The following is a 72,089-nucleotide window of genomic DNA, read 5'->3' on the forward strand; positions in this document are numbered from 1 at the left end:
CAATGAACTGCACAATCAGTTACAATGAATACCATTCTTAATGGTTTGATACTTTCAGGTGGAAGTTGGAAAAGATAGTTTAAAAAAACCTAAAACAAATGTAGCATTTTAAAGATGGAAAGCCAGACAAAGATCAAATACACAGATCAAAAACAGTCTAAAGAACACATTTTCCAGGCACTACAGTCCTCAGCCTCCATCCAAAATCAATTAATTAAAAAAAAAAACCCACAAAAAGCCAAACACAGTTTTTGTTTGTGCACATTTTTTTTTGTTTGTTTTTTTGAGTGTCAGTTGCTGGGTGATGTCATTTGACAAATGATAAAGCGCCCTTAGGCTGACACACAGTTAATAGATAGATGCTGCCGAATTATTCACTGTCATAGAGACATAAGAGTGAGGCATGCAGGAATGTAAAGAAAGACAACAGAGTGGGTTCAAAAAGTGAGCAGGGAGAAGGGAATGAGCGAGGAAGACAAATCAGGGAATGACAAATAAAAAAGAAGAAAAACAGACTCGGACTGTTTTGTTATCTGAGGGAATGCAAGGAATCGACCCCAAGACGTGAAATAGTGCAGGCCTGCACCATGTCAGCCAGTTCACTTGCCCCTGGAGGAGATATCAAAATAAGAAGAGGAGGAAAAGAAGTAGTGAATGAAACAGAGAGGCAAAGGTAAAGCATTAGAAAATAATCTGCTGGATTTCTAAAAAGAGACAGAGAATCAAGAGTGAGATAAATCAAACATGGCACAAGAGGATATAGGAAAGAGAAGAAATAAACAAGAAGCATTAGAATATAGTGCAGTTAGGGGACAGGGATGAAGGGGTAGGAGGGACAGAGACGAAGGGAGAGCAGTAAATGGAGCAGTAGAAGGAGGAGGAAGAGAAGACGAAGGAGGGGGTCATTAAAGAGCTCTAATGACCTGCTGATTGACAAGAGGCCCAAACTCTGACCCCAAATTACTGCAGAGCCTGAGAACCAGTCCTGTGCTCTGCAAGCATCTGTGCTGGTGGGCATCTGTGTAGAGGAGATTGCACAGTTTATACCCATGCTCAAACCTCTGAGAGACCTCAAAATATTCAGTGACATAATTTTAGAATACTTCTCTATAAGAATCTAAAAAGGAAAATGAATATAAGCAGGCACCATTTAAATATTTACCTGGGTTATTCAGTGCTGTTACATTCTTCGGTATCACATAACAAGCTGCTTTAGTGTCTTGAAGCAACTTTTTCAAAACAGAAAGCCCCACAAAACAAACCACTGGTGTCCTTCCAACTTCCTTATGCAGATGTTTGACACTATAAAACAGCACCACTGGTTATTGATGTCCAATATTGCCGTAGCTTATGCATAAAGGCACTGATGTGAAACCCGCCCCCCCCCCCCCCCCCACCTCATTTATAACTTTGTGACAGTATTTGATGCTCTAGGGTGGAAAAACTCCTGTAATTTTAAAATCTGAATGTTGAGCCAGTATACTGATGCACTGATGCTGGTATAACTAATCCACTGGTTCGTCAGCTTCTCAGCTGGCAGAAGTAAATAAAGAATCGTGTCTTTGCTCGCATCCTGCAACAAAACATTTGGCATGCTTTGCTCATTGATGGGGGATTTTAGAGTTCCAGTTGGGGGAAGCAACTGTACAGAGTAAATAAAAAGCTTCTCATTCTAACTAGCTTTATTTACGATCACATAACGAAAGAAAAAGCCAGACAGCAATGTGGGAAGTAGACAAATCTTCACACCTGGTGACACATCTGACACATCAGAATCCAATACAGACATTTCTTATGGTTTCTCTGTGACAAACACTCTCACACAAACACACATGTGCAAGCAGTACAGAAGCAGCCAAACATTTATTACCAAATGAAGACCAGATGAAGCAGCTATTAGATACTGCTGAAACACATGTTCACACATATAAACACACACACGTTCACAATTCTTTCGTTTCATATCCATGCTTCATCCACCGCTGCAATCACAGCTCCGGGTCTTTTATTTATTTATTTTTTATATTCTCTCAAACCCTCATCTTCTCCTGAAAACAGTCACTTGAGGAGACACAGCAGGAGCAGCAGCACCGCTCCTTCATTAAAGAGTCGTAAACTACGCAGATCTGTTTGTTAACATGCAATAAAACTGAAGTTTTTCCATTCCCTCCTCCACCTTTTCCTCCTCCTTCTTTCTTTTTGTGAGTAAACAAACAAAGTTGCAAGACAAAATCACCCACACACCACAATAAAAAGCCACACACCGTCTCTAAAAAGAGGCATAAAATAAGCAAATTAGGACTTGTTATTTGTGTAATATTTTTTGTATTTTTTAAAAAGTCATCTGAGAAGAAAGAAAAGGAGGGAGTAAAAAGAGACGACTGTAAACTGGCCACAGCAGTGGGATTGGGTTTACTGTAAACTACTGATAATGGTGCATTTATGCAAAGAGTAAGGATTAGATTTAAAACTAAAATGTCTGAAGATCAAAGGTAAAGCAAAAAGGTAGAGAAACAAAGAGAGAGCTCAGGTAAAGGAGTCTGCGTGTGTGTGTGTGTGTGTGTGTGTGTGTGTGTGTGTGTGTGTAGGTGTGTGTGTAGGTGTGTGTGTGTGAGTGTGGGTTTGTTACTGATAGGAGAAATTGGCCAAAAGCACAATATGACCTCAGCGCTTGCCTGATTTCTCAGCATTCACAGTTTTACACGAGCTCAGATCAGGCTTACACATAGAGCCAACAGAGAGGCGCACACCACACACACGTACACACACAGTGACACACACAAACACACATCTTTCAGCTGCCTGAAAAAAAAAGCTGTTTTCTGAAGCTTTGACAAACCACAGACTAATTTGAGAATACAGTTCTGTGGCTGTTGACACATAAACACACACACACTTCCACAGCAGAAAAAACATACATGCATGAACATTCTCGCTGCAGAAATACACAAGCCTAAGTGCCCCCAGATTACATCTTAAAACAACTATTACTTGTGGTGTGTGGTGTGGTGCTGAGAAGCGATGGCTTTTTACCTAAAACAAATTCCAGGCACTGAAACAACACGCAGCCGAGGAGAACAGGCAAGAGCAGAAGTGGAGCGGACTGTAGCACAAAAGTGGGAAGATGATTATAAAGAATGGAGTATATTAGGTGTAATGATGCTAATTGTTAAAAGGGTGGGGAAAAGGCACCAAATGCATGTAACAGCCAACAGGAAACTTACTTAAATACATTTTGAACAGTAAATATTTTATTTTCCAAGGGGAGAAATGTAGAAAGACAACAACAGTGACAATAGACATAAAACAGATTGAGATTAACTTTACAAATCCCCCTAAAATGGGAATTTGTTCACAGCTTACCCACACATCCTAATCTCACAGTCAAACTCACACAACCACTAATCAAAAACTGTTACATGTCAACAACAATGAGGTAATAAATAAATAAATACATTAAAAGTGAAATAAGAAATAGAATAACAAGGTGAAATGTCTAAAAATGTACAACCACATAAGGATTTGTCTAAGTGGTGTTAAGTGATCCAATAGCTGAGGGAATGAAGGTAACAGTGACCTGGGAGCAACAAAGAAAAAAATCATACTAAGCTTACAGTTTTTTACAGACGCTAGGACACATTTCCCAATACTTAGGTCACGTTTGCAAAACTCCTCACACAGTGAGCACAACAGAAGTCTATGTGGGCTAAACTGAGGACCAGTTATCATTGTCTTGGCTCAAAATGCATTCAATGACTACATCTCTCAAATTTCATGAATCATCTTCTCACTCAGACACAACAACTGCCAAAAAGCTTTGTACGTACAGGACATTTTGCATGTGCTTACATACTGTTTTCAAAACTGTTGGTCAACTCATGGTCAAAACAATAACACAATGCAAAACTTGAAAAGACAGCAAAATCCAACAGCAATATTTTATTGAAACATATTTCAAATCTAAAAATGCAGTTTAACCAGCCACAGCTGATTCTCATTGTAGATGAACATCTACACAGGTGTTACTCCTTCAATTTTTCAACTCCTTCAATTCTGGCAGCCAGAAGATTCTTTCCTAGGTGTATTACCCTAGATGACATAAGATGTGATGTGGATGACAACCTGTGGCCAAATGGAGGAGACCGAGTAGATTAGCATTACTATTGTATGTGTATCAGTGGATGGTGTGTATACAAATTCTTGTATTTTGGGATTACTTAGTGCAAAAAAATAAAAATACATAAACATAAATACATGATGTCTGATTCATTCCAGTAACATATATTGAAATTATAAACAGAGATGTGTCCTTGTTTTACACAGGAAAACACTGTGTAATGCTACATGTTGTTAGTGTTTTTTAGGTCATTGTTTTGTGGGTGACAAAGTGTGTTTGTCGGCTGTCAACCTTTGCTAGTGTTCTGGAGGAATGTGTTCATTTGAGACCTGAATGAAGTGTTTTGGTAGTTGTAGTGCATTTTGAATGTGAAATGAACTGCTTTGCCAGGCTGAGGGTCAGTTAGGAGAAATATATATATATATATATATAGGCAAACCCTGTTTGGAGGTGAGATAAGGTCCAACTATATTCATTCATTTATCATTTGCTATTTCTGCCATCCAAATGTCACAGCAAAAGTTAAGACTCATCAGACCAGGCAGCATATTTCAATCTTCCATTGTCTAGTTTTGATAAACCTGAGTGAACTACAGCCTCAGTTTCCCAACCTTAGCTAACAGAAGTGTCACCTTGTGTGATCTTCTGCCGCTGTTGTCCATCTGCTTCATGTAAAGATTCTCTTCTGCATAACTCCGCCATGGCTGGTCCCAAGACAGGATGAGAGAGGAGGAGGGTCGGGCGTTGGGCTAGCAACCCGACCCCATAAAATTTTTTTACCGCTACAGAAACGACAAGAGAGAAATATCCTCCCGCGCCGATCGGCACATCGGGCGACAAGAGAACGCTATCAAACTCGGTCTGCCGCGATAGACCGAGTTCGATGGCGTTCTCTTGTCGCCTGATGCGCCGATCGGCGCGGGAGGATCTAAGTCTAAGTAAGTCTGCATAGGTCAGTTGTACCAAATGGTTATTTGTGTTACTGTTGACTTTCTATCAGCTCAAAAGAGTCTGGCCATACTCCTCTGACCTCTGGCCTAGAAAACTGCTGTTCACTGGAAATTTTCTCTTTTTGGGCCATTCTCTGTAAACCCTAGAGACTGTTGAGCAAGAAAATCCCAGTAGGTCAGCATTTCTGAAATACTCAGACCAGCTCGTCTGGTATTAACGACCATGTCCCATTCAAAGTTACTCAAATCACCTTTCTTCCTCATTCTGATGCTCAGTTTGAACTTTAACTGTTGGTCTTGACCACGTCCACATGCCTAAAAGCAATGAGTTACTGCTGTATCATTTGTGGCAACAAGCCATTATACAGAAGCACCTGTGTGCATAAATGTAAATGTACCTACACAGCAGAACAGCAGTCATGTTTACTTTATTATCATCGTGTTTTTCTTTTTTTCCCCTTAGGACGGGATGCTGTGGTTAGTCTATGTGGGTGTACAGTGCACGGCAAAGTTCACACATGTGTGTGTTGTCCCTTGTGTGTTCGGATTTGAATGCAAAAATCTGCAGAAAGGCACAGCCAGGATCTTCTGTCATCACCAAACAGCTGGCCAATCACAGCAAACGGGCAGATGAGCATTCGAGTTGAAGTTTTGAAAGGGGTGTAGCGGGTTCTCAATATTGTCTGACATGCAGCTTTGAGAGGCTCCTACCAAATCCCCCAGAAGTGTGTGACACTTACACCAAAAATAAAAAGAGACAGAGAAGAAAGCCTGACACTAACCTCCATCAAAACAAGAAAAAGGAGAGCAAGCTGGACAGGTTCCCAGCCTGTTGATTTACAGCAGTGTACTGATGTGGATTGAGAGCAGAAAGTCCTTATAACTTCAACAAATAAATCATCCATCCTGGATGTCTCCCTTCCATCACAGAAGCTTATAGGTAAGCTTCAGATTGTCGATCGCACAGAGAAAATACCAAAATATTCTGGAGACAGCTGAAGATTGCTGGGGAAAATAAGAAGAATCCAGATGTAGATACCCCTTTTCACTTCAGCGTATCAGATGACACTGTAAACGCATATGTTATTCTTCCACTTCCTCTTCCTCTGCCAACCAGACTGTACGACATCAAATAAGTTGAACTTGGCAGTAGACTAATGATTTTAAAGAATCGTTAATATGCAAAAGGCTAACTTTCTACCTTACCTTAAAACTAACTCTTTCTATGTATATAACTGGTCCTAATGCAGTGGTTTGGGCATATAATGTGTCCATATTTCTGCAAGTATAAATTACTCATGTGATTGGAGCTCTTAGCGCTCAGAGCCTGGGGATTAACCTTGTAAGCCTTGGTTAGTAGCCTTTATGACCCTTTAATCAAATCTGTGTGTTATACACACATACCACTTTATAGAAATTTAAGTAGACTGTAGATGGAAAAAAGGTTGAAGTGTGCATACGAAAATATCAAGTGTACCAGCTTTAGCTGACATATTTCAAATAAGTGGAGAGAAAATGAAAAACAAAGTGAGGTAAGAAAGAGGAAAACATTAGACATAAAACAGGAGAGCGAGAGGGAGAAAGAGAAAGAGAGAGAGTTGTTTTCATTTTTTTGGCACAAGCACAGCTGGTAGTACAGTGTAGTACATTTTCTCTCTGTGGGTAAAGAGCAAGTAGGAGGCCTCCTTCCCTCTCCACTAATCATACTTAATGATTCAAATGGGCCTAAGACATACCTTTGAAATCAAATCCACTTACAGCTACACAAAAACACACACACACATCAACAGCTATACACACAGTTTTACCTGAACTGAGGCATACACACGCACACAAACTTGTCTGAGAGCACAGCAAGTGATTGTTGTGTGGACTGTGTGAGAGAGGAGAGCGGAGAAGAGAGGATGTAACTGAAGAAGTGTGAGTTTGCTTTGTGGATGTTTCCAATCCATCAGCAACCTCCTAACTAGCCCTGCAGTGCCACAGCTAATTGCTTCTAATGACCTCATAGCCACACATGTGCACACACCCACGCACACACACTCACAACTTGTGCACGGACCTGTGTTAGAGGGAAACGTTGCACACACACACGTTCACAAGTGGCACATGTAAAGGAAAGTTAAGTTGAGCCAACTGGTGACCATAAAACACCGGCCTGTCAAACTGTGTGTGTGTGTGTGTGTCCGTAGGTGTGTGTGTGAGAACACCAAGTTATACAGTCCAGCTACATCGGGCTCCTATAGCGGCATTTCCTGAAACCTCTATTCAGCAAAAGATATCCTCTTTCACTCCCATTCCCAAACACACACACACACACACACACACACACACACACACACACACACACACACACACACACACACACACACACACATTCAGAAATACAAAATGAGTGGGTCCGTAGACTGCAGGCTTAGCACGGGCTTTGAGGTAATTTGCTGTAGGATAAAATTAAGCTTGATTCTTCATATTTCAAAGAATTATACACACAGTACAAAAGTGTGTCATTGTGCTTTGTGGGGGTTTCCACAAGTAGAAAAAGGACCTTTTCCCTAAAGACTTTCACATAAAGAAAGTGGGGAGGAAAATAAAAATTGTTCTAAAATCTTGATGATCTTCTTTCTTCTACTTTGACATGAACCAGGTGAGGTGTTTTGGACATGTCCTACAGGAACAATTTGGTGTGGCAGAAAAAGGATGGACAGACAAATGTATATATGTATATATGGATGTATGGATGGATGGATGAATCATGATGAAACTGTAAAACTGGCATTGAGGGAAAACAAAGACACCCTGATCAGGGTCAAGCATGAATCTGTTTACATACCTGAACTGAATGAGATAAAAAAAAAAGTGCATTTAAAGCTGGACACCATTAACATACAAACATGGTACATATAGCAAATGAAGCCCCAATCTGCACACTTTCAAACAGGAATCTGCCTTCATTAACACGCACAGACACATTCAGGCACTGCATTTCTTTGGTCCAGCATTATACACTCAGTAATACACGAGCCTGAAAACCACAGCATTATAAAGTCCCTTGTAACTTAGCTGTTAGCTAATCAGGAAAACCAAGGACAAAATACTGCAAATGTAACTGCATGTGCTTGTTTATATAGTTAGAAACAAGGAATTCAATTTATACTGAACCAAACTCCTACCCACCCAAACACACGCTCACACACGCATATTGAGAACAGCACTCATGCTTCTGGGTGGCAGCATAAGTGGGCACATGCAGAGAAGCAGTACAGCTTTCTTTCTCTTGCTCACTAATCACTTCAGCATGCAATTTTATTGTTACCAATACTACAAGGTACACAGAGCTGTGTTTCTTCCAAACAGGCCTCCAGGTAAATATAAACACCCTCAGAAAGTCATATAATGGTTGGGTGGTATTATTTTCATATCTGATCCAATAACTAATATACTGAAACCCATTTCTCAATTTTTTAAGCAAATTCTTTTTACTACAGAACAATAAACTATGAGATTCTTACAGAATACTTAAATGTTCACAACAATAAACATTTTTAAAGCACTTCATCATTTTATAGCAGTCAACAAGAGCTGCTTTGGCAATGCCCTTTAATTAGGTAACGGCAAAACTATAAAACATGGTAAAGGATGTCTGCTCGATTCCATAGACGATATAAAACATGGACACAGAAACAGTGACGTCATCCATTCGTTTTGGACTCGCGTTGTGAGTTATCAGTTATCTATAAGCTATGTGATCTCAGGACATGTCAGCATTACACTGTACAGGCTCATTGCACAGAGCACCACACAGAAGGCTGTAATATTTCTCAGGCAGTTCCATTCAAATGCATTCAAATCCAATTCAGTGGATCCAATTAGCAGAGATGAAGCCTTGCAGATAGAACGCCTGTCAATCAGTGCTCCCTAAGTCCAGTATGAAAGTTGATGAGTTATAAAAAATAAGTCTTGAAGATCTCCCCCTGCATGCCTAGGAGAGTTTTTATAGGGGTGGGGATTCAAACAGGACCAAACAAATTTTTGTTCCATGATGTAGACATGTTTTTTCAATGTTGTAAAGTTGGGCACTTCAAAGTTATAGTCTGCAGGGACTGACGCACTTTTGGAGCCAGGTTCAGTACAGGAAATTTAAACTTTGGCACTTACAAGTCAGCTTTTTTTTTCTGGTGCTGGAGGTTGTCGCTTGGTTGAGGCAAGTGAAACTCTCTGGCTCTTTGACCAACTGTAACTCACAAAAAACATAAAAGTAATGTTTTTTTTGCATGAAAGTGAATGAAATGAGTATTTGTTCCTCAAGCAAAGCATTACTATTAGACTTGGTATCTGGCCACCAGGTTTGCACACATCTCAGGAGGGATTTTGGCCCACTCATCTCCCATATCCAACAGTAAATCACAGTTTCAGCTCCCTCCACAGATTTTCTATAGTGCTGAGATCAGGTTAGGCCACTCCATGACCTCAATGTCCTTCTTCTTTAGGCACCCCTCTGTTACCTCAGCAGTATACAGTATTTTGGGTCATTCTCCTGGAAAACCCATTCATGATCCATCTTCAGTGTTCTGGCTGAGGGAACGAGGCTCACGTCCAAGATTATATGGTATATGGCCCCGTCCATCGGGCCCTCAATGTGGTGAAGTCATCTTGTACAGATAGTGGTTCCACTTCCACGCTTTGCTTCGAGGATGGTGTTCTTTTAGTCATATTTAGTATTTCTCTTCCTCCAAAGATGGTGGGAGTTTGTTTATGATTGCACTTTGTCCCAAACCTTCTCTGAAACATTTAGATGTTCACTGGCAAACTTGAGACAGGCCTGTAGATGTTCATTATTGAGCAAGGGGACCCTCGCAAGATTTCTGTTCAGTATAGTGTAGTGTGTTATCAATGGTGTGCATGGGGACTGTGGTCCTAATGGCCTTCAGTTCTTTAACAATCCACATGATTAGTTTGGGAATCATCTGCAACCTTTCACATGACCAGTCTCACACCAGGTGCAGGTCTACAACCTTGTCCTTGCCATCCCTTAACAGCTCTTTGGTCTTTCCCATGGAGAGGTTGGATAAAAGACACTGATTCTGTGGGCAGGTGTGCTTTACACACATAACCATCTGAGATCTGGAGATTTCACTATTATAATGAAACTGCCTTAAAAAATTAGAGACTGTTTGTTTCTTCAGCAGTGGCTCAAGTAATTATTTCCCCTATTTTATGGACAAATGTACCAGGATGTACTCCTGTCCATTATACTTACAGGAGCTGCTCATTCATGAAAGTTCAAACCAAGAAGTTCCCGGTGAACAGTTTTTGTGCAGATGTTAATGCCAGAGGAGGTTTTTAACCCTGCAATTACTGAGTCAGCACAGCGATGGTGACTATTCACACACTTTGTGCCTCGGCACTTGGCGACGCTGCTATGTAACTTAATGTGGTTTGACACTTCATGGCTGAGCTGCTGTGGTTTCTAAACACTTCCACTTTGCAATAACACCCCTTACACTTGATGGTGGAATATCTGGAAGGGAAGAAATTTCTCAAACTGATTCGTTGGAATGATGGCGTCTTATTACAGTACCATGCTTGAATTCAGTGAGCTCTTCTTAACGACTCCTTTGACAAATGTTTGTAAAGGCACACAGCATGGATGGTTGCTTGATGTTATTCACCTATAGCAATGGGACTGGAAAGACCTGAATTTAAAGATTAAGAGCTGTGGCCAAATACTTTTATCCACATCTACAAGCTGAAAAACACAAGTCAACATAACAACCAATAACAAAAATGACAGAATTTACTGTTTCAGCACAAAGACAACAGATGTTTTGTTTGAGTCCTCCTGAGGCCAGAAAAGTCATGACTCTTGGCCAGTGGGCTGAGGCTGTGTAATGTTATAGTTTAACATCTTAACTAAGGAGATCGAACATGAATCATGATGACAAAATCTTCAAGCATCTAAATCAAATTTTCCCCCCAAAACCCACCCAGTGCAGGATTGTGCAGCTGATCTGCATTGCGGGGAGATACTGTGCAGTTATTTAGTGACGGCAGGAACTTTTTACCCATCGTGCTACCTTTGGTTAATCCAAACACTGAAAGTTTCTTAATTAAGTTGTCATTTTAGCACATTTCCCCCATTGTTTCACACAAACATGTAATGAGGTAATGCAGGCTATGTTTACAGAATATTATAAGTCAATCAGAACAATGTGGGCTTTCAGGGAGGCGTGCCATGGAGGAAATGGAGCTCAAACTGTTTCAGACATTGGTTGAACTTACGAGCTGCCCCAAGGCCAAGTGTAAGATAAGTGTGACATTTTTTAAACTGTGAGCCATGGAGAGCCAGTCCAGTGGAAAAATATAGAGCTGGAAACGTGCATAGTAGTTCCCCTTTAACTTCCATATATATCAAGATATTGCATATATGATGTATTGTCGCAACTAATAATGGCTTTCTTTAGTTCTTTAGCTGGTTCAGTGGGTGTGGGTTTCCTTTGGAAGCTTAACTTATGGCTGGGCTAAGTTATGGGAACCAGACTAAGGGAATACACACATAAACACACATATTCACACACATCTGTGTGCATTGAGCTGACAATTGCAGGCTGTCTGCCAAATTGCAGTGAGACAAAATGGCTTGCCCTCACAAAATACACTGTGGTCTGTGGTAGCGGTAGCACTCAGTAAGACAAACAAACACATCATCCCCAAACCACACCAAAGAGTCTGTGCATGTGTGTGTGTGGTTATCTTAATGTATAATCAAATCTTTGTATTTCTTCGTGTTCCCAGACACCTTTTGATTGTACAGTATTAGTTCACAAGCATGTCTCAGTGTTTCATTGTGTGCGCAGAAGCAAGAGCGAGCGAGCGAGAGCGAAAACTACGCTCCGCTGCCAGGATGGAAAGAAAAGGGAAAGAGGAGAAGGAAAATAATAGCTGTTCACAGTTTAAAAAAACAAACTGTTCCAATAAATTTGCCCCCAATCCCCGTTTGCCGCCCCTTTTTTCTTGTTCCGAGCTGCTTTTATGGGTGAAATTAGTCCTCCCCAGCCCCCTGACAGTGCAATAAAACACTCTGCCAGATATATACACTTATACTAGGCCTTGGAGAGGGAGAGTAGAGTAGAGGAGGGGGAAAAAGAAGAAAAAACAGAGATGAGGGGGGGTTAGTCGGCCATTAAAAGAACGAAGGGAAAAAGGGAAAGTAAGCCAATAATAATTAAATGAGGATTTATGAAAAGAGAGAAAGTAAGTTAGGTGGAGATGCTAATGGAAATATGAGTGACAAACAGGGACAAATTGACACAGAACAAAATGAGAGCAAACTTGGTAGGAAGGGAATAAAGTCTGAAAGCGATGGAGGAAAGACAAAGAATCCAGAGAGAAATAGCCCAGAAATGACTTTTACATCTGCGGCCAAAAATCCCCCTGGACTTTTGCACACGCAGCAACACACACTGCATGCACACACGCGTACAGATTCACCCTTTCATCCTCAACTGTCGACTGACAGTTTCAAAAGTAAAGACTTCACATCCTGAAATGTATATAGTTGTTTTTTTTAAAACCTTGAAGGGGGGGAAGTGGAAAAAATAAATTCATGGGAGATGCTGACAGCAGCCAGGAAAACAATCTGATGATTTGCCATGAGTGACCTCACGAGGGTCAGGGGTCGGAAACCCCGAGGAAAAAAAACAGGAAAACGGAGAGAAGAGAAGGAAAGGAGTTTTTGGGGAAAGAAAGCTTTATGACTGATATTTAAAACACATGACATTAACATATGAAACTAAGGAAGTGTCTGGCAGGGAGCTGACATGCCTTGCTATGCTGTTATGAAACTTCATTATAATTTATCCCCAAAAAACGGTGGTTGATATTTCAGAGCTTTAACGGTCATGTAAAGCCAGTGGATTCGAGCTCTTTCTAAATCCTGCATGAATTATTGCGCACCATTTGCTCACATAGTTTGTTTTACTCCACTTGTAATTCCGTCAATTTATTCTGACAAATTTTTACCAGTTCAGCCAAAATTCCTCTGCACCTGCGTTATGCTCCTCTAAAAACGTTGCCAATTAATTCCAGGAAACGCTGCTCTATAAAGCATATACAACACATTCCACAGAGCCTCCTCACTGTGACACATAGATTTATGCTGAGAGAGTGAAAAAAAGGGAGAAGACCAAGTTTTTGTGTTTACTCTGGTCAAAAAAAATGCATATATTGTTGAGAATTAGTTTTGTAGTACTGTAACTGATCTTTTTTACCATTACAATTAGTTTTAAAGAAGACCATGACATCTACGCTGTCTGTCATCATCTTCTGCCACAGAGTGAATACACAGCACGCTATCTCTGCCGCAGTCAAACAGACAGGGACAAGTGTAATTGCGGCTTGCGGTTTGGCTGAGCATTCAAACGGAAAAGCAGCTTGTCTACATCTCTGTCTGTGTGTCAGCAAGGATCATTTGTCTTCCAGTCCGTGCACGCGTGTGTGTCTCTCTGTGTGTGTGTCTTCAGAGAAAGGTTCAGTGTGCATGCAAGATTATGTCTGTCAGCCACTGTCTGCAGTAAAGCTAGCAGCCGTGAGACAAAGAGGGGACACATAAACACACAACTGGACTGAGCAGACGTGGTATGGTGAGAATGCTATGGCGGGCACCCACTATTGCAACAAAGATGAATAAGCCGTTTGTATAAAGCATTTTGCAAGCACACACTCACTCTCACACTCACCATATGCTGGATGACGTATGACCACAAACCCACATCAGGTATCAAAACTGACGTTCGCTTACACTGTACACAGAGGCATTACACACTCAGGTACTGACTAAAAACGAGAAAGAGCCGCAGATGCATTTTTTATACGGTTGTGATCTTTTGAATGCTTTATACGGTTTCTGTGGTGGAGAATTTGAAACGCAGGTATGAGTGTAAAAGCATCAAAAGACAATATCATCAGTACCGAGACGGGGCGTGTCAGAATGTGAATTCTTTTCAGGTTATTCTTGTCCAGAGACTGAATGAGCGGCACGAAAACAGGAATCTGACTGTTGAATGAAAACTGTTTGTGTTTATGTGAGAGCAACACTGTGAGGGAGGGGACTGTGTCTAGCAGGCACTCCACATATCAAACAGTCTGGCTGTGTGCTGCTTCTTTAACTCTTGTCAGACATGTAAAAGAGAAACACTCTAACCACAACCCGTGTGTGTACATAATAAGGTGGAACCGTTATGGAACCAGTGTATGCACACAGATATAGACGCACACATTTGGTTTTAAAAAGATGCGCCAATATTGTCTAGTGAACATCAACAGTCAGCATTCACAGTGTTTCCAGTGATTACACCACAGTTCTTCAGGCTAGGACCAGTTCAGCTCTCTGTAGCACTGAACAGTTCGTACTTAAGTCTGGGGCGGCACGACCTGGTGGGCAGGACAAACAGCCCACCGGGTTAATATGTAACGTTTTACAAATCATTATTTTCGAAACACTCCTTGCTATTTTTTTTCCTAAACCAATTTTATCCTTGTAGTTTGGAACAACAATGACTTATCACCATTCCTAACATTAAACATTTTTGGTGTTGCTGTAAAATGACCTAGAAAAGTTCAGGAAAGTGTGGAACTTAAACATGCCTGAAGCTGCAGATTGTTTATGAATGTTTTCATATTATCACAAAGGCACACATGCAGGGGAGTGCCTCAGCCTACACAAGCGTAATGGCCTTTTCCTCCTACATACCCAGAGGCAGTGCATCTTTGCTTTGGGTCCAAAACACTGAGGCCAGATCAAACTAAACGCTGACATATAAATATCCAACAGAGGTATTTTGCATCATAAAATACACATTTTATCTTACATTGTTGTTTTTCTTGCACTTTCCACTTCTAAACAATTGATCTTGTGATTTACTCACCCCATGTGTGCTCAGATATAAACAATGAGTACATTGCTATATGCTTGTGTGTGTATTTGTGCTTGTCTGTATTCCCACGACAGGGCTAGTGTTTACTCTTCCTCTGGAGACACGAGTTCTATTTAAGGGAGCGGAGCAACAAGATGGGGAAGAGACAGGTGCCAAGGAAGTCAGCGCAGAGGTCTATGAATAACAAACTAAGGGAGAAGCAGATGATGGTGTGTTTGCTGTAGAAACCAGAACACTGAGCACTCAACAACTAAAACAACGATTCCTTTTATGACTGTGTTACAGTTATTCTTTCAGTTGGTTATAGAAATAAACACAGATTCGTCTTCTCTTTGCTTTCTCTTTTTGTCTCTCTGTGAGTGCACACCGCAGTTGTATCCGCTTCCAGCTCTCTGAAGTCGCTCCTGCTTTCCTCTCTGCATATCTCCCACTGTATTGGAAAAACAGGGTGTCCACCTTCCTCCTCTAAGCATAATAAATCAGTCTCTCCTTTGCTCTCTCCCGCTCCCCACCTCTGTTCCGGTGCACAGCTGCACGTTGGATGTCAGCCCTTCGACACAACAATTGACAGAACATTTCCACTTCATAGTCAGAACGAGCACACGCCTGCTCTTATCACATATTTTTCTTCCAAACTCGTGTGCTTATGTGTGTTTGTGAGTTACTGTGTGTGCTCTGAGTCTTTAAACCACTCATCACTCTGTCTGCTCTTCCTTGACTCACAAATGTCAATAGTCGGAGGGAACATGCACAAACTACCCAAAAGGTATTATTGGACGTGCTCATGGTGTATGCAGTCATCTTATGGTGTCATGGTGGTTCTACAGTTCATGAATGAATAGTGTGCCAAGAACACACGCACACACGCACACACAGACACACAGACACACACACACACACACACACACACACACACACACACAGACATACAGTCGTGCTTGGTTTTTGTCATGTTCGATTGAACACTCGCACTTGCCAAAAATCGCCATACCACAAAAATGATTGCTTTACTTAGAAGCAGTGGACAAATTGCAGCAATACTCAAATATATTTTAGAATACAGTTAGTTAACAAATGCTGAAGTTACTCAGCTCATCAAAAAGGCATGTCGCTCTTCATACATGAAATACTGTAAAGTCAGACCCACCCACTCCCAGCAAGCAGGGAGATAAATCAGTCACTGAGCAGGGCCACAGAGATCCATATTATGTAGTTACTTAGTTACAGGACATTAATAAAACTCATCCCAGTCACCAGCCAGAGGAGAGGAGAAACAGCTGTGTCTGCAAAAGGTCAGGAGGAGGAGGTGAACTACTCCCTAATTCTCTGTGAGCACGAATGTGTTCACAGTTCATCAGAATTAAGCGTTTGCACAATATATCTCCCTTCTAATTAATAATGACCATAAAGACACAGTCATAACACAAAGAAACACATTCAGCAGCAACAGCAACCTAATTGGTTTGCCCGGCCTACTTAGCTGACCTCTCCTGACATGCTCTGCACAGACACATGTTTTTTCATCCATTATTACGGCACTGCTGTAATCACAGGGAGCTGCATTCATTTGCTTGCACAGATGTTCCGAAGATAGGAGCTGATTTTTTTTTACTCTTTTTTTTCTCCCTCTCTTTCTCTTCTGAGCCAAATACTCACCCACGCAGTCATATACAGAAATGGGGACATTTTTAAGAAGAGAGCACATCCGTCCGCATCCCAACTGGACCGCTACCACCTGCTCATCGGACTTCTGGGAAAAGCTCATCAGCTGCCCTGGGCTGTGAGAGAGGAGTCTGCTGTTACAGACAAGCAGGGTTACAGGGGTTAACTTTCCAACAAGAGGCCGATTTACAGCCACGGACAGGAACCATCTATCAGCACTCTGTTGCTTGTCACCAAACAAGCCAAACAGGGCCGCCTTGGGCTAAAGTCACCACTCAGAAAAGTGGCTTAAGAATTTAAGATGAATAGACAAGACACTTCCCGGTGTGCAGTGGTATCCTGCCAGTGAGGGTCAAGTCTTTATGCAGAAGTTAATGACAATATTTTATGTAGGGTATTATTATATACACGTCCCATGCTCAGATAAGAAGAAAAACAGAATTTTTAAGGAAAAACTGCCATAAATCTTGTTGCCTATAAGAGGCCTTACAGCTGAGCTGTTTTTATAATATGTATAAAATTAAAAAAATGTAAATAAATCTCGTATTTTATCATTTTGATTGTATTTCTTTTCCCTATTTAGGTCACATGTGCCACTGTTTACAGTGCAAATAAGTCAGGCACACAGCATATATGCCAATATCCTGCCAAGAAGACATGAGAAAAACCTCAGTGTCAAATGACAAATCACATTAAATTCATGGCCATGTCATTTTAAACTGAGATAATGAGAGTATTTTACATGAATAGTGGAATTGTAAAGTGCTTTGAGGGTCTCGAAAAGCACTATATAAATGCAATCCATTATGTGAAGGAGCCATATAGTTGCCCTGGCTGACATATTACTTTGTTGCAATGAACTTGAATATTGGCAACACTGTAACTGACTGTAAACTTGTTTCGTTTGCCCGTGAAGCTCAGGATTTTAACATTAGAAGGGTCCCTTTCTGATCTTGTTGATTTACTGAACATTTTCTCTTCCACACAACCCAAAAGACCGAGAACATGATTCTCCAAACGTTTTACCGAACATTTCAACATATAAACTGTTCATATCAGACCTAAAATTATGAGTATTATTTTTTTTCATCTAAATTTTGATGTCATTTGCAAGCTTTGTGACTTCAGTCCTAAAAAGAGGAGGAGGAGAAGACTGACAGCTTGAAAGGAGGCTGGTAGTGGCAGTAAAGAGCTGGAGTCAGGGGCTAGATTACGATGGAGGAGCGCTGATGAAAGAGAATGTGTGGTATATAGCATTATACAATGGAGTAATGTGAACCTACTATCCTACGGGGGACAGATCACTTGTAAGGAAAAAGAAAAAAATTGGTAAAAAAAACATTCTTCTGTCAAACGCCCCGAACCCCATACTGACATAACCACTCACTTCAGCATCATCAACATGTAGCACCAACCCTACACAAACTTTCGCATGCAAAGGAGTTTAAAATGCTAAATTCATGGAAGCAAAGCCGCACATCATTAGCAGCACACTAGTCTATGTCGAACATTTTCAGTTATGCACACTCACACCATTCCAAGGAGTTGGCAGGCCTATTAATACCACACTTCAAGGACTAAGGGATCGGGCATGGAGCCATAAGATGCTATCTGGTGACAGATACACACTTGTGTCTCTCTTTCTGTCCTCAGGGTAGTGCTTTTCACTCCGCCTGCCAAGCTGAAAGGTTAGAATGGTTACATTCCCACAGTAAGACCCAGTTGGCCTTCACAGGGTTGTGACAAATCTCAGATGTCTTTAGTATATGAATATATATTTTTTAGGGAAAAGCATTTTGTATTTAGTGCTGTTTTAAAGGTTTCATGTGGTATAATGGTGCGTCTTTTGGACAAAAATGAAAGGAGAGTGTAGCTGCTATAATGTGCTTTCCCCCCCAGAAAATAAACAGAGCAACCATGGAGGAAGTAAGTAACAAAATCTAATTCACTCTGAACATCTGCTATTAAATCATTAGGACAGATGCAGGTGCCCTGCCCACTCACAGACTGTATCTGATTTTAGCAGCTGTCATCTCAAGTGAAGCTTCATTACCAGTAATCATAAATCAGCTCAGCATTGGCACAACCATTTTAAAACCAGCAGTCACCGCAACAAAAGATGCAGAGACTCGACTCTGTCAAGACATCTCTTTAATTTGTCTCTTCTCCCTCACTTCTCCCTTTATTAACCAAAGACTAAAGCTGAATTAAACTGGTAGGAGTGGGAGTGGGTGAGGCATTTCAGTTATTATATTTGCCCAACCAGCTTACCTCCTGTGGTGTCTATAATTCTGCACATGTACTTTTTTGTTATTGTGGAAGTAACAAAGGTGGCAGTGGTGCAGAGTAGGGATTAGGGGAAGTTAAGACCTCAGGGAAGTTTGAACTCGGGCCAACCGGGGCACATGTCCTTCCAAAGGCAGGGCTCTTTAGGCATTAAACCATCAAAATGTTAGCAGGGGTGGGTAATTTGGGGATGAGAACCACACCACCGAGTCCTTTCTGTTGGCATCAGCATGCAAAAAGAGTCACATGAACGCTGTCTTGGAGAAAACTGTGTGGCATTGATAATTAGAAAGCCCTGACTATTTTTGCTTGGCCTTCAGCAGTGGAAATCAGCATTACTGGATTGCAAAACAAACCGCACACAGACCATATGCGGTATGTTTGAGAAAGTCATTTTAAAGGTTTATTCTTTCTTGTTACAAAATCAGTAAAAACACACCAAACGGAACTGCGCTGTTATGCTGTTGTTGAAGCGACTTCTGCCACTGGTGACCTGAATGGCTGAAATTCTTCACCTTCCCACATCCACACAAGCATTTAATAGATTTTGATTACATATTTACTCGACCAGGTCCCACCTCTGCAGCCTTCAAATCCTGCTTTCTGTACAGTCACTATAAATTAACTACTCAGTGTAAATGTTGATGTTATGCTTAGCCTGACCAAAGTATTGGCAGACCTATTTCCTTTCAAAGCTGATTGCTGGTTTGGTTAGAACGTGGTTTGCGCTAAGACGCAGGATGGCTCGAAAAATACCCTCCATGTGGATTCATAAAAACTACTATCAAAGTACTAAAATAATTTATTATGAACAGCCAGAACATCTGCGTCCCATGCAATCAGTCAGCTGTATTAATATTTATAATGCACATCTGTTTCTTTTAAATACAAGTTACATGTATAAACATATTTAAATGGGACTACTTTTTTTTTTTGCTGAGCAGCTGAATGTCAGTTCAGGAATGTGTAGGTGTGTAATGTCTGATGTGTTAGTTTTACGGCTTAAAGGGTAACTGTGGTCATTATCTACCCAGTGTAATAGTCATTAGTTCATCCATTCAAACATGCTACATGCTCACTTCTGCTATTCACACTCTGTTGGGAAGGTGAGGGAGGTGGTGTGTGTGTGTGTGTGTGTGTGTGTGTGTGTGTGTGTGTGTGTGTGTGTGTGTGTGTGTGTGTGTGTGTGTGTGTGCTGATGCCACTTTTCTCTGCTTTCACGGATACTTACTTTTTCCAGCAGTCTCATTTTGAACTATCACAATTTCCTAAATTAAGCTTTGCTCAAGAACTTTGGTCCCAAGTTTGCTTCGTTTTAAGTTCCCATGCATTCACTTCATTCTTTTGAATCCATGCACACACACTTTCATGCACACAAGCCACTCCCCAGATAGCCATCAGCTCCAAGGCACACGCTATTGTTTCAGCTCGGTGCTAATTACTTCAGGTCTTGACCTCGGGTTCAGACGAAGAGCAATAGAGGGGGAAGGTGCATATGCGAATATGTGCCCCTCTGAATGTGTGAGTGTTTCTGCGTTGGGGGTTGGGGTGGTTGGTTGGGGAGGTCATTGGTGCTGGCAATCAGTTTTCACACTGGATTTGCAAAACTATCATGGGGTGATCTAAGAGGGAGCCAGAATAGCAGCACAATGACACCAGTCAACTTGACTGCTGCTGATTTGGACATGTTTTCAGCATTTGTGCAACTCTCTGATATAGACAGGAAATCTCATAAAATATGATAGAAACGGTCTGATGTGTAAAAGTGTTTCTAGTTCAAGTTTCAAGTCAAATTATATCACAATTAGCTATCTGTGCAATTTTACTGTTCTTTTCTCGTCCTGTGTGTTCCAGTTTTTGTTGATAATGTTTACTTTGTGTGCGTAGATAGTAGAGCTTAAACAGACACATATTTGGGGTCAGGGCGAACTTTTTTATTTGTGTCCATGAAAGGGTGTGTATTCAGTTGTTTCAATAGGTTAACTCCTGAACCTTGATAAATAATGCTTGGACGTGGTACATATTTAAATGACAGAACTACAGCAGTCCTTGCACATAGATGGAATTTAACTAGAGAATCATAACTTTGCAGAAAAGCCCGAGTACTGCATATCTGCTAGTCTGCAATTGCATCTGAATTTTCTGAGTTGGATTACATCTGAGATATTCTTTAAGCTGTCATAACTCTGCATGTTACTTTGAAGAACACACACATCAAGCATCTTTTCTCCCAAAATATTTGCAAGCATATCCAAGCCCTTTCTCACCCAAGGCCACTTAACAACACAGAAAATCCAAAGCAACACTCTTCACCGCTAGTATCATGCTGTAAAAAAAAAGAAGAAAAAGAAACCTTATCCCTGGGTGCCACTTGCAAACAAAACCTGTCCAGTATGTGCATTCACTGCAATGCAAAACAGATTTCCAATGCTTCAGCATCACTTAAGGCCCTATTTTCAATTACAATGTCATGAGCACTTAGAGCTGACAAGCCTTTAGAGAAGGGGAGTGGAACCTGTGGTGACGTGCCAGATGCCCTTAAAAGACAATTAAGGACTTTAAATATAAACACACACACACACACACACACACACACACACACACACACACACACACACACACACACACACACACACACACACACACACACACACACACTAAATCTACTTTTCAGATGCATATTTTCTAAAAATACAGCCAATAAAATTATATGTAGACCACATCAGCCGGTCAAAATACACGTTCTGGATATTGTCAGAATTAGCTGGGGAATGCTTCTCATTTTCTTTTTAGGGGGAACGGAGAGGAAACACAGTGAGAAGAATGAGAAAAGAAAAGAAAACCATGAAAAAGGAAATGAGTCGGGAGAAGGCAAAATGCTGAAGGAAAGGAAAGAGCGAGAGGGGGTAGAGAGTATAAAGGGGAGAGGGGAGTGGATGAAGCTCGCTCTTCTATTTTTCTCTTGGATCCCGCCCACCTGGCCAGGGGTTGGTCAGGGAAACCCAACTCCTGTGCTTGGATTGGTCGGCTTTTCTCTGGACGAGGAAAATAGTCTCCCTTCACAGACACAATAAAGTTTAATGCTGGACGCTTGGAAGCAGTAGGCATAAAATCAGTCCCGCTGTATGTTTTGTCGGTCCGCTGCGCTTTCCCACACGGAGTTACTGACGGGAGACGTCATAAGAAGGACTTGAGGATTTATCAAGATGCAGTTTTGTTTGTTTGTTTCTCAAACTGCAAGTGCGCACGTTATTTTAATTGAAAACACGCGCTTTTGATATCGCAATGATCCACTGCTGCGTTCAGGATATTTGAATCTATTGAATGGCTCAGAGTGGGATTGTGTAGCTCCCAGAGCGCACGGACGAACACGCACTCCGCTCCAGCTGGACTACAAACGCCGCTCTAGGTTCCAGGGCGACTTAACCCGACTGTGTTTGACGAGATAATAACTGTGGCAACATTTACAGAGGGGCAGCCGCTCAATATCAGGGTGACCATGCCCGGGATGATGGTGTCGCTCACGGGGTCAGCAGTGCTTCTCTTATCCGGATTGGTCGCTCCGCTCTGCTTGGTCAGGGCTTTTGGCGATGAGGTGGAGGAGATGACCTGCGACCCGATCCGGATCAGCATGTGCCAGGGTCTCGGTTACAACGTCACCAAGATGCCCAACCTGGTCGGCAACGTTCTGCAGTCGGACGCAGAGCTGCAACTGACCACGTTCACGCCGCTCATTCAGTATGGCTGCTCAAGTCAACTCAAGGTAGTGGACCCATGCAAATCGTAGCGACTGATGTCAAGCCACCACAACAAAGTAGAATAACCAGCATGCAAATATAATAATAATGATGATGATAATAATACACCATTAACGTGCACAAATTTAGGAACAAGCCTGGTCTAAAAAAAGCATGGCTCAGTCTGGAATCTCCGCTATATTTATTTGCGTGCGTCAAAGAGAGAAAGCAGTGTGTTTGTCTCAAAGCGCATGACAGAGCTGCAGCACCGCGAACTGATCAGACTGATGGCCCCGGTGATAATGAGGGCCATAACATGGGTTGATTCCCACGAAGTCAAGAGGATCGGGCGGGAGTTGGGGGCTCCGTGCCTTCCTTCCTTTCCTGTTGTGCCAGGCTGTCATGCTAAATTCATTGAAAATGCCCCCTCTGTCTGTTGACATTCTGAGTTCATGCCCCTCACAGCAACAGCTGAGTCTTTAGTGCTATATACTGCACTGTCTTGTTAACAATGATGCCCTCAGTGTCATAAAACAAATGCTGCTTGTTTGACTCCTGCACCATGTAAGGAAAAAAGAAAAAGATTGGACCAATTATGTGTCATTTCATTTTCAATTATTGGAGCAGCTGGTGGCACATCAGAGATTTCTTTTAGAGATGGCAAGTTTCAGTGTGGACAAGTGGTGTTTACATTTTTCTATAATTTGCTTTTATTCCTTTTATTTAGAGACGCCCAGTTTCAAAGGCATGCAAGCATGTCCAGATCGTCTAGACATCCCCGTACACTGACATGAAACCAAGCCCACACCTTTCCAAGTGCTTTTTTCCTCCCTCGGTCCTTATTTTAAGTCCACTGCCCTGTCTGGAGTGGCATGTGATTTTATTACAGCGTTAGAGTGACTTATTGCTGTGTGCAGCTGTTGGGAAATAGGGGTAAAAAAATATTTTGGCATGTTAAATTAATACACTGCTTAAGAAGCATACAGTGTGTACTAGACAACCACACAGAACAAGAAGCAACTGCAGTATGAAGCCAAACTGTCCTCCTCCAGTTGTAAATTGTCCAGTGAGTTTAGCTGACAACCCAGTTTCTCTCTCACACACACACACAGATGCTAAAGAGGGAGAAAGGAGAAAGAGGAACCGTATCATTTAACATTTGCTCTAATGGGAGGCTTCCTGAGTAGTAACCGGAGTAGCTTTTCGCAGTGAAGTGACAGGACTCAGGTTACCAAGAGTCAGGGAAAACACCCAGAATATGTGAGGTTACTGTCACCGCTTGAGTATGCAGAGCCCACCGTGAGAATTATTTGAAGTATAACATGTGTTGTATGTCTCATGAACTTCTTTGAATGCTTTAGTCAAACCAAGACAATATTACAACATCTGGGTTGACTGCATTTTATCAAGTCACAATTATTCAGGATGGCAGGTCTTCAATAAAATTCAAGAGCAGACATTCTCTGTTTTTGGTGAGAAACACTATAACAGGGATGTCAAACTCATTTTACATTGTTGGCCACATAAAGGCCACTTTGGGCCAGACCAGTGAAACTACATGACAACCCAGATGCTGAGCAGGGAACAGTGTAATAAGCTGAGAGTTTAAAGGACGTTTTCTTAGACTCGGATTAGTGATTTTGATATTGCCGTGGTAACGAGTCGCTGATTCATTATCAGAAGACAAGTCAACATTGTCTGCTTGTAGATATGTAGCAGAACAGTAGCTCAGTCATTCAATGTATATTAAATTTGTTTATATCTCAAACATGCTTCAGTGCACAGAGGCAACAATTTTAACTTTTCCCCGCCAGTAAATTCTCACAGACACTAAGAGTTGTATAACATTTCCCTGATATTTATTTCCCAACCTTGACACCCTTGTTGGATTCATGTTTCATTTGGGCTCCGTTCAAGGGCCAATTTCAAGCTGCGATTTGTTTATAACTGGATCAAGGCTGCAGTTCTGTAACATGTAGTTCCTGCTGTGGCCCAATACATATTTTGATATTTTTCAAATGGAAAAACAGCATCAAACCTTTTACTCCAGCACTTTTTTTTTTAACCACTCCAAGTGCCTAGAGCTTGTTTCCGTTATCTCATGGTAGCTGAGTGAAATGCACTTTCTGCTTCTGTGTGTTTTCATATCATGAGCCTGGTACAATTTTACACTCTGGCTTCAAACAGATTTCACTATAAATGCATGAAATCACTTAAAATTGCTACCCTCTGTAACCCCAGAGTACTTCTTCCCTCACTGCTGCCAGAATGTCTGCACACAGTCAAATGTGACTCCAGACTGTTCACTATCTTTATAACACTGACTTAGATATCTATTTCAAAACTATTGCCATGGGACAGAATAAAACTCAGGCTTAGATCAGGGGGATCATGCAGCATTACACGGCACATGCCCTCGCTGCTGTAATCATCACAGATTGTTTTTGATGGTACGGATTTGTATGCGTAACCTTGGAGCAGGTTAGTGTTGACTCTCTCTGTCTTGACTCAAGATGTGGCATTCCTTATTAGAGGTGAAAATAGAGAGCTACTAATAGAAGAGGTGATGCAATGTAATGAAAGTCGGAGCAGAAAAAGCAGCAGGATAGCGAGATGTATATGCAAGTAGCTGGAGGAGACACATGTGGGAGTACTGTACAGTTAGCAGCTGTAATCCAGTTGTAATATACAGAAAGCCTGCAGGGCCACAGCACTGTTTTCACTCCTCTAAAATACACCACACAAATGACACAATTTACCTTGTGCTTCACAGTTTGATTGAAGTGGATCAAAGTCTTAAAAATTATGACATAAGATTGGATAACTGTTGCGCTCCTACTGCAATTTCAGTGTTTAATTGAAACTGGCTTAAGTATACTGTTGCTTTCACTTTCTCTAGATCATAGGTGTCAAACTCTGGCCTGCGGGCCAAATTTGGCGAAGCCATACAAATGACTATTAGAGCTGGCCTACTAGTATTATACAGCTAATATATATATTGTTTAGTATTATGCTTTGCTTGTTCCATATTCAGTTTTTCAGCAAAACGTGTTTGAGTCCATAAGAAAAGCTTCATTCTTATATCTGGAGGAATAAATATATTTCAATAAATATTAACCTTAGCCCGCGACTTTGTTTCGGTTTTGAATTTTGGCCCACTGTGTATTTGAGTTTGACACCCCTGCTCTAGATGAATTGGAATTGGAGCCTGCTAGTGGGGTTTGGGGCCAATACTAGTGCCAGTTTTTAATGGGCAAAAACTTCTGATATTCATATATACATATTCATATATATTCCTTATACTTCACAGAGGATGAAAAAGCCCTCTAGAGTTCACTGCTTTGAGAATTCTATGGGAGGAGTGCTGCTGGCATCATTAGCGTCCACTTGTCCCCTTTTGAGCCGTGGTTCTCGAGCTGTCGGGTGGACCCCAAAGAGGCCCACTTGAGCTGGACTATAAAAGGGCCAAGTTGAATGATAATGATTATTGTGGTTGAAAATAAACAAGCATTTACAGATGATATCATGCTGGCTCTTATTTCACTACAGTTCAACTTGTATTCATTTTATAAATTATTAACTGTTGTTGGGTGTGGCGCATTAGCTTTTGTCCTGCTTCTGAAGAGGCCTTGGAGGGAAGGGTCACTCCAACTCAGAGTTGTTCCGAGGGATCCCCTTTATATTATGATGAAACACTTCTATCTTGATAGTATTGGCCTTTTCAAGTGAAGAAAGGGTATCTGAATAATTTGATTAGAGTGAAAATGATTTGAATAATATACTGGGGGTTTAGAGTCACTTGGTGCCAACCCAGGTGAACATCTGTGGAGATTCTGGACAGATGTTTTAGACAGCATTCCCCATTAGCATCATTAAAAATAACCAATGAGTGAAAATCCTTTAGAAGAGTAGTTTCCATGCCTCCACTTGAAGAATCAGTGCCAAGGCTTATTGAAGCACTTCTGACAGCCATGTAATGGACCAACACCTTAAGTAAGAAGCTTTATGTTGGTTGTCCTTCATTTTTCTGCCCATACCTTATGTTTGAGTTATGCTGAACAGGAAAATGATGAGTGGCCATTGTTCCTGAACTTCCGGCAATGTGTTTGACAAATTAGACACAACTTGACCATGCACCTACTTGGCTGTGGTTCCCTAACACAACTGCAGACATCGATGAGAGTATTGTGAACAATCTCCCCAAAGAGAAGTGCATATGTGCCAGTATATTAGTATTAGACTAATATATTGTCTGTGTGACATTGCTTTTTCTATCAAAAGTTGCTTTGCAGTCACTCCCTGCTCCATGATTTTAAATCTCATCACAGAAAACATAGTTTGCCAAACTTGATTACATTCACAAAGGATCACATGTTAAACATGTATTTCTTTATCTCCACTTTCCAACAGTTCTTCTTGTGCTCAGTTTATGTGCCAATGTGCACAGACAAGGTTCCCATCCCTATTGGTCCATGTGGCAGCATGTGTCTGTCGGTCAAGAAAAAATGCCTCCCCGTGCTCCACGAGTTTGGCTTCATATGGCCTGAGGTGAGTCGTATCACCATCAAAGACATCATGCATGTCTTAAAAAAATAGAAGTTCAGGATATAGTTTAGCAATGTGGAAAACCAAGAAACGTTTAAATCCATTACTGACATTACCCATTATGTTTTCTGCCCAGGAGCTCAATTGCAGCCTCTTCCCACCTCAAAACGACCACAACCACATGTGTATGGAGGGTCCAGGGGATGAAGACCCTCCATACCAGCCCGTCCGCCATCCTCCCCACCAAGAGGAGTGTCACGCCCTGGGATCTGCACCTGACCAATATACTTGGCTTAAACAGACTGAAAGCTGTACGCTGCAGTGCGGCTACGATAGCGGGCTCTACAGGCGAGGGGCCAAAGTGTTCACGGATGCGTGGATGGCAGTGTGGGCTGTGCTGTGCTTCCTCTCAACCACTCTGACAGTCCTGACCTTTCTCTTGGATTCTCAGCGTTTCTCCTACCCAGAAAGGCCCATCATCTTTCTCTCCATGTGCTGTAACCTGTACAGCGTAGCCTACCTGGTAAGCAGGAGGTTTAGTAATAATTTTGATCTATTTAATTTCACTTGTTGTGAGCAAATCAATAAAGCTATTTCATCAAAAATAATCAGATGAGCACCTTATGGACCAGTTTTTGGATATTGATTATTTTTTATATTTTATAAAAATGTTGTAGAGTACCAGGGCCAGCAGTTGAACATAATCCAACAAGAGTACAGTTTGTTTTTGAGTTTTCAAAATGTTACATCAGTGATTAAATACTAAAAGCCCTTTTTGATTCATCACTGCGTTGAGATAATTTAGTAATCTCCAGCTCTGCCTCTTTGCATTTAGAAAGAAAGACGATTCGTTCTCTTTTTACTTTATTCTGGGATTAATTCAGCCTCACCTCTTTTCCCTTTCTGTTCTATGTCATTTAACAGGTACGACTGACTCTTGGGAGGGAACGTGTTTCCTGCGATCTGGATGCTGCAGCAGTGCCAATTCTGGTACAAGAAGGATTAAAGAGCACCGGCTGTTCCATAGTCTTCCTCCTCCTTTATTTCTTTGGCATGGCGTCCTCTCTCTGGTTAGTGCAAATAAACACTGAGTTTTTATAAATCCTTCATCTCTTTTCCCCAGTTTAATCATTGTCATCAGCAGCTGGGAATGCCTTTTGCTAGAACAATTGGAATATGAGACTTGCATCCTGTTTTCCTTAAAGTCTTACTGCCCTGTCTCATAACCCATGTACCATTTGGGTTCATTTCCGACACATGCAAAGGTAAAAGTGACACTTCTTAAATCTGTCCTGCACTGGAAACACTGCTGTTACAGCTGTTTTTCTTCCTTTTTGCTTGGGCCCTGCTTTCCTGTTTGCCTACACTCTTCCTTATTTGGAAAAGCAACAGACCAATGACTTCACTCTCTCCTAAAATATGATCATAACCCTGTATTATGCAACTCATGGCTAGCCGGTGTCAGGATAACTTAATTATAATTGAGGACTGGCCATGTCCACCTGATTGGTTATGAAAAAGTTACATAAATGAAAAATTATGTGTCGTTCCAACAGTAATCAGGAGCCTATGGTTTTTTCTAAGTATCTTAGTTTCTAGAAACAGATGATTTCTATTCACTATAAAAAGAAAAAGATAATCTGATAAGTGTACCCATGAGGAAAATGTGTTGCTTATATCGCTCCTTTGTCTGCTCTCTCTTCCAGGTGGGTAATCCTGACCCTCACCTGGTTCTTGGCTGCAGGACTAAAGTGGGGCCATGAGGCTATAGAAATGCACAGCTCCTATTTCCACATAGCTGCATGGGCCATTCCAGCAGTTAAAACCATTGTCATCCTCATCATGAGACTGGTGGATGCAGATGACCTGACTGGGCTCTGCTATGTTGGCAACCAGCAGCAGGAAGCACTCACAGGCTTTGTGGTTGCACCACTGGCCACGTACCTGCTTATAGGTAATTAAAGCATAATATTGGTATTCATTCATCTGCTTATGTTGGGTTTCCTTATTTTCTACTTTGTTCTTCTTCCTCAGCGTTTCTTTAACATACTCAGTTTCTCATTACAATTTTCAATCTGGTGGTCCTCACATGTCCTCCTCCCTCCTCCTCAGGCACTCTGTTCATCTGTGCTGGCCTTGTGGCTCTTTTCAAGATTCGCTCCAATCTGCAGAAGGACGGTGCCAAAACAGACAAGCTGGAGCGTTTAATGGTGAAGATTGGAGTGTTTTCTGTTCTTTACACCGTTCCAGCATCCACCGTTATTGGCTGTTATCTTTACCAACTCTCTAACTGGGGGGAGTTCAGGGCCAGCACCCAGGACTCATATGTGGCATCAGAGATGCTTCGAATCTTCATGTCACTGCTTGTGGGCATCACGTCGGGCATGTGGATCTGGTCAGCAAAAACCCTCCACACCTGGCAGCGCTGCTCTGCGCGCCTGCTCAGGGACAGCAGAGCGAGCCGAGGTGGCAAGAGGGCACCGGGCGAGAGCTGGATCAAACCAGGGAAAGGCAATGAGACGGTGGTCTGAGGAGAAAGAAGGAGAGAATGGACAGGAATGGAGTTCTGCTTGTTTCTCTCTCATGTACAGAAACTCACTCTGACGAATGAAGGAGGTCAGATAATCAATAGATGAGACGGAGATTGCAAATGTGGCACAGGAACGTTGCAGGAATATCACCAAAACAGCCTCTGGATGTAATTGCATCATCAAAGTAAAGACAGTCCTTGACCATGTGCCTCTATGAAGGAGACAAGATGAGAGTCATACATTAGTAGCAACAATAGCCTCTCTACCTTGATAGACTTCCTTTGCTCAGAGAGCTGGAGAAAGCAAAACAAATTAAGGAAAAAGAGAGATGGAAAAGGCAGAACTAAAGCATCATCAAGCAGACCGGACACCAATAAGCTGTACAGCACCACGTCTACCTCTCTGTCGCTCTTTTCTCCAGAGCCTCAGCAGAAGAGACTGAACCTGCTGAATACAAATAACCCTAACGCCATTGTGTCCTTTTAGGGTCTCCTTCAAGTTTTAAATTTTACACTGGAGCAGGTATCATATAGGTGTGGGCTGAAGTTTCCAAGAAGCACCCGATACCTTTAAAACCCCCTCCACATTGAGCGTATCAGACAAAGTGTACTGAGAATCTGATACACTGCCTTATTTGGTTATATTTTTCTGCTTTTTTGGGGAACTATACTTTTTTCAGTTCAAGAGAACAGTTAATTTTATTCTCAGAATTTTTTGGGAAACCAGCTCTAAGCTGTTTTATGCACTATAGAGATATAATATGTGAAGGGTTGGGAAAGCATTGGTAAGACTGAAAGTGAATCATTATACAACACATTTATATGCACAGCCTCATTGATGGGGAGAGTTTGGTCAGATGTAGGTGCAAAGAAAAGAAAACATTTTGAGGTAGTCACCACACCGCAATGAATCCTGGTAATACCAGCTGTGACTTTTATTGCCCCATAAATTTGTAATTGCTAAGATGTCCTGGGAAATGAAGGAATTTGTGCTTTTCTACAAGGAGCTCGGCTAACTTCCAGTGATGTGTATAGTTTTCCTGGAAATCCGTATATGCTCTCAAGTCGCCATGAAATTCAGGAAATTAAATTATTCTCTCTGTTCTTACCCAAATATTGTCTCTATGGCAGGGTAACGGTTAGAGAATTTGAGGTTATTAGACAATCACTTGCCATAATACACATTACGCAACAGCAAAGGGCCGTCACAGAGACATGCATGTGCTCACACAGATATCACTGTCAAAATGTTTGGCAATAAAAGTAAAGTGAAGACAAGCGGTCTGTATTAGGTGTGGACCCACAGAGGGTGAATTGTGGACTGTAGCTGTGGGTAAACTGTGTGGGCAGAGCAACCACGGCTATTCCACGGACCCCATGTGGGTGTGCCCACGCAGGGCCCACAGCAGTTTTACGCGCTGTGGCCCACAAAACACACAACCCCCCCCAAATGTGAGGTAAATGTAAGTAAGCCCATGTGGGGCCAATGGGACATTTGCCCCTTTGGGTCCCAAAAAAGGGAATTCTGGGGGTATCGCAGTGATGGCTGACCAGAAAATAACCCAGGTGTAGCCCATGATGGCTAGCTTATATTGGGCCCATAGCAGATTTGCCCTTTTGAATCCCCATGTGTTTTTTTTGTGGGCAAGCTATAGTTGGTGTACCTACAAAAAACCTGCACTGACCTCCTTGTGGGTTCTACGGGTCCGCAATGACCCCACATGGGCCCCAAAGGGGCATATTTGTGGGCTAAAACAGCATCAGTTGTCATAAGTATAGTTACGCCCAGTATATGCTGCATGAAGATACGTGTCATACCTGAGTCCTTAGATGGATTTTAATTCTTTTATTCCTCCTGTTTAATCACATTATCCCTGAATGGCACAGATATGTGGAGGTTAGAGCAATTCTTTTAGCCACTGATGAGAGTCCTTCCTGATTCTCGTTGTGCTGTTGCAGATTGAATGTAGGACCAGTAAATGCCTGACATGATATTTTGACATTACTCTTCATCTGAACATCTAAACTGTCCAAAACCTTTGTACATAAAAGTGTACTCGTGGTTCTCTGTCCACAAATCTTGTTCATCAGCTCACTTATGACTATATTTTGGTCAGTATCAGGAATCAAACATCTTCTTTTGTGTGCTTTTCTTTTCTGGTCTGTTGGTGTGTATATTTTCTTTCTCTATAAATGTCACATCATGTCTCTCTCTCCGTCTCTCTGCCTAGACTGTGTTTTTTATAAGGCTAATTTCCCAGACAATCAAACCCTCAAAGGAAGAGATTATTGCTCATTGTATTTCACATTTTCATGGATGACTAAAACAAGTTATTGTCTCTCAAGTTGGATTGGAGCTGTATTTACCAAATTCTGATATTTTCTCCTGTGTCCCGTATATTTGCATGACAATCTTCCCAGCAACATTCTTGCAGTTCTGCAAGCCTTTATATCTGTAGTATATGTGATATCTGTCACATTTTGCCTTCCATATTTGAGAAGAATAAGGAAATGTCTGTTTCAAACAGTTGAAATATATAAGACCTGGAGCTTTGTCTTCCTGTGTGTCCTCTGTAACTGTAGTGCCTCACACGTACCCCTGTTTTTGGCTTAATGTTTAGAATTGGACAGAAAATCATTGTGGGGATTCAATTGCCCCAAAATATGTTAAATATGAGCCATTTTTTAACATTAAGAGACAACTTTTAATGGTTGTGGTGAAACCTAGAACCCCCTCAAGAAAGTGTTTCTTAAACCAGCGCAGCCTGGCACATTTATTACATTTCCAAAGTCAAACAAACATTACATTCACTCAAAGTGAATTAAATTAACCTCTGACCACCTCCCCTCTGAGCTAATGTAGTTTCCCTGCGAATGTTTTGGCGGTCTACCCTATGACCACACTGAGCTTCAGGTAACATTTCCAAACAATCACAGAATGTGCCTTGAAACCCAGTGCGTATGTGTCAAGCTTAATAAAGATTGAGAACCACTGATTATACCGATTTGTTAAATGTTTGCCAGAAACCCCGATATGAATGAATGACAGTTCACCAGCACTGATCGCAGCCTTTAAGGTCTGGACTGACCCCTGTGTTGAAAAGTCAGTATCGTCAATGTTTTATAATGAAATTGCTAATTTATCCTTGTAAAAAAAATGACAACAAATTTTAAAATGTGTTTGTTATTTAAAACAGTTTTGTATCAGAAGAATAAAAAAAATTGTTTTCTGACATGCTGACGGGGTATATGTGTGCCTCTGACTTTGATGAGTGTTGATTTCATTGTAGTGACATTTTTCGTTGCACATCGGGAAAAAAAATGAAAATTGCCCTCCAGTTTCTTTAAAGCTTAAAGGTAAACCTTTACCTGAACACAAAGATACTCAAATTACAGACAAATATTCCAAAAGAAGTAAAACGGTAAATATTTCCTATTTTCAAATCGTCATCACTCGAATAACCAAAGCAGAATTTTATATTTGAGGTGACTGAAAAATGCTTTCCCGTCTGTTGTGAATAAATTAACTTAAAAAAAGTAAGTGTTATGTACAGAAGAGTAGAGTTTGGTCATAGAGTGCAGTTAGTGAGCATACTATTGTAATGGTAAGACATTTAAAATGTAAGATTGTTATCATATAAAATTGTAGTTTTGTATAAACAAACAGACAGTCCATGACTCATAAAGGCCACTTAAAAGTAGTGTGAATGAGTGAACCCATGGATAACTGCTTTACTGTTTTGCTTTTGGCCCATGCAGTATAACATCCTTGCACGTCCTCTGGGATGTGTTTACTTACTGGGTTGAACAATGCTGCCACCTCTTGTCTAATGAGGCAAATTCAATTTTAATGGTCTTTCAGACACAAGTGCATTTACAATTTGCGCAATTATTTGCCGGCACGCAACCCTATTAGGTCTTTTATCGAGTTTGCGTTTCTTTTTAACATTCACTCTGGGTTAGGATAAGTAATGCTCTATATCCACTAAATTCCATTTGAATCCACAGTGTAAACATAGTGATTATGCTGTGTAAACACGACTTTACCATCAATCACATCTTATCAGCTATGAACTTTCAACCCCTCCAACACACGCACACGTTTACAGCACACACAGGAGTATTTGCAGAAGCACACACAGACTCTCACTTCAAAATTAGCTGTAATTTGGCTTTACAATTACACTTAATACAAGCAAGGCTGCAATTTACTGGTGCAGGGGTAAAATTACATCTGGAGAAACTGATTAATTCTGGGCATGTTAGACTGTCTGAATGAATGTGTGTATGTGCCCGAGAGCATCTGTGTGTGCGTCGGCAAGCGAGAGAGTCCAAATATCTAAGTCTGAAGCTCAGATTGCCTTCCTGTAATTTACTGTGAGTGAACTGAGTGTTTCTTTAAGAACACACTCGAAAGCCTGAGGTAAAGGGAAAGTGACAGCATCTCCTTCTCTATTGTTTCCAGATGTGGCTCCTCTAAAGCACACACATACACACACCGGTACATGCAGACAGAGAGAGTGAGAGTACACGCACATGCATGTTCACACATTGACATGTGCATTCACAAACACAGACAAGCAAGAGGAGGAGTTAAATTCTCTCAAATTTATACCCTATATGGTGGTTTTTGTATAGTGAGTTCATGTGTGTTCTCACTCGAGGGTGCATTCGAGCACACAGCCTCCCAATTTTTTCTCTTTCTTTTTTTCCCCCAGTGAATGCCACAGGTCATTCAATCTCCACGCTTCTCCATCTACCCGTTGGTTTCCACATTTCTTTGGTTGTTTAGAGACACCGCAGCTTGTCATGAGCAAAATTCTGCAATGGGAGAAGCTCACCCTAAATGCTAATTTTCAAGCCTTAAAATAACAGAAATTCCACTTCTGACTGTGACATTTCCTCACAAGTGACAGCTCTAGAGCATATTTTCTGTATATCCACTCTCCTGGTGACATTTGGACGAAATAACCATACATACAGACCGAGTGCTACACACACTATGTTAGCGAACAGCATGTTAGAATTCTTTTCCACATGAAATGTGAAAGGGCCCTAATAAAATTCTTCAGCCATTATTCTTGGAGATGTATTTTCAGAGTCGGGTTCCCTTGTGTGTAATTGTGTATGTACAGTATGTGTGTGTGTGTGTACCGGTATGTAAAGAGGGGTAAGAAATCACAGTAAAGTGAAGGGAGAAAAAGGCTAAAGTTAGAAGTCAGGGTCGGGAAAAACAAGTCAAATGCGAGAAGTGAAAGAAAAGCGACATCAAACTGACAAAATTAGAGAAGAGAGAGTAACGCAAAAGGAAGTGAGCGAGATAAAGAGAGGAAAGGAAATCTGTCATCGTCCAGCAGCAGAAGGTTGCAGCTGTTCACTCTCAGCAATGTTGAAATCATTTTCCCATTCTACCGAGCATCTATGTTGTATGAATAGTTTTGAGTAATGGCCACTCCTGGGGATTCTGGGTGACGTAGGTGTCCTGGCCTAAGAGCCAATTCGATGCAAGAAGAATTTGTAAATCCTGGTTCTCGGGCCAAACATGCTAACGAGTTGAGACTGAAATCCAAAAGCCTGGCCAGGAGGCAGATTGGCAAATTATTTGCCATCAAGCTGAAACAGAGAGCTCTTTTTTACGTGGCAATGAGTGTGAAAGATTGGAATTTATTTTTCTGGCTAACAAAACCATACTCTGTGTGTTAAGGTCAGACCAGAAATTGGAACATGTAGAGTGTATTTTTTATTGTAATGTCAATAATAATCTGGCAGTAGAGTGTTGTAAGTATTCTTTTTTGCTGATGGAACTACATTCATCCTAAAGAGCGCTTAAATTCTTATTTAGACCCTCCATACATGTCACTGACTTTGCACGGAAAAATCTTTCTTTAGGCTTTCAGTGTTTACTGCCCTATGATAATATCAGTATAATAATACAAAGTGATAACATCTCATAACATTTAAGCTGTAAAACATCTGACACAGTACCAGATTTCATGAAATCTGCTCTTTACACATTTGATGATTTGTGATTGTATGAATTATGCTGCTTTCATGTCAAACCATCATTCACCACTAGATGTCACCGTGCCACTGTCAGTGTCACTTTTCTCAGCGTCGCTATTGCTTGTTTCTCTAAATGTGTGTAAATGAACGACTTGAACTTAAAGGCCTGTACAGAGGCGTTTCTAGGATTTATTAAATGCTGTGGCAGAAGAACAAAGACCACGGGGAACACTGGGCATAATCTATATACATGTTGGATAACAGTTTTTATAGTTTTCCAATGTATTTAGAGATTTAACTTATATACAAGTTACAAACCTACTGAAGTAAAGCAGAAGTTGCATAACTAAAATATATTCAAAGTACGTATGGGAAACATTCTCAGGATGGCAGTTTTCAGAATCATACATGTTATATTATTGGATTATTGGATGCTTCATAGCTTGAGCTATGTTAATGCAAGTTATTTTGAAAATGAATAACAAAATAAAGCTTTAAAATATGTAGAAACTTGAGTAAGCATTTAAGTAAAAGCAGAAAGTAGTATTAGAAATATTTAAATAAAGTACACATCTGTAAATTACTTGAGTAAATGTACTTGGTTATATTCCATTTGGTCCTAACAGCAGTCTTGTCTGGTGGCACTGTGTGGATTGCCTGCTAACATGAAATAATGAAAAAATCAAGATTTTCTTATTTTCTTTCTGAAATAAGAAAATTTGCAACCAATAAAGGATCAATTGAACGCAAAAGTAACGTTGTTAAGATGTAAACTTGGATTTTTGGTGTCTAGGTTTTTCATTGACTACATGGTCTAATATAACTACAATATTACTACTAATACTACTACAATTACTGCTACAATGAAATCCTTATTAGATGTGCCAAAATTTGAACTGTACAAATTATTTACTTACCCTTCAAAGCGCCTGAACGTTTCAGCGGCTGAGAATGTGTTTTAAATGGCTGGTTTTGTAGGGATTTATCAGAATAATATATGCCATATTATTACCTACCTTATTACACTGGTGAGCTAGTGAGCGAATTCACACGGGTGAACGCTTTCACCGGTCCAATGTAATCAGGAGGATAATGACTGTTACACAAGAAAGCAACTGTGTTAGCACTTTTTCTAATATGCACATAATGAACCCTCAGAGGTGTAATCCGTTGTGTACAGTGGTTTTTGTATGAGAGGAGAAGCAAATGTGTGACAGTGGGAAAAAAAGTGGTCTCGTGCGGGTGAAAGGCTGAATGATTCCGTGTTATTTTAGTAGGACATTTGTCAACTTTAGAAATGTCAACGGTTCAATTTAGTCACGCTCACACTGATGGATTGTGGGGCAGCAGGGAATATCCGACAGAAAAACAGACTGAAAAATGATGGGGGAGAGATGGAAGAGCAGGAAGAGAGGAAATGAAACAGAAGGGGAAACTGACTGAGAAAAAGAGGGGCAGTGTTAAAGACAAAGTCAGAGAAAAAAATGCAGCGAAAAGCCTGAAAACCAAAACAAAATAATGAGTCCGTTGCTTTCGTCAATTAGACAGTCAGTTTGGCAGACTGGCTGACTGGAAATGACTCATACATAATCTAAATTCAAGAGCCTGTCAGGGTTTGCTTCCTATTAGTTTTTCTGACCAGCAGGTCTCACTACCAACTCCTAAGCCTTCCCTATAATCCCTCACACTCACCTTCATCCACTCTACCCCACCTGCACTCTCTTCTTCATCTCTATTACGTAATGTCTGTTGCTTTCAATGGTTGCCCCCATCCACTTTTACTACAGCTTCTCCTTAGACGTTCATATTTCCACCTGTCTCCTTCTCATTCATCTGTATTCTGTCTTCTTTCCAGAGCATACCTCCACCTCTCCATCCCCTCTTCCACCTGCTCAGTGCTCTCAGCACATATCACAGTGTCATCTGCAAACATTATAATCCACAGAGACCTCATCTGTGAACCTGTCCATCACTATTGCAAATAAAGGAGTGCAGATCTGATCCCTGATGTAATCCCACCCCCACCCTTACCGCACACTTCATGACTGTCTTGCTGTACTCATACATGTCCCACACCATCTTCACATACTTCTTTGGCACTCCTGACTTCGTCATGCATCATAGTTTCTCTCTGCACTGCAACATCCTCTGGCCTTCTCGATACTTCTCCATCAACAGTCTCAAAGCAATCATCACATCTGTAGTGTGCTTTTTTTACTGTGCCGTACTGTTACTTCATGCTACGGCTCATAATCTGACCCTTAAGAAAAAGTCAAGCTAACAGTAAAGTCAACTATAAATTTTGACTTAGCATTTCTACATATTAATTAGATGACTCCGATGTGCCTTCAGAGACTCTAAACTAAACCTGAAGTACAATTTGGAAAATCTGAACAGTTAGTAAATGAAATGGATCAGACGTGTGTGTTCTCTCAACTGTAAACCTTTAATTCCCATATTCTTTCATCCGGTTTGAATAGCTTATGTGCCTGAATGTCGGGCTGTATTAGTAAGCTTTGTACCGTCGCATATTTGACAGCATTTGTGGGTGTGTACGTTTGTTTGTTCACTAGTGGGTCATTTTGTGCTGCAGCCTTTCTACTTCGTTGGACACCCGCATAGGAAGGAGACAATTATCTAAAGCCTATGATCCGGGACTTGCTGTGCCCTGCTTATTAGAACTGGTCTAACACACTACAGCTGCACCCAGTCACTCCAATATGGAAATGTGGGACCATGCACAGACAAATTAAAACTCAAAGACACTACAGTCACAAAACAAACACAATCAGATAAGGAAGATGAAAGCAGCCATAATGCATTTTATCATTCACATGACTAATGGACACATGAGCTCTTTCCAAGAATTTGTACTTAAGAAAGAAATCCAACAAATATCGCTTTTTTCTCTGAATTAGTGTTTTTTAGTTTTGTTCTATTCCACTGCACATCTTACTCTTTTAAGTAATTTTGTTTGCCTCTCAGCTCCCAGCCATATTTGTCGATTGTTATAGTGGTACTATTAATATGTTAGGGACTGTCAAAGGTTATTTTTGTTGTTGTTTTTGGTGTTTGTTCTCAGTTACAGCAGAAAATGGGCTACAGCAGTGTAACATATGCTTTGAAGGGACAGTTTGGCATGCAGTTGGGACGTTTCCTCATGTAAAAGTCTCTTGCTACAACAAAGACAATTTAACTGGTATAATTACTGTTGCTTAATCCATGTGATCCTCCTAAAGTAGGTTGACCTTTCATTCCAGAGAAATGTTTGATTGGATGTATCATATTCTCCTGGTTTATGTAAAAAAAAAAGTGCTATTAAAGCTACTGATTTATCAAAGAAGGATCTGTAAATTGATAAGTACAGGCCTCAAATCTCATGAATTCTCCTAATAATAATCTAACCATATCCCTAAGCAAAAACCAAGTGAAATAAAGAATTGAGGACATTTATGGGGCTTATTTTTATTCCTTGGCATTAATTCAACAGGTCAATGTGAAAAGTATGTCACAAAAACTGCCTAAGGTAAAGCAGTCAAAGTATTAATGGCAGTTTCATTTGAAATGGCAACAAAACTAGGTAAAATGAAAAGAAAAAAAAGCATTTAATTGAACTTACATGAAGGGCATTGCTTTTTACTCTGTGTTGAAAAGATTTTATTCAGGATAAATAAAGAAAATGTCTCAAAAGCTGCTTCGGGCTACGTGATTTTTAAAAAGGAAATGAACATATCTTGAACTGAATTTTGATTAGTTAGTAAATTCAAGGATGCTGCTGGATGTCAAGCGAGAGTTTGCCATTTAATAAAGAAGCTCCATCTAAAAACCATGATTAGATGTTACACATAAATAGTGCTATGCAGACATCACCAAGAAAGGTTTCTGGGAGACAATGATGCAAAGTATTTACTGAGCAGTGTAAGTGACTGTGTAACCATGAGTCTAAGTGATTGACATAATTAGGTTTTGGAGTCTGTCTCTGAGTTGCAGTAATTTATATGATGGCAGTTTGTGCATCTTGCGACTCACCCAAAGCTACAAGACTAAGTAATTGAATGCAGTATTACATGTAGCTATTGGCAACAAATAACAGACAAATACCAAGTCATTTTGGAGCCACATCATACAGAGTGTATGCTTGCTGTGTTTTCATTGCTCTTCACAATCTAGATCTAAATATCCTCTTGTCAACATCACTAGTGAAAACAATACAGTTATTACAGTTTAGATTTTTCAACGTGCTTGTTCTTCAGTAAAAGATATAAAGCACAGCTGTAACCAATGATGGCAAAGATCCACTAATTGACCCAGTAAGCCTCAACAGTGGCCCAGCACTGAAAAAAAAAAGCCAGACCGCCCCAAAGCAAATGTAGCGAGGCCTCATTAATACACCTGTGCCTCCCCTACTCGAAGTCTAATGTGAAAAACATGTGCTGGAACAGTTGAATAGGTCATTGCTGTTATTAGTAACATCTGTCCTTTTACCACTAAGAAAGGTCCAAATGTTTCCTGTGAAGTGAGCAAATCAATCACCTATAAAGGATTCTGTTTCCTGGTCTCTGGAGTCGGTCTGTGGGTTGCAGAATAACAATTACAAATCTTAGCTTTTCAAGGTTTCATGAATAATAATTGACATCAGCTGCATGTAAATGCTTCAAAAGATGAGCCATGTATAACTAAATGGAACTGAACAGGTGAGGCTTGTAAATATAATTTTCACATGTAATGGTGTAATTGAAATTACAAGTAGCGGCATCTCTCTATACAGAAACACCTGCATCTACAATGCACTTGATCACTTGATCATAAAATGCCCCAGAGAGAGAGAGAGAGGGGGGGCAGTCAAAGATTGATGAGGCAGATGGTAGATGGTAGAGTGCAGTGCACACTGTTCAGGTCACCCTCCATACATATTTACAGGTAAGCTTTCTAGGTAGTGTGATGTTAAGACTGTATACTGTGTTTAGAGTAAATTAATCAGTTAGCTCACAAGACTGCTATAATGAAACACTGATTTTTAGCATTTACACAAAGAACAAAGGTTATGGACAACACTTCTTGGTCTGAGAAGTGTGCTCAGTGCAGAAGGGCCATAAACCTGCATTCTTTAAATTGGCCAGCAGGGGATGAGCAAAGATAGACCTAATTAGTGCTCAAACATTCTTATTTGACAGACGCCCTTTTTGCAGGACACTTTTTTTTTTTTTTTTTACAAATTCTATTTGAGAATTTTATATTTTAATTTTAAACTTAGCCATGGTGAGGAGGTGGGTCATTGCAGAAGGGATCAGAATGGAGCCACTACTCCATATCAAAAGAAGCCAGCTGAGGTGGTTTAGGCATCTGACTAGACTGCCACCTGGATGCCTTCTAGGTGATGTGCTTCAAGAGGGAAGTCTGCAAGTCTCTGCTTAGGCTGCTGCACCTGCTACCCAAACCTGGACAAATGGCAGAAGATGGATGGATTCCCATTTAAAAGCATGTGATGCCCAACAATTGTATTTGTATAATTCTGCATGTGACTTACATCGCTTACTTCCGTAGGTGCTCACTGAGGAAGAGCCATTTCTGAGTGGACTCATCAGGGGTAGAGCAAAAGGAAAGAATATGTCAGAGTCATGACTAGCAGCATTTAGTGTATGTGAATCTGACGTGGTGCAGAGGAAACAACAATGTCTGATAATTTGCCTGATTATCAGACATTCACAGAGGCAGTACAAGTGCAAAAAACCAGAGTGCACACTAGTTAAAGTCAGCTCCAAAGTCCCCCCATCAGTGGCTAGTCTCACATTATATTGAATACAACAGGATCAAATTGCTTTTCAGTGGTGTATAGTCAGGAGGGTTTTTTAAACTAAACGCAATGCTGCAGGGATGTGAGGGTTTTTCATTTATTGGTAATTAGAATGTAAAATAACAGGATGAAATTAGAGATGGTTGACATGCAAAAATGAAAAGTGTCATTGCAAACTATCTGATAAGTGATTGCAGTAGTTTCCCATTCAGCCCTGGATATTCTTTTATTTCTTAGAAATATAAATTACTGAATTTAAATTAAATTCATTTTGGTCCTACTGTGGCTTCTTCTTGCTCTCTGCTTGGTAACAGTTTGCTGTGCCCTTTCTTCTGATTATATTTGATCAGATTTGTGGTATTATGACTGTAGCAGACTGTCTTCCCACAAATATCACAGCTGGCAACATTCTTATTAGCGGGCTGTAAAAAAAATACTTGTAAAAATATATTTTCAGCCAGAAACCAGCTGGGCCATTGTGGCCAGGTAATGGACAATCTCTTTGTTTACTGTCAGTGGATATAATGCCACTGTGTGGCCTCAATTCCACAGTAAATGAGAGAAGAATGGGTTTTGTTTTGAGAGGGGAAAAAAAAGAAAAGAGACTCTTTTTTTTTTTGTTCAGTGATACAAAATATTACAATGTCTGAAAATATAGAAAATATGAGGGATTTGGGCTCTGAACACTAACCAGTGTAAGTATGGATGCACAGCTGCCGTTTTTCTGGTGAAAGAAAAGATGGATTTTGTTTTAGGAGTTTAAAAAAAAAGCACTGAAGGTCTTTTAGGCACCTTTATCTTTTTACTAAAATGATAAATTAATAAGTAATTACTGCTATTGATTCATTTGCTTGATCTGTAAAAGATATACTTAAATGACAAATTTTATCTCTAATAATATTTTATGTTTGCATTAATTTAAGTATTGTAATTATTGTTAACCATTTGCCTACAGAAATGTAGAGATAGAAATATATATATTTCATCCTACTCTTTCGTGCAATCCCTAAGTACAAGCCTGTGCTTGTGCCTTTGGAAGTACAGTGATATGAGACACATACAGAGGTGTGTTCTTAGGCCAAGAAAGCCACTGATATCACTGTGATAAAACCATAAACACTTCCCACCAGTGACTTTGGGAAAATATAACAATACAAGTGAGAGCTTCAGTGCTCCTTCTTCCCCCAGCAATGCAACTATGGAGTTGTCCAGGAGGAAAAGGTTTCTAGCTCAAAGACAACACCATGGAGTACTTTGTCCCAGTGACCATTCATTGCACTCCTGCTAGGAGAAAGCCTGAGGTGTTCAATGTCAAACCAGCGACAGTAAAAACAATAATCCACCAACATTCACAACCACTTTATTTTCAGATGCTGAGGCAATAAAATGTCTCACATTACAGTGTAGTGACATAACTTTAGAAAAACACATTATGGGATGGGCTCCAGCTCAACCATGAATTAGATGAGCAGATGGATGAATGGGTGGATGATGGATGGATTACTTCAGGTGGTATTTTCATTGCTGATACATAATGATATGCATTATGATCAAATGAGGAAGTCTGCAGCATTTAAAGTCTTTGCTGCCATCTGGGTGGATATATAGAGCGCAGCGGGAGGAGAGTATGACAGCTGCTGCAAAAAACAAAACAAAAAAAAGAAATACAGTTAATACTTTTACTTGTACTACGAAACTAAATGTCTGGTTATTTCTTCGTGTACAGGGATCCTTTTACAAACTCAGCAACGAAATGTTTAAATGTGAAGCTAGAAGTATGAATGATCCACAGAAATGAAATAGTAAAGGACTGCATACCCAGTTATTACATGAATATTCACATGGGTGGACACGGGAAGTGTTACTACAACTGAGCACACTGAGGTCCTGTTTTTCAGGAAATTCTGGGAATTCATTTTCTACAGTAACAATGTGATGCCAAAGACTTGAAGCTGCCTTGCAGGGATTAAATATTCGTAAGTTGTGTGAAAAATATGAACTTTTTGTAAGACTCAGCCAATCACTTAGCAGCTTTTCAGTTTCCCCTTATTTAATATGTAACTTAAAATTTAAACATAGATGTTTAAATGTGAATTGTCAGTGCTCTGTAAACATATTTAAATAAGAAAAAAAAACACGTGTACTCTACTTTAAGCATGGTTTTAAATTTAAATTTAAATGTTGTTTTGTGGAAGCCCAATTATACAGCAGAGAAAAATGTTGATCTTCTTTTTGGTTTGGTTTGTTACCCACTCTGAACAAAATGGTTTGCAGCAATTAGTGCATAGTTTTGTCCATGTAGGCTGACTCACCTTTATCATTACATCTGAAGCTAAAAAGAAGAAAGAAAAAAAGAATTTTTAAAAAAAGCACAGAGTAACCCAAGGTCTCACCATCTTTTTCATATAACTTCGCTGCTCCTCCAGCAACCAGTGATTGATCTCTGCTGGTGAACAATACAATGTATCAGATTAATGGAGTATTTCTGTGTCAGTTTAATTGAAGAAAGAAAAAAAAGCAGAGTACGACAAAAAAAAAAAAGTAGCTCGAGTGTTGCTATAGAATAAATCCTGTGGTATATACCATCACATGGCATCTGTTTCAGAAAACTTAAATAAAATAATAATATTTGTCTTTTTTTTGTGCATGAGTGGAGACTAGTTCATACATGAAACTAAGTATTACCTAAACAAATAATGTATAGATTTCACCAATCACTTAACTGACTACTCAGCCTAGATTTAATAATGGATTCCCTCATCATTGTTATTTTTTTTATTCATTTTTTAATACTAACATACTTCCATGATAATCATTCAGTTTGTTAGCATTTTCCTGGTTTGGGTTTATCTGGTAGCAGCATCTAAATACAGGAATGCTGACAGCTCTCTGATATAGACGCTGACACTGCTGAATTTGCAGCAGCATGTTAGTTATTCTTGCTGAGAAAATGGCCGAAGAATACAGGAAGATTAACAAACATATGAATAGTCTATAGATATGAACGAATTCTAATGTATATTATTTGAACTTCACAAAATAACCCAGGTGTATAACATCTTCAAAAAAACAAGTGAGCATCTGTTGGATGTACAGTAGTGTCTGCTTCATGAAACCCACATAGATGAATAAATCCCCAACATTAACATGCTCATTCATTCTAAAATCGCTGATAGGTTCCAACCTGAAGCCTCCCAACTGTCTGAACTGACTCGTCACCAAAGGGTGATCAATGGAAAGTGCTACACATTTCTTACAGTGATTCATGCCTGTGTCCACAACATATGGCTTCAGGTGTTGTTAAACCACTGCAAAGTAAATCACCAGCTCAAGGAGCTCTGGCACTAATTGCATTTATAAACCACCAGTGCTGTGTGGTCCAGCAGTAGCACGCTGAGCATGACATTCTGCATGTAGGCACTTTTCCACAGAGCAAAGTGCATACAATGTCCTCTTAGCCAGTTTATGTGACCATGTTCACCATCATATTCTGCTTCATCTAATGCTGTTCTGCTCAAACTCTGTAGATGCTTTCCTCATCCTTCTGTCAAACTAAAACTGTATTTTCTTCTTCTTAACTTAAGTTAAGGGTATGATCTTGAAAGCAATAAGTAGTTTGAATATCATTCACCAGTATGATGAACACACGCATGTATGCAACTGGATTGAAAACATTAACAAGCAGAAGCAACAATAAACGTTACATATTAGGTCACTCTTATATCTGGTTCTGGCCTTTTGTAGGTATACATAATCGCTGTCATGCATTTAAGAGCAAAAGCACATACTGAGGTGGGTGATCAGTCTTATTGTACAGCAGCGGTGGAGTTGTCTGCAAAAATCAATGGGAAATTTAAATGTCAGACAAGTCTTTAATGTCAGTATAAGTAAAATGTCAAGAAACCTACTTTCACTCACTCGAACAAAAATGGATGCATAGAGACAAACGCACATACCCATTTACAAGCACATCATGCCTTTTCTTTTATATTTAAGCTACTTCTCATTTCTCTTATAAATCTATTCTGTACATTCAATACAATAGACATTGATTGTCATTCTTAATTAGTCACGCTATCTTTAAATGCTTGCAAAACATAATACATATTATGATGAGCCATAGACTGGATATGAAATAAAGACTCCAGGTCTTTAAAACTGCAAAAATTGCAAAGTGTCTTAAACTTGCATTTGTTCCAATGGAAAATTGGGATCAATCCTACACAAACCATGACAAAAATACCCATTCCTCACTGGATTTTAGTCATCCATCTATCTATTCGCTTCTGCATATCTAATTCGGGTTACTGGGGAACTTATCCCAGCTGCCATCCACAGGGTGAGAGGTTGGACAGGTTGGCAGTAGCGTTAATACAGAGAGACAGACAACCATTAATGCTCATGGGCAATTTAGATTCACACATTAACCTAACCCCACTAACTGCATGGGGAGAACATGCAAACCCTTCACAGAAAAGTCCCAGGCAATTTCTGAATTCAAAGCCAGGACCTGCTTGCCATTAAGCAGTGCTAACCACTGTATCACTGGAGTCGGTAAGCATTTTCCTGATGAGTTTGTGGTTTTGAAAGCTAATTCCAACTCTTCTTCAAAACTGGATAATACTTATTTGTAAACTATGGTCACATTTGGAGTCTACTTTAAATAGCAGAGTTACTTTGCGGTTGAAGAGTTGCTACTACATCCAATTGTAATGCTGGAGTCAGCTGTTCAGTTTTCACTAATATAGATGCAGCTAGAATTAACATGCAAGCTACAGTAGCTAGCAGCAGCATCAGCCCGTCTTCACTCAATAACAGAGCAGTTTAAAAAAATCAACATAGTAACAACCAAACACCACACGCGAGCCTTCAAAATAATAGTCCAGAAACGAATTTCTGAAAGTTGCTTCATCCATTTTTCATACATATGATGGGCAAACAGTTTAATGTTTACTGTTGCCTTAAATGTCTGTCACGGTTCTGGGTCAGTATTTTGAGTTCTGATGTTTTGGTTATTTTTGAATGATTGTTGTGTTTTTTGGGTGCTATGATTATTATTACTATTACTGTTGGGATTCCATGTTTCTGTTTATTTGTGTTTCAGGATTTGTGTCTCATGTTTAGCATTGAGTTCCATGTGTTATATTCTGTCTGTCTCTCAGTGTAGTCTTGTATATTGTATTGTATATTGTAGGTGTTATCTGCATGTTTGTCATTCATTTTGTACAAATTATTAAAAGTTTTCAGGATAAGATTCATCTTTTTTTGGTGATCTCCTGACTTTTCGAGATGAGATGATGAGATAGCCTTTATTAGTGTGAATGCTTGAAAAGCATTCACAGTATTGTTGTTGTAATCTTTATTATTATATTTTATTAGTGTGAATGCTTGAAAAGCATTCACAGTATTGTTCTTCTAATCTTTATTGTGTGGATGCTTTAAGCATCCACACTATTGAGTTCCTGTTTCTCTTTATTGTGTGGATGCTTTAAGCATCCACACTATTGAGTTCCTGTTTCTCTTTATTCTTTATTGTGTGGATGCTTTAAGCATCCACACTATTGAGTTCCTGTTTCTCTTTATTGTGTGGATGCTTTAAGCATCCACACTATTGTTTTCCTGTTTCTCTTTATTCTTTATTATTATTCCGGGTGTTTCCGTACACTTTTCGCCGTTAAACTACTTCCACAATTTTCAGCCGATTTTCACCGTTCAAATTTTAAACTATTCAGCTATTTTTGCTAATTCCTGCTATGATTTTTGCTATTTTTAACTATTATACTTTTTAAAATATTCCACTTTTTTCCTTTAATTTGTCCCATTGAAATGAATGGGAAACTTCAGCAATTCTGCTAAAATTTGCTTGTTTTTGAAACTTAACTACTTCCTCATATTTTCACCTAGAACAACCATTCAAACTTTAAAATGTTCACAAATTATTGGGCTATTCAGGTATGATTCAGCTTTTTCAAATCTTTTACTGTTTTACTTTTATGCCTCTTAAAGTTTTGAGTTGCAAAATTGTGATTTTTCACAAAATACATGTGTTGTTATGGTTGCTATGCTCTTGGCTTCCAGTGTGCCACTGAAGGTTTTGCAATTTTCACTTCATGTCCGAACAACTTCCTGCTACTTGCTCAATTTTCACTCAACTTCCACAAATTATACATCAAAACGTAGGTATTTTTGCTGGCTTTCAGAAAATGTCACCATCATTGTTGTGGGATTTATAGAATTTTTGCAAATCTCCTCAGACTAACACAAGGTCAGAAAACTCTCCATATAAAGTGAATGGAGAGTTTGTTCAAAATCACCGCTGGATTTCTGTAATGAGAGGCATATTCGAATCGTCATATCTCCTTAACGAAGCAAAGTTAAGACATGAGGCTTGTCCCCGAATATCTTCAGACACCCCTGACGCTCACAATTCAAGAATTTCTTTCTCACCTATTACCGTTCTGAAATGAGTTGGACTTGTTTGAGGGTAGGAAATTCGTCCTTCGCTCAGATTTCTTCAGATTTCAAACTGTGGAAATGAACCACTTTTTTCTCTCGTCATAACTTTTTGTTGGATTTCCACAGAGACCTGAAAATTTCCATGATTGTTCACCAAAGCCTGCTGTCTCTTACGGTGAAAGAATGATATCGATACTCCAAATAGATTTCAAGTCACAAAGCGTTGTTTGAGGGCAAGTCAAGGCAGTTTTTGCTTCGCTCTACTCAGTTATGGTGCATTACAAGTCAAATATCTTTAATAATTCATATTTTAATGATAAATTGTAAACACTGGAAGATTCCCCCATCTCTTCTGAACAAAACGGTGTAAGAATGACCGCTCTAGCCCCTACGGTTTGGAAATTATGGTCATTTGTTTGAGGGGAGTCGTCACTATGAGAAATAGACTGCAATAATCCTGTGCCTCTCTGTGCTGTGTGTGTAAAAAGAGGCACATGTTTTGGCGGGAAAAAGTACACAGGCTCTCTGATTGGTGGATTCAAATTCAGCAGCTCCCAGGCTGACCTAGAAACTTACTTCTCTCTCCCTGTGCATTTTTTTGCTGATTTTTTCATTTAACAAGTATATTTGAGGGACCCTCAGCATGTTCAGCATTTTTTCAGCTGTCCATTTTGCTTTTCCAATTTTTCTGTTTAACTTATTACTATTGTGCTAAATAATACTATTTCTGCTATTTTATAAGATTTGTGCCTAATATAGAATTTCTGCTAAATTACAATATTTCTGCTTTTTATACTATTTGTGCTAAAACATAGTATTTCTACTAAATGTAGTATTTATGCTTAATCATACTATTTCTGCTTTTTATGGGATTTGTGCCTAATATAGTATTTCTGCTTTTTATAGGATTTTTGCTCAAACATAGTATTTCTACTAAATGTAGTGTTTATGCTTAATCATCCTATTTCTGCTTTTTATAGGATTTGTGCTTAATATAGTATTTCTGCTAAATTATAGTATTTCTGCTTTTTATAGTATTTGTGCTAAAACATAGTATTTCTACTAAATGTAGTATTTATGCTTAATCATAGTATTTCTATATATTTCTGCCAGGTCCCCAGGCAGCCAATCCTCTGTGAGGACTGAGAAATTCAAATTTTCAAATCAGGGCCTGCACGGCTTCCCAGCCAATCATATATGTGTCCTGAGGCATTCAAATTTGCATATTGGGGCCTTCATGGCTTCTAAGCCAGCCAATCATATCTGAGGGCTGAGGAATTCAAATCCACAAATCAGGGCCTGCACGGCTTCCCAGCCAGCCAATCATATATGTGGTCTCAGGCATTCATATTTGCATATTGGGGAATTCGTGGCTTCTAAGTCAACAAGTCATCCATGTCATATATCTCTAAAAATTCACATTTTAATGATAAATTGTTAACACTGGAAGATTCCCCCATCTCTTCTGAACAAAACAGTGTAAGAATGACCGCTCTAGCCCCTACGGTTAGGAAATTATGGTCATTTGTTTGAGGGGAGTCCTCACTATGAGAAATAGGCTGCAATAATCCTGTGCCTCTCTGTGCTGCTGCGTGTGTAAAAAGATGCACCTGTTTTGGCGGGAAAACGTAAACAGCCACTCTGATTGGTGGATTTAAATTCGGCAGCTCTCTCCCTCTGTGTGTGTGTGTGTGTGTGTGTGTGTGTGTGTGTGTGTGTGTGTGTGTGTGTGTTTAGTGGGAGAGAGAGGACCCTGCCCTTATTTGGCAGCATGTCATTGTAGGATTTAAATTGAATATAGTTAGACTGGTTGACTGGATTAGAGCCTGTGTTTGTGTGTCCCTCTGTGCATTTGTGTTTCAATATGCCTCCATATTTGTAATTTTGTAAGTTATTACTATTCTGCTAAATCATAGTATTTCTGGTACTTTTTGGTACTTGTGCTAAATACAGTATTTCTGCTAAATCATACTATTTCTGCTTTTCATAAGATTTGTGCCTAATATAGTATTTCTGCTAAATTATAGTATTTATTATTTTTATAGGATTTGTGCCAAACATAGTATTTCTGCTAAATTATAGTATTTCTGCTTTTTATACTATTTGTGCCTAATATAGTATTTCTGCTTTTTATAGGATTTGTGCCTAATATAGTATTTCTGCTTTTTATAGGATTTGTACCTAATATAGTATTTCTGCTTTTTATAGGATTTGTGCTTAATATAGTATTTCTGCTAAATTATAGTATTTCTGCTTTTTATAGTATTTGTGCTAAAACATAGTATTTCTACTAAATGTAGTATTTATGCTTAATCATAGTATTTCTATATATTTTTGCCAGGTCCCCAGGCAGCCAATCCTCTGTGAGGACTGAGAAATTCAAATTTTCAAATCAGGGCCTGCACGGCTTCCCAGCCAATCATATATGTGTCCTGAGGCATTCAAATTTGCATATTGGGGCCTTCATGGCTTCTAAGCCAGCCAATCATATCTGAGGGCTGAGGAATTCAAATCCACAAATCAGGGCCTGCACAGCTTCCCAGCCAGCCAATCATGTATGTGGGCTCCAGGTATTCAAATTTGCATATTGGGGAATTCGTGGCTTCTAAGTCAACAAGTCATCCGTGTCATATATCTCTAAAAATTCATATTTTATTGATAAATTGTCGACACTTGAAGATTCCCCCATCTCTTCTGAACAAAACGGTGTAAGAATGACCGTTCTAGCTCCCACGGTTAGGAAATTATGGTCATTTGTTTGAGGTGAGTCGTCATTATGAGAAATAGACTGCAATGATCCTGTGTCTCTCTGTGCTGCGTGTGTAAAAAGGATGCACCTGTTTTGGAGGGAAAGAGTGCACAGGCTCTCTGATTGGTGGATTCAAATTCAGCAGCTCCCAGGCTGACCTAGAAACTCACTTCTCTCTCCCTGTGTGTGTGTGTGTGTGTGTGTGTGTGTGTGTGTGTGTGTGTGTGTGTGTGTGTGTGTGTGTGTGTGTGACAGAGAGAGAAAGGCTTTTAATGGGATGATCTCATTCTAAGATTCAAATTCAATATATTTAGACTGGTTGACTGAATTGGATCTTGTGTGTGTGTCTCTCTGTGCATGTGTGTTTTCTTATGTGTACATATTTGTGATTGTGTGGCTGTTATAGATTTTTTTGCTGATTTTTTTCATTTAACAAGTATAGTTGAGGGACCTTCAGCATGTTCATCATTTTTTCAGCTGTCCATTTTGCTTTTCCAATTTTTCTGTTTAAGTTATTACTATTGTGCTAAATCATACTATTTCTGCTATTTTATAAGATTTGTGCCAAATACAGTATTTCTGCCAAATATAGTATTTCTGATTAATTATAGTTTTTTTCTACCAAATCATAGTACAGTATTTCTGCTTTTTATAGGATTTGTGCTAAAATATAGTATTTCTACTAAATGTAGTATTTATGCTTAATCAAACTATTTTTGCTTTTTATAGGATTTTTGCATTATATAGTATTTCTGCTTTTTATAGGATTTGTGCTTAATATAGTATTTCTGCTAAATTATAGTATTTCTGCTTTTTATAGTATTTGTGCTAAAACATAGTATTTCTACTAAATGTAGTATTTATGCTTAATTATAGTATTTCTATATACTTCTGCCAGGTCCCCAGGCAGCCAATCCTCTGTGAGGACTTAGACATTCAAATTTTCAAATCAGGGTCTGCACGGTTTCCTAGCCAATCATAAATGTGTCCTGAGGCATTCAAATTTGCATATTGGGGCCTTCATGGCTTCTAAGCCAGCCAATCATATCTGAGGGCTGAGGAATTCAAATCCACAAATCAGGGCCTGCACAGCTTCCCAGCCAGCCAATCATATATGTGGCCTCAGGCATTCAAATTTGCATATTGGGGGAATTCGTGGCTTCTAAGTCAACAAGTCATCCATGTCATATATCTCTAAAATTTCACATTTTAATGATAAATTGTTAACACTGGAAGATTCCCCCATCTCTTCTGAACAAAACGGTGTAAGAATGACCGCTCTAGCCCCTACGGTTTGGAAATTATGGTCATTTGTTTGAGGGGAGTCCTCACTATGAGAAATAGGCTGCAATAATCCTGTGCCTCTCTGTGCTGCGTGTGTAAAAAGATGTATATATATGTGTGTGTATATATATATATATATATATATATATATATATATGTATATATGTGTATGTATATATGTGTATATATGTGTATGTATATATATATATATATATATATATATATATATATATATATATATATATATATATATATATATATATATATATTAGGGCTGAACGATATATCGCATTTGCGATAATATCGCGACATGATCAAGTGCAATTTTCTAACCGCAGAGGCTGCGATTATACTCTGGACATGTCCAAATTCATGGGCTGCATCCTCCTGAGGCCGCATTTGTAGACCGATTACGTTACAGCGACGCGCCGAAGGTTGTCCAAATTACTACCATATCCCAGAATTCATAGCGCGGCCCAGCCAAACTCCAGTTTCCAGCAATGGCGGCCGCTACTAAGTTTTAAAATTACTCATACTAATCTTTCTGGGTCACAAAATAAACTTTTAACATATTTTCAGGCGAGAAAGTAGTTGTGTAAACATCAAATATCTGCTCGGTTTATCAAGATATCCCATATGTGCAAAAGTGCTTGGACGTTTTCAGAGGCGTCTGCTACCCACCAGCTCAACAGCTAGCCGAGAGCTCGAGGGTTACTGATGCGGCCGAGAACGGCACAACTCCCGGCACATCATTTTCAGATCACCGCGGAGTTTCGCTGCTCGGGTTAAACGTAATATATAAGTCACTTAGACAACCTAAAAATGTTATTGTTGGGCTTTTTTCAGTGTTTTGTTTGTTCGTGAGTAAATCGGTTTGGCTGAGATTAAAGTTATTAGATTAGATAAAATAAAACTTTATTAATCCCCCGGGTGGGTTCCTCCTTGGTTTTCACACAGCTGACTAAACGTCAAACAGAAAACTGATTAAACAGAAGTATGAGACAGTCGAGAATTTACACCAGTGTCTGGTTATATTTTAGATAGCAAGAAGCAGACGGCCGAGTTTATTAAACTCCACCGAGACAGCGGTGACGCTAATCAGAACTAGACCGTCCAATTTCACGCCTTTAAACTTTAAAGGCGTGTTTGTGTGTGTGTTTATACAATTGCTATTATGTTTGCACTTTATGTGTAATGTTACTGACTGCAGAGATCAGTAAGATGTGTGTATTTTTTATTTATTAGTTTTATTTATTTAATATTATTTTTTAATTGAATGACTGTCTAGTAGTTCACAGATGTCGAAAAACTGAGTGTGGTAAAGCCACTGATTTTTTTTTATGTATATTTCTGCAATCTGCACATTGTACTGACTTTCATTTTAATGTTTACACCAGGGTTCCTTGTCAGCACTTTATGCTCAGATGTTTGTAAGCTAAAAATAAACTATTGTGTATGTTCAAATATACTGTTGTGATTGAAGAAGTTAAATAAAAATGTCAGTCATCAATTCATGCATCACCTCATGTCATCATAACAGAGGTCTGTCTTCCAGGAAAGAACAGTTTAAAATTAATGTAATATAGTATTGGCCATACTATATGATGTATTGCTTGTCTTTGTTTAATAATACAGAAGACAAAGACCTTAAAAAATAATCGCATATCGCATCGCAATCGCAATATTGGGGCAAAAAATCGCAATTAGATTATTTTCCATAATCGTTCAGCCCTAATATATATATATATATATATATATATATATATATATATTTTTTTTTTTTTTTTTTTTTGTCTTTAAAACATCTTTGCAGACTGACTGTCCTGGACTGGTTGGGTTTTTTTTTCAGGTCTGGTGAACTCAGCTCTTTGGTGTTGGTATTCAGGAGTAGAGCCTTCTAATAATATTTATTCAACTTATAGAATTAAAGTTCTGCGAGTATTTTCTTTAGCAAATAAATATTGTATAGAATATTTAAAATCACCTACATTTTTGATGTTTACAATGCCCATTGTGTGTAATACTGGAATTTCCTACTACTGTGAACGCCTCATCTTTTACCTGACTGCCGGACATCCGCTTTTCCGCACACTTCGTTGAGTCCGCTCTGGGTGAGTGCCGCTGCTCTGCTTCTCCTCTTCTCTCCTAAGTTCTTTTAGTGATTTATAAAGCCAACCGAGGTATAACTCATATTAGAGTAACACAGTGGTTGCTTTTTCCTAGTGAAACTTTGTCATTTTTGTATGTAAAAGGAGTGTTTGATGAGCTAACAACCCGATGCTAATGCCTAGCGCTCCTTTGAGCCCAGTGTGAAATGAAAATTTGACTGTGAACCACGGTTATCGTATTGTTTTATTAATTACATTTGGTGTGTTTGTCAGTCTGTTACATAAGGTGCAGTTAGTTCTCTTCACAAATCAGTTGGTTAAAACAGCCTCATTCTTTATGCTGTAAAGTTTTTAACGAACCGCCATCTTAGATTCAGTGTCAGCTGTCGGCAAGATCAAAGGAGCCATTTTACCGCCTCTGACCGAACACGGGAGAAAAAGAGTCGTGTGTGTGCAGGTCTTGTGGGTTAATTAAGACAAAGGGGGGGGGGGGGGGGGGGAAACTGAGGATTAATCATAGGCTATGTCCCCACATACACGGGTATTTTTGAAAACGGAGATTTTCCGTTTCCGTTTTAAAAAACGATCCCGTCCACACATAAATGCAGAAATGAAGGAGAACACTGCTAGGAACATGCCAAAGCAGCAGGTGGCGCTATATTCTTAACCGTGTAGAAATGTTGGCCAATCAGAAGTCTAGAAACCTCGGTGGGAAATGGCAAACAAAGATGGGGCATAGAAGCAGAACCGAGTCATATCTGTGGGGGGACAGTAACTGTGTGCGCATATGTAAGCATTTAAACACTGCAGAGAGAACAATTAACAGTAACAGTATTGTAGAAATGCATTTCACCGAAACAATAACGTGGCGCACAGTGTGACGTCAAAAAAGGCGCTGCGTTTTCTCCGTTTCCATGTCCACACATAAATGCAAAAATGGAGTTTTCAAAAGATATCCTGGCAAGCGTTTTTAGAAATCTCCGTTTTCAGTGACCGCAAACGCATAGAAAAATCTCCATTTTCAAAAGTACCTGTGTACGTGTGGACATAGCCCAAGAATAATAAGAACTCCTAAACAGAAGACTTTAATTTTTAAGAACTGTTTAACAAAGGCTTGTTTGTGCCAACCTAAATCTGCTGCACAGTTTAAATTCTCACTTTGTGGAAAGTTAATGAAACAAACAACAGCCCACCTTCACATAAATAAAATATGGCAGTATATTATTATTAGTATGGTACATAGATATTTATTTTAAAAATACAGTATATTTACTATGATACTATGTGCAGTTAATAATATTTTAGGAAGTAGAATTTGAATGCAGACCACCTCAAATATTAAAGCCTTAAAAATATATCGTGCAGTTTTTCATGTATGAGTGTTTTGCAATCTTAACTGAGAGGTAGACCAAAGAAAACAGAGGAGAGTTGTTGTTTGTATTCCAGCTGTAGTAAACAAAGAAGTTTAGTGAATCTTTTTGACAACAGAGAGTGATGCAGTATTGATGCTAATTTGAGTTTTCTGATCCTGTATTTTTGCTCTTTGTCTTTTGTTACACAGAGTGAAATAGAAGCTTGGTTTTGCCTTTGCTGGTAAGTAAACAGTGATTGTAACTGAAGCAATATGAAACTGGGATTGTGTAACATGTTTAGCAATTTACATACAATAGTTTGGCTTTTTGTGATACCTTGCCATTTGCTCATGGGCAAAAACACATTTAGGTTTTATAAGCAGTAAGCCTCCCCACTAGACCTGTGAGTGTCCCTAAAAATGTCCCTGAAGTTTAATAGGCCATTTATGTCTAATTTTAATTTTAAAGGCTTATCAAAGCGTTTCTGTAGTAATTATTGTTTTTATTACACATGTTAAGGCCATTTGAGACTCTGCAATTAAATTTTGCCCTCTTTAGACTAAAGTGAGTTCATTTTGTCTGAGGTACAGTGCTGGGAAAAGTCTTTCTTCCTTGCAGATTTATTTTGTTCATGCTTTTTTGTCACATGTTTCAAATCATCTAACAGGGATGATATGAATAAATACAAAAAAGCATTTAAACATTTAAGCAATAATAAAAGACTAAGAGAACCAGAGTTGTGAGTAGGCAATGTTGTGTATGTTAAAGCCTGTGTGTAATTTATGTACACTAAGTTTAAATTAGTTTCTTAATAATTTGCTCGATACAATGTGTTTGAAAATTTTATACAAAAGGGAAATATTGCAAAATACAAAAAGATTCCTGCCAACAGGTACAATGGAAGGACTCTTTATTATAATTTTTGTAATTGCAAAAATGGTGTGCCACTGTTGTTACTATGACATGTCAAAATTTACATGTATTTTAGGATTTACATATTCAGATCAGAACTAAAACCTGATGAGGTTTTCCGTTGATTCTAACAGTTGTGGTTTTTCCACACTTTATTAAGCACTGACTTGTGATAGAAAATGATGGAGCTAAAAAGCCATAATCTGTACCAACAAATATTGGTGCCTCTTCTTTTCACTTCTGTAGTATGCATGCCTTTATTACACATGTTATCGCCATGTCAGACTCTGTAACTGAAGTTTGTCCTCTTCAGACTACAGTGAGTTCATAAAGGCTTGAAGAAATTGAGGATTTTACTAGTTATTTCATGTCACAGTAAATTGGATTGTGTGTGAAGAGGTTTAACAGTCTAAGTCATTAAACAGTGATCTGATGTGTTGTTTCCTTTCTCTAGGAGACTGATCTAACTGTCGCAAGTCTGGTAAGTAAAGGTTTTGTCTGCGGTACAGTGCTGAGAAAGGTCTTTCTTCTTTGCAGATTTATTTTGTTTATGCTTTTTTCACGTTTCAAATCATCTAACAAGGATGACCTGGATAAATACAAAAAGCAGTTTTAAAGTGATGATTTCATTTTTGAACCAGAACAACCTGGTCTAATGTAAAAACATGTTGGTCTCTAATACCCAGCTGTGGATGCCCTGATAGCAACAATTACCATCAAGCATTTACAGTAACTGGTAATGACTGGTTTACATCACTGGTTGATTTTGGTCCACTACAATTTCAGAATTGTCTTAATTAGATCCAAACAGGGCAGGCAAGAAAAGAAAAAAGTCGTAATTAAGGCCCAATATAGGGTTTTCAAGTCATACCACGTATCTTAATTTCATTAAAGTCCAGACTGATTAGTTTATACCAAGTGTTTTGTTTCATTCATTCAATTGGACTTGCTTGTGTGCTTCAGATCCTAAGTATGATTAAACTTAAGCCCAGGACCTGATGAGTTGATGGTCCTGAAGTAGTAAAGGAACTCTGGGACATCACAGTAACAGCACCATGTTTGACTTTAATGCTGGTGTTTTTCTCTCACTATAGATGATTCAGTTTAGTGCAGTTCGTCAGCACAGCTGTTGGTTATCATCGAGATATTATTAGGCAACTTGTTTTTGCCTGTTCAGCTACAATATCTGGGAGGGTTTTTGTTTTCTGGGGTCTCCAAATCCTTAGAAATCTATTTGTAAACTTTTACAGAACTATATGTGTTTGTTTCACATTAGAGCAGCTCACGACTGGCAGTTTAGGGACGATTAAATATTCACATAGGGCAGGGGTCTCAAACTTCACTCTTCAAGGGCCGGTGTCCTGAAGCTTTTCCACGTGTCCCTGTTACAAAACACCTGAATAACATTTGTAGGTCATTAGTGAGAGTATAGAATTTGACTGTGTGCTGAAGTGGCATCCCCTAAGACTACTCAAATTTAAGTAATTAAGTGTTTGGAAAAATGTACTTCTAAAAGTACTTTCATTGCATCATGTTCATTCACTCATGAGCTGCTATAACATGAATCAAATGGCTGAATTACCACCTCAGCATGCAGTCAGGTTCTGTAGAGTTTTGCTAATGACCTACTAATGTTATTCAGGTGTGTTGCAACAGGGACACATAGAAAAGTTTCTGGACACCAGGCCTTAAGGACCAGAGTTTGAGACCACTGGTGGTAGGGCATTGTGGATTTCAAAAGCTTCTTCCCTTAAATCACTGCCTAGAAACTGCTTTTTGTAATTTGTCATAATGACTTGCAAAATATAGGTGGGATGAAAACATAAACATAAGACATTTTATAGTGGCCTGATATTTTTATCAAGGCTGTTTTTTTGAAAATAATCCTGGCTTAATTTACAAAAGATGAACTGTCTGAAAGTCATGTTTGTTTGTTTAAGAAATGTGGGAATGTCCAGCAAAGATCTTACATGCAACAGCTCAGATACAGCACTCACTTCTGTTCTTTTTATCATGAAATGATCTACAAAGAAATTACCATCATACTAAATTTTGCTAATTAGGCCTTAATATCAGCTATGATAAGTTTATCATAGATTTAGTGTAGTGCTTATTGCTGTGTATCAAACATGCCCCAAATGTGACTGAAATATGTAGAAACTGCTGTGTAGAAACTAGCTGTCTCCAAATTTCTCATTTTGCCAAAATACATACAGAGTGGCTTGAAACTGTCTGCTCTAACCTCAGTGTGTTGGTTTTGTTGGACCATATAATATTTACAGTAAGTTACTGTAGCAGCACGTCTTGGTGTAAGTTTATAGAGTGTTTTTTTTTTTATTGTGTTAATAGAATTTGAATGCAGGCCACCTCAAATGTCAAAGCCTACAAACATTCCATACAAGCTATCATTTGTGATTGTTGCCTACTTTTAAATTGTGACATCACCATTTGATAAAGTGTGTAGTAGTAGGTGAAGCAAATCATTGGTTACGATCTCTACTCTCTTATGTAACTGAACCTAAATTTTGGAGCATTACATGACTCAGAAACTTGTGTGGCTTATTGCAAATGGATAAAACTACATATTACCTTTTATGAAGATGATCATCTTTATTAGGGTGCGGAAAAAGAAAACAGAGGAGAGTTGTTGCTGTCTAATGCTGATTGGAGTTGTCTGAGCCTGTATTTTTGTTCTTTGTCTTTTGTTACACAGAGTGAACAGCTCTTTGGCTTTGCCTTTGCTGGTAAGTAGACAGTAATGGTAATGTTTAGTAATTTACTTACAGTAGTTTGGCTATTTGTGTTATCTTGCCATTCACTCATGGGCAAAGACAAATAGTCAGGATTTAGAATCTGTAGCAGCAAAGCCCCCACACAGGACCACTGACTGCCCCAGAAAATGTCAATGAAGTTTAATAGCCCATTAATGTCTGATTTTAATTTTTGATGGCTTATCAAGTCCAAACATAGTTAAATGTCAGAGACATCTTTATGCAGTTGTTTGATTTCTCCTTATGTTTGTGGATTGAAGTGTGAGTATAGGTGGTACCTTAAACACTTAAGAGCACCACAGCTATCGATTTTTATTGTCTCTCTCATTCCACTTATGAATTAGCATGAAGTCAAAACGCTAGAAGTATTTTTCCTGAGTGACTGGCCTGAGTGCAGTTCACACTGCAGGCGAAAGCGCATCAAATCTGATTTTTTTGTCATGTTGGTATCAGTGATGGTATCATGGTATGACAGTGTGAACGGCACAAATCCGATATTTTAGAAAGCGACTGCTGTTTGAATTTCAATTGTCTTAATTAAGGTCCAAAATAGTGTTTTGAAATCATTTCACAGCTCTTGCTGATCATCAAGATGTTTTTAGGCAAATGTGAGAAGGTTTGTGTTCTTTTTGGCCAGTCAATAAATAATTTTGAGTTTAATGGATATAAAGTATTTAAAGCAGGAGGCCTGAAACTCTGCTGTAACCTCAGTGTGCGGGTTTATTTGGACCATATAATATTTACAGTAAGTTACTGTAGCAGCACGTCTTGGTTTGAGTTTATAGACTTAGTTTATTGTTTTAATAGAACGTAAAAATGTCCTTATAACAGTTCCACCATCATTTGTTAAACATTGTCATTCTGTTCACTCCAATAATTTACTGTAGAAGTCTTTAGTATTTAAAGCCCTACATGTACTGTATTTTTGAAATTATAAGGCATAACGTCAATAAACAATTCTGTTTTTAAGGCAGATTAAGCCAAACAAACAGTCAGATAAGTCAAACTTTATTCAAGTCATTCACAACAACTCTCAACACTGTTCAGTTGTAACACATAAAATACAGACCAATACACTCACTTTTTCAGTTCATTCCTCATCTACAAATCCATCAAACTCTTCATGGGTTGATCAGGTTGAAATCTGCTTCATAAGCATGTCTCTTAGCACGTGCCAGGTCCTTGTACACACACCATAATGTTATGTTGAAGCACCGTACAAATTACTCTACGAGGGTCCTGACTATGGTAGCCATAATGCTCTGACAATACATCAAGCAGCGCAGCTTTGTAGCTTACCAAAGTATTACTAAAATATTTGACAGAATTTTGAGCGCTGTGTACCACAGAAATCCCGTTCTAGGTCAGTAAGCATAACCAGAATCGATACACTAGGCACATTGTATGTTTTTGAGAAAATGACAGGGTTTTAGGTGTGCCATATAGTCTGAAGAATATGGTAAATCCAAGCATATTGGAAATACGACTAATTCCAGGCCTTTTGTGTCTTACAGGTGACCTGCTGCAGAAGATCCTCTCTCTCTATCATTATAAGCAATTCTGTCTATCCTATCACTCTCCCAACTCTATCTAATTTGAAAGCCATTCTATCTTGTATCCCTCTATCTCTACTGCTCTATCTAATTTGAAAGCCATTCTATCTTGTATCCCTCTATCTCTACCGCTCTATCTAATTTGAAAGCCATTCCATCTTGTATCCCTCTATCTCTACTGCTCTATCTAATTTGAGAATCCAAGTTTTGAGAATCCTTTCAGAATCCAATTTTCAGAAATCCAAGTTACCAGAACTTGATCTATCTGTTACAGAATTCTGAGAGATCTCTGCTCTCACTGCTCTTTCTTTCCTGTCATTAAGCTCTCTCACATTCAGTCATTTTGCTGGAAATTACAAGTTGAATATACAGTAGTAGAATTACAGTACAGTGGAACTTATAGTAGAAACTACTTACACAGCCCTACATTTGTCATTTTAATTTTGCATTACACTTTGGAATTAACACTTCTAGTTTGGCTTACTTTGATCAATTGTATAAAATATCACCTCTTTATAAGTTTACTTGTAATAAGATAATCTGGTTATTTTGTAATACATACATTCAGATAAATAATAAATTAGATCCAGTCTGTTAGTCTGTTTCATTGGCTATAACATTTGACTGCAAGTTTATAGTACTATTATTTAAGGACAAACCCATTTTGTCACTCAGTGTAAGTATTCAGTTAGTATTGTCATCGAGAAGTGCCTGTGGACCCAGACTTCCTGTTTCCTGACTGCTGCAGAAAATCCAGCTGAAGAATCCTCATCACCTGTCATCTTATCACCACACCACCACAGCTCCATATATTTGATTTCAATTTTAGATATCTGAAAGATTTACATAAACTCCCCTAAGAGCTAAGACTTTTATTATAGCCTGTTGATTGTTGAGATTTATTCTGCATATCATTTTATAGAAGTTGTAATTATTTACCAGTCTGGTTAAAAAAAATATAAGTAAAATTATACAGTTTCTAAGAGCTACAATAAAACGGACCAAATTGTTTCCAGAGAACTTTGAATTTCCTTTATTTTGAATTTGGAGTACAAATCAGCTTTTTAACATCTATTCATATATTCATAAAAACATTTTATAGTATAATAGTACATTTCTCAGATTTAACAGTAACTTGAGGAGTTGTACGTTTTTCTGTGTTTCAAGGTTCAGTTTTGTTTATATTTGTGTATAACCACATATAAGCTCCAGATTGTACTTCAGCAAAATGCCAAGAAAAGGTCAAAGGTCGCAGTCCCAGAAGCTTAGATGGCAAAAGCAGAAAGAACAGGTGAATGTTTCTCAGAGCAGTGAGCAGGTAAAGGTGTGTGTTTCAGCTTTTCCCAGCACAGAAGTGCAGAGCAGTGTTCAGACAGCCACAGTGTCTTATGCAGATGTGGTAAAGAAAGGTGTTCCCTCAGTGTCTGTCCCAGAGTCTGAAGTTATGCAGGTAATCCAGACTAAACCCCAGCTAACTGTACAAACACAGCATGATGGAGAGACAGCCAAAGTATCTTATGCAGATGTGGTAAAGAGAAGTGTTCCCTCAGTGTCTGTCCCAGAGCCTGAAGTTATGCAGGTAATCCAGACTGAACCCCAGCTAACTGTACACAAACAGCATGATGGACACGCTCCAGTACAGTCTCATGTACAGGTTACAAACAGTGAAAGTCCACGAGTGAGTAGCGTCTGTGCTTCCCGAAGCCAGGCCGCTCCTAGGTATGGAAAGTACCGGAATCAGCAATGCATGGCTAACAGCTTGGTTTTCCTGTCATTCTTACATGAGGATGAATTTATTACCAGAGCAGATCTAAACCGTGTGTTGGACAAAGGCCATGCTGTCTATTCAGATGCCAGAAAGAGGTTTGTGAACAGTGTGTTTCTAGCCTGCGATGAACTTCCCTCAGTGGTCATCAGCCGCAGACACGAGTATCAAGTCGACATGTCTCAGTTTGCTCATTACGGCACATTTGATGGTACAGATCACTTTCCGAGCCTTGAACAGGGATTACAGTGTTTGGCTTCAGACGTTCGCTATGCTTTGCTAGTCATGGGAGGAACAGTCATCGCTGTTAGCAGGCTGAATTCAGGTGAATATGCATATTTTGACCCTCACCCACGTAAGTCTACTGGTATGCCATTGTCGCTAAGTGTAAGTGGTGGAACTGCAGTTATGTTGAAATTCACACGTCTTAATGACATGATTGACAGGATCAAACGTTTGTACAGAATGTTCAGCATCGCACCAAGCTGTACTTATGAGCTACAGCCCATCGAGTTTCACAGTGAAAACGCTGCTGACCAAAGAGATGCTAATCAAACCACCGAATACAGACAAACAGCTACAAGTGCACCAGCACCAGCTTTAAATGAACGTGTTCATGAATTAAACTCTGAAATATACACTGAGCAGACACGGAAACCTGTGACCAAAGATTTAACCAGTGAAGTAATGTCATCCAGAGTTGATTCTTCAAATGAGACCGCTGCTCCCAGAAAAAAACATCATCCTTCTGATTATTTTGAAAAGGAAACCTCTGCATCCTCTGTGAGAGAAACTCAGGTAACACCAGATTCTATTCCTCAGAATGATTCAAACAGTGCCTCCAGTTCAACTAAGATAACAGAGGAACTCTCAGATAAACTGCTGAAATATAGTAAACATGAAAGGCAAAAAATGAGGAGAAGATTATTGACCCAACAAAAGCTACCACAGAGAAAGGAAAATCAGAAGACGAAAGAAAGGCAGATGTACAGGTTTGATGAAAGCTTCAAGGCAAAGAAAAAAAACTCAGCTCGGAAGTCTGATGATCCTGATCACAGACAGAAAAGGATTCTGTACAGAAATGAACTGTATAAATTAAATGCTACCTATAACGAGAAAAAGAAAGAACATTTGAGAAAGATGTATAGAGAAAGTGCTGAAATTAGAGATAGAAAAAGAGAACGTGTCATAAGGACATATAAAGACAATCCCCTATTCAGAGATAAGCAGAAGGAACGTATAACAAGAAAATATAGAGAGTCTTCCATATTCAGAGATAAGCAGAAGGAGCGTATAAGAAGAATTTACAGAACTTGTGCTGGATTCAGAGAAAAACATAAAGCTTACATGAGGTCATATGTATATAACCTATATAAAGAAAGCGAAGAATTTAAAAAGAAAAAACGATTTTACATGACTAAGCGGTATGGAGAAGAGAAACAATTTCAGCAACAACACAAGGACAATATGAGAGAACGAATGAGAGTAAAATATTGGAACGGTTTTTCTTTCAGACAGATGCATAATATCAGATGTGCAATGAATATAAAACGGAAATATCGCCAGATGCATCGACCAGCTGAGAGTTTACAGTGTCATCCAGAGAACACTTTAATGAATGAGGCCATATCTCGTTTCAGATCAAACATTAAGTCAGCACCATCTTATGTTTGTACTGTTTGTCTAAAAGCTTCTTTTCCTAATCAGGTGAAAATCTGCAAAAGACAAAATTACTCAAAACACCAGACTGTAGCTCATCAGTGTCTAACTGGTAAATTTGTTCATGTGTGTGATGAAGCATGTCATGATCACTGCAGCTTTCCTGTTGAGAGAAAAAAAGAGTATATCTGTCACACGTGTCACAGTTCCCTCAAAAGTGGATGCATGCCCAGGCTTGCTGCTGTTAATGGTTTAGAACTGCAGGATATTCCAGCTGAACTTTGTGATCTCAACATTCTGGAGAGACATCTGATTGCCAAATGCATACCATTTGCTAAGATTATTCCTCTTCCAAAGGGGAGACAGAGACTCATACGTGGTAATGTGGTGTGTGTACCATCTGAAGTCCAACAAACAGTTGACTCTTTACCGAGGATCAGAAGCCAATCACAGATCATGAGGGTGAAATTGAAAAGACGACTGTGCTACAAAGGCCATCAGCTGTTCCAGACTGTCACCTGGTCTAAACTCATTCAAGCTCTGCGTAAACTGAAACAAATTCATCCACAGTACACAGATATTGTTATCAGAGATGATGCATTGCTTTGTGATCCAACGTTACCTGATGATGACAGCAGTGATGAAGCCAGCATGGCAAGTGATGATTATAATGAAGCAGATTTAATGGAAATTGACAACTATGAAAAAGATGCCCTTTTGTGTGAAAGTGAGTCTCAAAGTGACCAAGATATTAATATGCAATCCTGTGATGAACAACCAGAGGAACAAAATCCAGATGAACCAGAAAGTGATTTGAACAATGGAGGTTTTGCTCTAGAAAGTTGTCTGCAGCCTGTTGACATTTCAGAAGAGATTCTCTGTTTCACTGATAACACATATTGTGTGGCTCCTGCAGAAAGAAACAATCCTGTTAGCTTCTTCAGAACTCCTCATTTGGAAGCCATGGCATTTCCTGTGCAGTTTCCTACTGGTCAGAATACACTGGATGAAATGAGACGTCTCAAGCTCACACCGAGTGCATACTTCAAGTCAAGGCTTTTCAACATTGATGCAAGATTTGCTAAAGACACAAATTACCTGTTTTTCTCACAGTTTGTCACTGAAATACACTTGGCTAATTCCAGCATGACAATACAGCTAAGGAAAGGTAAAACTATGACGAAAGATGGACGCAAAATCACATCAGGAATGTTACAAAGTAAGACAGAAGTAGAGAAGCTGGTAAGAAATAAAGATGCAATCAGATTTATGCAGCCACTCAGAGGAACTCCAGCTTACTGGCAGAAAACTACCAGAGATCTATTCAGCATGGTTCGCCAAATAGGAACACCTCAGTTCTTTGTCACTTTCTCTGCTGCTGAGATGAGATGGCCTGAAGTGATTCAAGCAATAAAGAGACAGCAAGGTGAAGAGGTTGATTTTGAAGCCCTGGACTGGTCAGAAAAGTGTGAAATTCTAAGATCAAATCCAGTAACCACCATGCGAATGTTTGATAAACGTGTTGAGGCTTTGTTCAGAGATTTGCTTTTTTCTCCTGCACAGCCCCTTGGTGAGATCATTGATTACTTTTACAGAGTTGAGTTCCAGCACAGAGGTAGTCCACATATACACATGTTGCTGTGGATTCGAGAAAAGGTAGAAGCAGATGTGGATGATGACCAAACTGTCTGTGACTTTGTGGACAGATACATCTCAGCTCAACTCCCTGATCCAGAAAAACAACCTGAACTGCACAAAAAAGTCACTGAGCTACAAAAGCACAGCAAAAACCACACAAAGACATGCTTTAAGAGTGTGAACTCTGGTTGTAGATTTGGGTTTCCCAAACCACCAGCCACAAGAACAATGATTGTGAGACAGGATGAGGATTCAGACACTGAAGCTGCAAAAGCCAAACTCAGACCTTTGTTGAACCTGCTGAAGGAACCTGAAGCTGCTTCCCTCACCATAGAGCAGATTCTGTCACGATGCAACTTGACAATGGATGAGTATGAACAATGCCTCCAAGACATAAACAAGAAAACAGCTCTGATTCTGAAACGTGACCCAAATGAGTGTTGGATCAACAATTACAACCCAGACCTGCTTGAAGCCTGGAACTCTAATTTAGATGTCTCATTCATTTTGAATGCCTATTCATGTATAGAATACCTCTGTAAATATATAACAAAGAAAGAATCTGGCCTCTCTGAATACCTGAAGACAGTTATTGACAACTCTGATAAGAACACCGTCAATGAATGTGATGAAATGAGAGCTGTGATGCAGGCTTACTCAAAAAAGAGAGAAATCAGCGCACAGGAGTGTGTGACTCGAGTCTGTGGCCTAAAAATGAAAAAATGTTCCCGCAGTGTTGTATTTGTACCAACAGATGATAACCCAGTAAAAATGAGTCGGCCCATGAGCTTCCTGGAAAGCACAACACATGACAGTTGTAATATTTGGATGACAAGTTTGAGTGATAAATACAAATGCAGACCTGAGACCCCAGAATATGAGGAAATGTCACTGGCTGATTTTGCTGCCTTGTGCAGGTTGGTGAGTGGTCCAAATGAAGGAAAAGATGTGCTTCCTCTTCTAAACCAGCTTGGATTTGTACAAAGGCGAAAGAATGATAAACCAGCTATAATCAGATATTACCACTGTTCACAGGAAAAAGATCCTGAGCAATATTATGGTCGACTGTTGAGACTTTACCTTCCACACAGATCAGAGCAGGAACTGAAACCACAATGTTTCCAAACCTATCAGTCCTTCTACAACTCGGGTTTTGTGCGACTTCCATGTTCAGACCACAGTGAGTCTGTGAAAAGGGTTGTGAAAAGAAATAAAGACAAGTATGAGAAGAACTCTGAGGATATTGAGAGTGCACTGGAAGAGTTTGAACAAAATAGGGATGTTGTGATTGATGAATGGTGTAATCTTGCTCCTGAATCTGAAGTTGTGAGGCTGCAATGTGATGAGAATCTTCCTGAGAGACATTCTGATGATGAGAACGAACAGGAGAATGTTCCCGACTACAGTCGTCAGTCTGATGCTGTAACAAAGATCAGAGCCGTCAGAGAACAACCTGCAGTAGATCCAGCCGTGGTACGTGTAATGTATCAGAATCTGAACCAGAAGCAGGCCTGCGTGTTCTATGCCATAAGAGACTGGTGTATTCAGCGAGTTTGTGGTTTGAACCCAGATCCATTTTTCTTCTATATCAACGGTGGTGCAGGAACTGGAAAGTCACATCTGATTAAGTGTATTCATTCTGAAGCATCAAAGATCCTGAGCAGACTGCCTGCTAATGCAGAAGAAGCTGACATATCAAATCCAACTGTTTTACTGACTTCATTTACCGGTACAGCAGCTTTTTCTATCAGTGGCTCTACGTTACATTCTCTACTGAAACTACCCAGGAGTCTGAAACCACCCATTCAAGGACTTGGTAACCAACTGGATGAAGTCAGATCTGAGCTGATGAATGCTGAAATTATTGTTATTGATGAGATTTCAATGGTTTCAAAACCCCTTTTTGCCTATGTGGATGCAAGACTGAAACAAATCAAAGGCACTCAGAGACCTTTTGGTGGAATGTCAGTTTTAGCTGTTGGAGATTTTTACCAGCTGCCACCAGTGCGACAGTCTAAACCTCTCTGTGTTTACGATCCAGAACAGATTGACCTATGGCAGGAGCATTTTCAGATGATCACTCTAACCGAGATCATGCGTCAGAAAGATGATGTGGCCTTTGCAGAGATGCTGAACAGGATTAGAGTCAAAGAAAAGACAGATGAGCTTTCTCAGTGTGACAGAGATTTGCTGTCACAGGCTGTGACTGCACCAGAAGAATGTCCAACTGAGGTCTTACACATTTATGCCACCAACAAGAATGTGGAATCCCACAACACAGATACCCTGAAGAAGCTTCATTCAAACATCATAATCATCAATGCAGACGATTTCCAGAAGGATAAATGTACAGGCAGAATGGAACGAAGAGACAAACCATTTACAGGTGGGAGAAATGATTTACCTGACACTCTGAATGTTGCTGAAGGAGCTCGAGTTATGCTGACCAGAAACTTGGACACACTAAACGGTTTAGTCAACGGTGCTTTTGGTATACTGGTAAAGGTGGTGAGATCTGAAAATGATGGACACATAATTAAACTGGGGCTCAGGATGGACAACCGGCAGCCTATGAGACACAACCGCAGTGCTAATGCAGCATCTGATGATCTTGTTTACATTGAGAGAGCAGAGGAGAGTCTGAAGTTTAAAGGAGCGGTACGCAGACAGTTTCCTGTAAAGCTAGCATTCGCTTGCACAATTCACAAAACTCAGGGTCTTACAACACAGACAGCTGTAGTTTCAATGAAGAACATTTTTGAACCAGGTATGGCTTACGTTGCTCTCAGCAGGGTGACGTCTCTCAGTGGACTCTATTTACAGGACTTGGATGAGAAAAAGATTTACGCCAATCCCGAGGTAACTGCAGCGCTCCAAACCATGAGACAAGCCAGTGTTGAGGAAATGATGCCTCTTCTTCAGGTCAGAGAAACAGCCAGCAGACTTGACACTCTTACACTGATCCATCACAATACGGAGGGTTTGCCATCTCACATCAGTGACATCAAGAGTCATCATGAAATGTGTTTAGCAGATGTTTTGTGTCTCACTGAGTCTCACCTTCAAGGCTCCTTTGTTGCAGACAGTCTTCATTTGGACGGCTACACCATGTTTAAACGCAACAGACATGTGTCCTACACAAACTTTCCTCACATGGCCAGCAGAAGTGGTGGGGGAGTTGTTGTGTATTTGAGGAATCATTTTCAGGTTCAGGTAAAACAGTATCTGCATAATGTCACTGATCTTGAGTTTTTAGTGTTGAAGGTTCAGGCTCCATTCCCTGCGCTCATTGCTGTTGTGTACAGACCCCCTGACTACAGTTTGACACCATTCATGCAAAACCTGGTAAGTCTTTTAGATTCACTTGAAATCATGGACTGTCACCCAATCATTGTGTGTGGAGATTTTAATGAAAACCAGTTGCAGAGTGGAAGAAAACAGATTCTGGAGCAGTTTCAGTCGAGAGGGTATTCACAGCTGATCACTTCTGCCACTACAGACAAGAACACCCTGCTTGACCTCATTTTTATTTCTCAGCCACAGAAATGTCTGTATTCAGGTGTTCTGAGATCATATTACAGTTACCACAACCCTGTCTTTTGTGTCCTGTCCTCGAGCCAATCATGAAGTCGTCTGGTGAGTTTTGAAACAATTACAGATCATGTTTGTTACAGAGTTTACTGATTGTAGAGCATGAAAAAGATTTTTCATTGAAAAAAGGGTCTTCCCTACTCTGTCTGTCAGAAGACCCTTTCTTATTGCAATGTTATTAATCATTTCACCAAATCATTGCTGAACTTCATGAAGAGCAGAGAACATCTGCTATCATGCACCTCTGATCTGAAATGTGCTGCAACATTTGATAAACCAACATCATGTTTTAAATGACTAAATCTTTTTACTATGACGTATGTAGCTCAACAAACGAGATCTTCCCCTCCAAGGGCTTTAAAATATGAAATAGTAAATAAATAAATCCCAGATAAATGCAGGTATTTATTATGGGTCACATGAATAAATACAGACAATTATATTTTCTTGATTATAGTAGATTTTGTAGAATCAAAAGTTTTTGTGATGAATGAGTTTTTGCTTATCATGTTTTACAGGTAAAAAATGTCAAAAGTTTTAAACTATCTTTAGGCTACCAGAGATGTCTATAATGATACATTATGTAGAGAAAAACATTAGTACAGCTTACAGAATGTGTATAAAAACTGATGTAGAAGTAAATGGATAGTTTTCTGAAAGTTCCCGACTACAGTTTAACACCACCCACCCAGCTCAGCCCCCAAGTGTCTATGTAATGCTGGTATGGTGTGTGAGTTTGACTTGGCCTTTATCCGGGTGGGTTTGGGTTTGGGTGGATAAAGGCCAAGTCAGAATTCTCTGAGCAGCTGGAAAAAGCTGCAAATAAACAAAGATATCAGAAAGTGTGGGCTTTAGGTGTAGCCCCCGCTTTCTGATGCACTAATTAAACTTAGTAACTGACACCCCATACCAGCATTACATAGACACTTGGGGGCTGAGCTGGGTGGGTGGTGTTATAAGCACGTGTTTTGTTAGATATATTTTTTCAGATAGGGCACAGTCTCCTTTGTGGCAAAACCTTCAAACTTCACCATCCTCAGCTGAAACAACAACATCTTAACACCATCTTCATGAACTGCTGAGCCAAACCTGATCCATCAGTGCTGGACTACACAGATAACTACATGCCACAAGGAGACTGCTGTGTTATGAACTGCCATACCAGTGTGTCTTCAATGGAGAAGATGACACACCCATCACCTGACCTCCTGCCTGATCTGGAGACCATCATCATGCTGCCACACTACAACCTCTGAGACCATCAATGATGACTCATACTGAGGAAACTGTATTTCCTGTCAGAGATGCTCAGTGATCCTCAGAGCAGAGAGAGGTATGATTCTTTATCTTTGATAAAAAATGTCAGTGTTTTTAATTCAATTAATTAATTAAAATCTTGTTTATTGCATAAATAATTCCACACTCAAATGATTATACTTGTTGACACTTTTTGAGTTTTAATTGACATTATGGATTACAAATCTATGCTTTTTCTACTCTGTCTCTCTGTGCAGGTATTGCTGTCTTCTGAGTTCTTCAGTGTCCCAACTGAGACATTCAAACCTCATTGCAGAGCTCATGTCTTTCCTCACCATCATGCGAGTGTGAGATTGCTCTGGATTCTGGTTATGTGGCCCACAGCACCTATAAGGTATTTCAATATTGTTCATTGTATAACTTATTTGTAGTTTTTAGGGTTTGTACAGACAAATAAAATGTTCCTTTTTCTGTATTTTTTAGAACAAGCTCGTCCAGTGTGCCTGCATTCCAGCTTCTTAGACTCTACGCAAGTGGACAGAGTATCAGTGTTTGACCACTCTTACAGACACTGACTTCTGTCAACTCACTGCTACTGATCAGGCACTTCATCCAGGAAGACAGAGGGCTGCAAGCCTGTCATCATTTCCAGTGTGGCTTTGTATTCTTGGGGTAGCATCAGATTTTTCCCACAAATATTCAAAGGTAACATTTATTTTAAGCTTAGTTATTAAATCAAAAGTCTTCTCTTGTGTTATGTCTGTGAAGGTTCTCATGGTGTCCTTTGATGTAGTCTCTCTCTTTACTTGCATACCCACTACAGAGGCCGTGGAGACTGTCAGAAAACGACTACAAGAAGACAGCTCCTTGGAAGACAGGACCAACTTCACACCCGATCAGATTTGCACACTGTTAGACCTCTGCCTTACCACTACATATTTCAAATACAACGAGGGTTTCTACAGACAAAAACATGGCTGTGCCATGGGCTCCCCTGTGTCACCTATTGTAGCCAACCTTTGCATGGAGGAAGTGGAAAGGAAGGCTCTTGGCTCTTTCAAAGGAAGAGTACCCAGCCACTGGTACAGATATGTAGACGACACCTGGGTCAAAATCAAAACTCAAGAAGTGGAATCCTTCACTGCGCACATTAACGCCGTGGATAAAAACATCAAGTTCACCAGGGAAGACACAAAGGACGACTGTTTGCTTTTCCTGGACTGTGCTGTGCACATTGAAGAGAACGGCAACCTCAACATTGAAGTTTATTGGAAGCCCACACACACGGACCAGTACCTCCTCTTTGACTCCCATCACCCTCTGGAACACAAACTTGGAGTAATTAGGACACCCCCCCGGGCAGAACATGTTCCCTCTAAGCCTGAAGGGAAAAAGAAGGAACACAAACATGTAAATGAAGCACTTAAAACATGTG

General features: G+C 39.6%; 2 protein-coding genes and 1 long non-coding RNA gene across 3 annotated transcripts in view; all 3 read left to right on the forward strand.

Annotated features, from left to right (window-relative positions):
• The first annotated feature begins 22,050 nt into the window (after positions 1-22,050).
• fzd4 (frizzled class receptor 4) lies at positions 22,051-30,877 on the forward strand. The gene is made up of 6 exons (XM_026192652.2): positions 22,051-22,713; positions 27,098-27,235; positions 27,369-27,755; positions 28,157-28,302; positions 28,939-29,186; positions 29,345-30,877. Exons 1-6 carry the CDS (start codon positions 22,450-22,452, stop codon positions 29,761-29,763), a joined length of 1,602 nt encoding a protein of 533 aa, XP_026048437.1. The 5' UTR covers positions 22,051-22,449; the 3' UTR covers positions 29,764-30,877.
• Positions 30,878-55,655: 24,778 nt separating this feature from the next.
• Positions 55,656-61,755, forward strand: LOC145420202 (uncharacterized). Its single transcript, XR_013901502.1, has 4 exons — positions 55,656-55,749; positions 56,875-56,901; positions 59,134-59,164; positions 60,706-61,755. It is a non-coding gene; the product is annotated as an uncharacterized LOC145420202 (long non-coding RNA).
• Positions 61,756-71,410: 9,655 nt separating this feature from the next.
• The window catches only part of LOC145420182 (uncharacterized), a 2,674-nt gene continuing 1,995 nt past the window's right edge, over positions 71,411-72,089 (forward strand). The window contains exon 1 of the mRNA XM_080289121.1: positions 71,411-72,089. This exon is cut by the window's right edge and continues 25 nt beyond it. Within this exon, the coding sequence (XP_080145247.1) occupies positions 71,411-72,089 (679 nt within the window).

The sequence above is a fragment of the Astatotilapia calliptera genome, chromosome 14 (assembly GCF_964374335.1).
Source record: "Astatotilapia calliptera chromosome 14, fAstCal68.1, whole genome shotgun sequence".
In the NCBI taxonomy this organism is placed as follows: domain Eukaryota; kingdom Metazoa; phylum Chordata; class Actinopteri; order Cichliformes; family Cichlidae; genus Astatotilapia; species Astatotilapia calliptera.

Bases quoted from the DNA above. Each gene is read 5' to 3' on its own strand.
- fzd4 (XM_026192652.2), top strand. From the start codon at position 22,450: ATGCCCGGGATGATGGTGTCGCTCACGGGGTCAGCAGTGCTTCTCTTA. The intron at 22,714-27,097 runs GTAGTGGACCCA...ACTTTCCAACAG, and splicing joins GCTGCTCAAGTCAACTCAAG to TTCTTCTTGTGCTCAGTTTA. The intron at 29,187-29,344 runs GTAATTAAAGCA...CCTCCTCCTCAG, and splicing joins GGCCACGTACCTGCTTATAG to GCACTCTGTTCATCTGTGCT.